This window comes from Ictidomys tridecemlineatus, chromosome 10, assembly GCF_052094955.1.
Source record: "Ictidomys tridecemlineatus isolate mIctTri1 chromosome 10, mIctTri1.hap1, whole genome shotgun sequence".
Taxonomy (NCBI): Eukaryota; Metazoa; Chordata; class Mammalia; order Rodentia; family Sciuridae; genus Ictidomys; species Ictidomys tridecemlineatus.
This window is the reverse complement of record NC_135486.1, coordinates 124811855-124880501: the sequence shown is the minus strand read 5'-3', so window position 1 is coordinate 124880501 and position 68647 is coordinate 124811855. Positions and strand designations below refer to the sequence as shown.

General features: G+C 45.7%; 4 protein-coding genes and 2 long non-coding RNA genes across 15 annotated transcripts; 2 read left to right on the top strand and 4 right to left on the bottom strand.

Moving 5' to 3' along the window:
- Positions 1-18287: 18287 nt before the first annotated feature.
- LOC144367506 (uncharacterized) lies at positions 18288-30976 on the top strand. 4 transcript variants are annotated; one of them, XR_013426961.1, is made up of 3 exons: positions 18296-18527; positions 25915-28039; positions 28448-30976. It is a non-coding gene; the product is annotated as an uncharacterized LOC144367506 (long non-coding RNA). The 4 variants fall into 4 exon arrangements; XR_013426958.1 differs by lacking the exon at positions 28448-30976 and having other exon boundaries at positions 18288-18527; positions 25915-28405; XR_013426959.1 differs by lacking the exon at positions 28448-30976 and having other exon boundaries at positions 18288-18527; positions 23762-28405.
- A 5203-nt stretch (positions 30977-36179) lies between these two features.
- LOC101969382 (sulfotransferase 1A1) lies at positions 36180-40068 on the bottom strand. 3 transcript variants are annotated; one of them, XM_005323813.5, is made up of 10 exons: positions 39923-40068; positions 39452-39553; positions 39208-39326; positions 38512-38703; positions 38284-38409; positions 38105-38202; positions 37466-37592; positions 37138-37232; positions 36469-36649; positions 36180-36378 (listed from the first exon to the last, which is right to left on the bottom strand). In XM_005323813.5, exons 4-10 carry the CDS (start codon positions 38657-38659, stop codon positions 36266-36268), a joined length of 888 nt encoding a protein of 295 aa, XP_005323870.1. In that variant the 5' UTR covers positions 38660-38703; positions 39208-39326; positions 39452-39553; positions 39923-40068; the 3' UTR covers positions 36180-36265. The 3 variants fall into 3 exon arrangements, with proteins under 3 accessions (XP_005323870.1, XP_013213340.1, XP_005323871.1); XM_013357886.4 differs by lacking the exon at positions 39452-39553 and having other exon boundaries at positions 39923-40057; XM_005323814.5 differs by lacking the exons at positions 39208-39326; positions 39452-39553 and having other exon boundaries at positions 39923-40052.
- A 1944-nt stretch (positions 40069-42012) lies between these two features.
- Slx1a (structure-specific endonuclease subunit SLX1A) lies at positions 42013-44804 on the bottom strand. Of its 2 annotated transcripts, XM_005323815.5 has the most exons (6): positions 44617-44804; positions 44089-44140; positions 43648-43986; positions 42487-42614; positions 42234-42321; positions 42013-42152 (listed from the first exon to the last, which is right to left on the bottom strand). In XM_005323815.5, exons 1-6 carry the CDS (start codon positions 44802-44804, stop codon positions 42123-42125), a joined length of 825 nt encoding a protein of 274 aa, XP_005323872.1. In that variant the 3' UTR covers positions 42013-42122. The 2 variants fall into 2 exon arrangements, with proteins under 2 accessions (XP_005323872.1, XP_021581165.1); XM_021725490.3 differs by lacking the exon at positions 43648-43986.
- A 309-nt stretch (positions 44805-45113) lies between these two features.
- Bola2b (bolA family member 2B) lies at positions 45114-45825 on the top strand. Of its 2 annotated transcripts, none has more exons than XM_005323817.5 (3): positions 45114-45324; positions 45412-45509; positions 45684-45825. In XM_005323817.5, the coding sequence occupies exons 1-3, from the start codon at positions 45262-45264 to the stop codon at positions 45781-45783; spliced, it is 261 nt and encodes an 86-aa protein (XP_005323874.1). In that variant the 5' UTR covers positions 45114-45261; the 3' UTR covers positions 45784-45825. The 2 variants fall into 2 exon arrangements, with proteins under 2 accessions (XP_005323874.1, XP_077880236.1); XM_078024110.1 differs by having other exon boundaries at positions 45185-45324; positions 45656-45825.
- Positions 45826-48426: 2601 nt separating this feature from the next.
- Positions 48427-54131, bottom strand: Coro1a (coronin 1A). 3 transcript variants are annotated; one of them, XM_005323818.5, is made up of 11 exons: positions 53976-54131; positions 52251-52449; positions 51030-51152; positions 50805-50934; positions 50517-50701; positions 50238-50357; positions 49904-50008; positions 49646-49791; positions 49498-49555; positions 49170-49385; positions 48427-48644 (listed from the first exon to the last, which is right to left on the bottom strand). In XM_005323818.5, exons 2-11 carry the CDS (start codon positions 52446-52448, stop codon positions 48540-48542), a joined length of 1386 nt encoding a protein of 461 aa, XP_005323875.2. In that variant the 5' UTR covers position 52449; positions 53976-54131; the 3' UTR covers positions 48427-48539. The 3 variants fall into 3 exon arrangements, with proteins under 3 accessions (XP_005323875.2, XP_040132865.2, XP_077880224.1); XM_040276931.2 differs by lacking the exon at positions 53976-54131 and adding an exon at positions 53751-53933; XM_078024098.1 differs by lacking the exon at positions 53976-54131 and adding an exon at positions 53270-53557.
- A 3647-nt stretch (positions 54132-57778) lies between these two features.
- On the bottom strand, positions 57779-62577 carry LOC144367507 (uncharacterized). The gene is made up of 2 exons (XR_013426962.1): positions 62456-62577; positions 57779-60977 (listed from the first exon to the last, which is right to left on the bottom strand). It is a non-coding gene; the product is annotated as an uncharacterized LOC144367507 (long non-coding RNA).
- Positions 62578-68647: the final 6070 nt, after the last annotated feature.

Here is a 68647-nt window from a genome sequence, read left to right as displayed (position 1 = left end):
CTGGAGGAGATATTTCCGGTGGCTGATTCCTGGACGAGCGGTGTGGGATTTGGGAGAATTTCCCAGGAGCGTGTGTGAAGTGTTTTGGTGGAGTTCAAAAATAAAGTTTGTTCCTGCTTCAGTGACTCATGGTTTGTGCCCAACCAGACTGCAGCAATCCCCCCTTCCCCTCCCCTCCTCTCCCATCACTTCTCTCTACCCAATCTAGTGTGACACACTTTTTTTCCCCTCACATCACCATACATGTAATCTGTATAACGATGAGGGTCTCCTTCCAATTTCTGTGCAATTCCCCTTCTCCCTCCCTTTCCCTTCCACCTCTCTTCCCTATTTAGTGGTAATCTTCTTCTCATGCTCTTCCTCCCTATCCCATTTTGATTCACCCCCTTATATCAGAGAAGACATTCAGCATTTGTTTTTTGGGATTGGCTAACTTCACTTAGTATAATCTGCTCTAATGCCATCCATTTCCCATGATCTAGTTATTTTTTAGTGCTGAGTAATATTCCATTGCATATAAATTCCACATTTTTTTATCCATTCATCCATTGAAGGACATCTAGGTTAGTTCCACAGTCTAGCTATTGTGAATTGTGCTGCTATAAACATTGATGTGGCTGTGTCCCTGTAGTATGCTCTTTTTAGGTCTGTTAGGAATAGTCTGAGAAGGAGAATATCTAGGTCAAATGGTGGTTCCATTCCCAGCTTTCCAAGGAATCTCCATACTGCTTTCCATATTGGCTGCACCAATTTGCAGTCCCACCAGTAATGTATGAGTGTAACTTTTTCTCCTCATCCTCACCAGCATTTGTTGTTGTTTGACTTCATAATGGCTGCCATTCTTACTGGAGTGAGATGGTATCTTAGAGTAGTTTTAATTTGTATTTCTCTGATTGCTAGAGATGGTGAGCATTTTTTCATGTACTTGTTGATTGATTATATATCCTCTTCTGAGAAGTGTCTGTTCAGGTCCTTGGCCCATTTGTTGATTGGGTTGTTTATTTTTTTGTTGTTTAACTTTTTGAGTTCTTTGTATACTCCAGAGATTAGAGCTCTATCTGATGTGTGAGGGGTAAAAATTTGTACCCAGAATGTAGGCTCCCTATTTACCTCACATATTATTTCTCTTGCTGAGAAAAAGTTTTTAGTTTGAATTTGTCCTATTTGTTGATTCTTGGTTTTAATTCTTGTGCTATACATGTCTTATTAAGGAATTTGGGGCCTGACCCCATGTGATGGAGATTAGGGCCAACTTTTTCTTCTGTTAGACTCAGAGACTCTGGTTTGATTCCTAGCTCCTTGATCCATTTTGAGTTAACTTTTGTACATGGTGAGAGAAAGGGATTCAATTTCATTTTGTTGCATACGGATTTCCAGTTCTCCCAGCACCATTTGTTGAAGATGCTATCCTTTCTCCATTGCATGCTTTTAGCATCTTTGTCTAATATAAGGTAGTTGTAATTTTGTGAGTTGGTCTCTGTGTCTTCTATTCAGTACTATTTATCTACAAGCCTGTTTTGGTGCCATTACCATGCTGTTTTTGTTACTATTGCTCTGTAGTATAGTTTGAAATCTGGTATAGCGATACCACCTGTTTCACTCTTCCTGCTTAGAATTGCTTTAGCTATTCTGGGTCTCTTATTTTTCCAGTTGAATTTCATGATTACTTTTTCTATTTCTGCAAGGAATGCTGTTAGGATTTTCATCAGAATCTCATTGTATCTGTAAAGTGCTTTTGGTAATATGGCCATTTTAATAATATTAATTCTGCCTATCCTTGAGCAAGGTATATCTTTCCATCTTCTAAAGTCTTCTTCAATTTCTCTCTTTAGGGTTCTGTAGTTTTCATTGTATAGATCATTCACCTATTTTGTTAGGTTGATTCTCAAGTGTTTTTTTTTTTGAGGATATTATAAATGGGGTAGTTTTCCTCATTTCCATTTCAGAGGATTTGTCACTGATATACAGGAATGCCTTTGATTTATGGGTATTGATTTTATATCCTGCCACTTTGCTGAATTCATTTATTAGTTCTAGAAATTTCTTGGTAGAATCTTTTGGGTCTGCTAGGTATAGGATCATGTCATCAGCAAATAGTGCTAATTTAAGTTCTTCTTTTCCTGTAGTTATACCTTTAATTTCTTTCGTCTAATTGCTCTGGCTAATGCTTCCAGAACTATGTTGAATAGAAGTGGTGAGAGGGCATCCCTGTCTTGTTCCAGATTTTAGAGGGAATGCCTTCAATTTTTCTCGGTTTAGAATGATGCTGGCCTGAGGCTTAGTGTAGATAGCTTTTACAATGTTGAGGTAAGTTCCTATTATCCCTAGTTTTTCTAGTGTTTTGAACATAAAGCAATGCTGTATTTTTGTCAAATGCTTTTTCTGCATCTAACGAGATGATTATATGGTTCTTATCTTTAAGTCTATTAATGTGGTGAATTGCATTTATTGATTTCCGTATATTGAACCAGCCTTGCATCCCATGAACTCACTTGATCATGGTGCACAATCTTTTTGATATGTTTTTGTATCCGATTTGCCAGAATTTTATTGAGGAATTTTGCATCTATATTCATTAGAGATATTATCTGTAGTTTTCTTTCTTTGAAGTGTCTTTGTCTGGTTTTGGAATCAGGGTTAGCCTTGTACAATGAATTTGGAAGTACTCCCTCTTTTTCTATTACCTGAAATAGATTGAAGAGTATTGGTATTAGTTCTTCTTTAAAGGTTTTGTAAAATTCTGCTGTATATCCGTCTGGTCCTGAGCTTTTCTTGGTTGGTAGTCTTTTGATGGCTTCTTCTATTTCTTCACTTGATATTGCTCTGTTTAAGTTGTATATATCTTCCTGACTCAACCTGGGTAGATCATATGACTTAAGAAATTTATTGATGCCTTCACAATTTTCTATTTTATTGGAGTATAAGGTTTCAAAATAATTTCTAATTATCTTCTGTATTTCTGTAGTGTCTGTTGTGATATTGCCTTTTTCATCCCATATACTAGTAATTTGGGTTCTCTCTCTTCTCTTTGTTAGCATGGCTAAGGGTCTGTCGATCTTATTTACTTTTTCAAAGAACTTTTAGTTTTGTCAATTTTTTCAATTGTTTCTTTTATTTCAATTTCATTGATTTAAGCTCTGATTTTAATTATTTCTTGCTTTCTACTGCATTAGTTGTTGAATTGCTTTTCTTTTTCTAGGGCTTTGAGATGTAGTGTGAGTTCATTTATTTGTTAGATATTTCTTTTTTGAGGAATGAACTCCATGCAATGAATTTTCCTCTTAGTACTGCTTTCATAGTGTCCCATAGATTTCGATAAGTTGTGTCTGTGTTTTCATTTATCTCTAAGAATTTTTTAATTTCCTCCTTGATGTATTTTATAACCCATTGTTCATTCAGTAGCATATTGTTCACTCTCCAAGTGATGTAGGAATTTTTCTTCCTTATTTGTCATTGATTTCCAATTTCATTCCATTATGATCGGATAAAATGCATGGTAATATCTCTACTCCTTTATATTTGCTAAGAGTTGCCCTATGGCATAATATATGGTCTAGTTTTGAGAAGTATCCATGTGCTGCTGAGAAAAAAAGTGTATCTGCTTGATGATGGTTGATATATTCTTATATGTCAGTTAAGTCTAGGTTATTAATTGTGTTATTGAGTTCTATAGTTTCTTTATTCAACTTTTGTTTGGAAGATCTGTTCAGTAGTGAGAGAGGTGTTTTTAAAGTCACCCACGATTATTGTGTTGTGGTCTATTTGCCTCTCGAACTTGAGAAGAGTTTGCTTTATGAACATAGCTGCACCATTGTTTGGGGCATATATATTAATGATTGTTATGTCTTGTTGGTGAATGGTTCCCTTTAGCAGTATCCTTCTTTATCCCTTTTGATTAAATTTGGCTTGAAGTCAATTTTATTTGATATGAGTATGGACACCCCTACTTGCTTCCGAGGTCCATGGGAGTGGTATGATTTTTCCCAACCTTTCACCTTCATCCTGTGTATGTCTTTTCAAAACAGATGAGTCTACAGTAGGCAGCATATTGTTGGATCTGTTTTTTTTAATCCAGTCTACTAGCCTATGTCTCTTGATTGGTGAGTTTAAGCCATTAACATTTAGGGTTACTATTGAGATATGATTTGTAGTTCCAGCCATGTTTGTTTATTTTTGTTATTTAACTTGATTTGTTTTTCCTCTTTGATTAGTTTTTCCCTTTAATGTGCTACTTCCCACTGTTAATTTTCATTGTTGTTTTTCATTTCCTCTTCATGTAGTGTTTTGCCCAAAATGCTTTGCAGTGCTGGTTTTCTAGCTTTGAATTCTTTTAACTTTTGTTTAGCATGGAAGGTTTTTATTTCATTGTCAAACCTGAAGCTTAATTTTGCTGGATACAAGATTCTTGTTTGGAACCCATTATCTTTCAGCATTTGAAATACATTGTTCCAGGATCTTCTAGCTTTCAGTGTCTGTGTTGAAAAATCAGCCATTAACCTAATTGGTTTACCCCTAAATGTAATTTGCCTCCTTTCTCTTGTGGCTTTTAAAATTCTCTCCTTGTTCTGTAGGTTGGACATTTTATTATAATGTGTCTGGGTGTGGGTCTCTTGTGGTTTTGTACATTCGGCATCCTGTAGGCTTCTAGGATTTGAATTTCCGTTTCATTCTTCATATCTGGAAAGTTTTATAAAATTATTTCATTGAACAGATTGCTCATTCCTTTGGTTTGGACCTCTATACCTTCCTCTATTCCAATGACCCAAGTTTGGTTTTTTTATGATATCCCAAATCTCTTGGATGTTCTGCTCGTGATTTCTTACCAGCCTTTCTGAGTTGACTAGACTCTTTTCAAGATGATATATTTTGTCTTCGTTGTCTGATGTTCTGACTTCTAATTGGTCTACTCTACTGGTGATATTCTCATTTGAATTTTTAATTTGGTTTACAATTTCCTTCATTTCCATGATTTCTGTTTGATTTTTTTGTATAACCTCTATCTCCCTGTAGAGTTGCTCTTTTTTTGCTTCTTGGATTTGTTTATGTAATTCATTGTTGAAGTGATATTTCATTGTCTGCATTTGCTGTCTAAGGTCATCCTTGAGACTCCATAACATCTTAGCATGTATATCTTGAAATCTTTATCTGACATTCTCTCTGCTGTAGCTACCAACTCCTCTATTATTGAGTTGTCCTGCATTGTTCGGTTTTTTTCCTTGTTTTTTTCATGATGCTCACATTTCTTTCCAGCTCTGTGTGACTGCTGTGTTATTATTTTCTCCTATAAATTGGTTTTGCTTTTGTATAGCTCCAAGATCTCTCCTTTTTGATGGGAGACAATGTCTACAGATGTTGGGTTCAATTGTAATTTAAAGTAAATTCATTAGTTTCGTAAAAAAAAAAAAGCATACAGATTCTCGTGGCATATAGAGAACTGAGGGTTGGTTGTAGGACTTTATGTTTAGGGGGAAAGATTGTGAGGATATGGAGTTAGTATATCTTAGCTACTTTGGAGGAGGGCTCTAATGAAGAGGGATATTAACAGGAGAATAGATAGGAGTATTTGGGTATAGCTAAGTACTTAGGAGGACTATAAAAAGCCTAGAAACATTCACCTATCTGCATTTAGTAAATTACAGGTAGTAGAATTAGTAATGCTTGGGAGGTTGGGAGGGGAAGAGAAGGAGAAAGAAAAGAAGAAGAAAGAAAGAGAGAAAAGAACAAAAAAGGAAGAAAAAAGAAAGAAATGCACTCTTAAGAGTTCTATTTTCTTCTCTTCCAGTAGGTGGTGTTGTGCTTTCCAGGCTAAGTCTCTGTCCTCAGGATGTAGGAAGCAATCCGTGTGGGGTGGCTCTCCCTCCCCTGCCAGGTGTCTCTCCAATCCCGGTCTCTTTGAGTTGCTCCTGGTCTCTAGTCCCCTCACTTCTCCTGCCCACCAGACCCCAATTACTGGGGCTCCTCTCCACAGCTCTAGTTTCACTCTGGGCATGTGGCACCCTGGCTTCCCTGCCCTCTTGAACAACTGGGCGCTCTCTTTGTTTGTTAGTCACCCAGTCATCATGGCTGTGAAGAGAGGGAGTTGGAAACTGGAAACTATTCTGTCTTATTCCCTCTGATAGCCACGCCCCCCAAGAGCTGGTGAGAAAGGTTTCAGTAGTTGCTGGTGGGGGGGGGGGAGTTGGAGGTCAGGTTCCTTTTCAGTTTCCCTCGGCTCTGATATTCACACACTGGGAGAGCTGGGGAGAAAGTTTTTGAGTTATCCCAGCTGGGTGGAGGGGGTAGCTGGTGGTCACACACCTGATCTGTCACCAAACTTGCTGCTGTGCGATCCGCCCAAAGCTAATGAAGTAGATTCTCCAAGATGGTGACAACTCGTTTCTGCGCTGGGGTGACCGGTGAGGAGGATGGACCTGGGCTGTTTCTCTACTAAGACCTGACTTCAGTCCTCAGTCCTGTGCCCTGTGGAGATGCAGGTGGCAGATCTCCACAGGATCTGAAACTCTGCTTCTCTGGGCTGCCAGAACTCCACAGCACTCAATTTCACCTGGCTCAGGTGAACTGTTGTTCAGCTGTTTGGGTTCTGCGCACAGAGTGACTCAGATTTTTTCACATCTGGACTGCATTTGTGACCATCAGTTGTTTAAAATCCTGTCTCAGACTCCATGAGGATTAAATTTGCTGAATATTCTTGATAAAACAGCAATTGGCCATTCTGAACTCACACCCTAGGCAAGAGACACCTGATGAAGACTCAATTCTTGAGGGCAGTGTGTCAGTTGTGGTGGAACTGAGCAATTGGCTCCACACTGTGGGTCTCCCCACAATAGGGCAGAGACCTCTCCTGGTTCACACAGGCAATGCAATGGGGGAGATGACCGCGTGGCGAAGGAAGATTGGGACAGATATGGCAGCAGCCCGTTGCCATTTCTGACCTCACTTCTGCCTTCTTTGGGGCCTAAAAACCTAAGTCAGGGCCTACTCAAGTCCTGCCAAACAAGAGGGGCACTGCAGTATGCAACAGAAGGAGAGTCGCAGGCTCTGACATCATCAGAGTGGGCCATGTCCACTTGTCACTATTACCAGCCAACAATGAGTTCCTACTGTGATTTGTTGGGTCATTAACCCCAGATACCATAGGCCTGATTTTTGGATGAAATAATTTTAAAAAGGGAATTCAGGTAATGCCAGGAATGATTGATTCAAATTTTAGAAATGAGATTAAAATCACAGTACAATCAGAATATGCCATTTGGCTCTCTACAAGGGATGTGCTGGTGCAGTTAACACTCCTGCCTTGCCACTCCACGGATGATCTGTTTAAGACCTCAATTTCCAGGTCCCTGGACCGAGTGTACTGGTCTGAATTAATTCAGCAGGAGCACCCTTTACTGTAACTTAAAATTAATCATAAAATTTTTTGAGGTATAATATATACTGGGGCTTATAAATCTGTTCTGTCTCATAGATTTTGGCCCAAAAGCTGACCTTTACATATTTTGCCCACAAACATAGAGGGCACAGGTCAGATATCTCAACCTACACAAAGTGCCCTATATCTTCACTGGGAAGATAAAGATGGTAATTCTGGAATTTTCAAGCCTTATGTTTTAGACACTTTACCAGTAAATTTATGGAGCCCTTGATATTATAGGCAGCTTAAGTTTATTGTTAGTGACTTCAAATTCTATCAGGTCATTTGAGGGACTTAATCAAAGATTTATTACTAGAGAAATTGAGGAAAATTTACAGGAAGTGTACCTGCCTATGACCCAATCTCCCCAACAGAAACTAATTAATGTACCCAGCCAAAATTTTTGGTAGGGGCCCTGACATTATCCCTGACCCAGAGAACAACAGAAAAAATTACTTGGCTCACAGAAGAGCCAATCTGGATTAGTCAGTGACCCTAACAGGGGAAAAACTTAAACCAGCCCACATGTTAGTCAAGGAACAACTTCAGGCTGGCCATTTAGAGCCTATGCTCAGCCCTTGGAACACACCCATCTTTGTAATTAATAAAAAGTCTGGTAATTAGAAATTATTACAAGATCTTAGAGCTATTAATCATGTTATAGAGCCCATGGGAGCCTTACAATCTGGGCTATCTTCTCCTACAGCTATTCCTTTAGATTATCGTTTAACAATAATAGCTTCTTTCAAAATATCCTTTGAAAATAATTACTTTGTATCTATACCTTTGCACCCAGATGACTGTAAAACTCTTGCCTTTAGTGTCCCAGCAATAAATTTTAAAGAATAAGTTAAAAGATATTGCTGGAAGGTGTTGCCTCAAGGAATGTGTAACAGTCCTGAAAGGAAAGTGACCATGACACTCAGACCAATTGAGAGAGAGAGAGAGAGAGAGAGAGAGAGAGAGAGAGAATTGAGAGAAAGACAAAGGGGAAAGAGAGCGGGAAAAGATAGAAGAGAGGGGAGAGAGGAGAGAGAGAGAGAGAGAGAGAGAGACAGAGAGAGACAGAGAGAGAGAGAGAAAGGAGGAAGCAGGAGAGTTTTTATAACCAAAATTTAATGGGGTCTCTGGGTCTGCAACCCGCCTTGTTGGTGTACAATGATTGGATCATACAGTAGTTGCTAAGGGTGTCATCTTCTGCCTTCAGGTAAATGCAGCAGGGGTCAGATTTGGGTTTTCATTGCACCAGACAGGTGGAGGTCAAGTGTTCAGACTTGAGACAAACAAGCCACAAGGAACCAGACAGGTGAGGGTGAGGGTCTAGTGTTCAGCTCACCCTGCAGATAACATTTTTTTCAGCCTGCTCTGCAACTAACATTCCTCCATTTTTGTTTTTCTAAGTGATGTGGGGACGGAGTAATTCCATCTGGCTACTTTCTGCTGAGAGGGGGCACCATGAGGCCAACTGGGAGAATGGGGGAGTATTCGGGAGACAGGCTTGTCTCCTGAATGGGAATGACAGAGCAGCTAGAGATAACATCCAGTGGTTATAGACAGTTATCTCAGTAGAGGCAAAGTCCATAAAGGTTCCTTGAAGCCAGAAGTTGTCAATGGCATCAAACCATTCCTGAGCAGAGGAGATCCTTGGTATCAGCCATTGGTCCAGTCATAGGGACACTAGGAAATATCAGAGGTGTCTGGTTGGATCCAGTAATGTTAAGGGTTGCCGCAGTCTGTCTGGGCACAATTCAGGAGCCACTTGTCAAAAGAAACTAACTTTATTTTTAGAACTACAAACGCCAAACAAAACAGCTCCTCAGGAAAAAAAACCCTCAGAGCCCAACTGCCACCACTGGCTTCCAAAGGCCTCTCACCCACACCAACCTCACCACCTCCCCCAATCCTCCTGCTCTTGAGGCCGATTGGCTGGGTCATGTGGGCGGAGCCAAAGAAGTCCCCCAATGAGCAGCTCCGTGGTCTGAAAGGGCAGGGAAACAGCCCAATGAGCAGCTCCGTGGAGGAGCCAATCAGCTAGATATTGCTGGGGCCGCTGTGAGCCAATCATCAGCTGGCATTCTGAAGGGCAGGGAAACAGCCCAATGAACATCACCACAGAGGAGCCAATCAGCTAGATGTTGCTGGGGCCACTGTGAGCCAATCATCAGCCGGCAGCTGGGGCCCCTTTGGCTGTGGCTCTCGACATCTCCCCCTCTCTGTTTAAACAACAAGCATGTGGCTTAGGGACTGTGCCTGCCTTAGGTTGTCCAATACTACATATGGTCCTTACCCGTCTTCAGATGAGCTGACCTCAGGGTGTCAGCCTCCTGTCTTAGGTTGGTACCATTGTAATTGGATCTTACCCGTCATTGACTACCGGTCCAGTATACAGTCACATCTGTGGAGAGGTCTTTGTACCAGAGGGGGGGGGTGAGGTTCTTTGCCTCACCTCTGTTGGCCCCCAAATTTTAGCTAAACGATCATGGCAAGCAGAAGGGAGGAAGATATACCAAGCCAATTCACGGCTCCTTTTGGGAAGATTGTACCACCGATGACATCATCAGCAAAAATACCCCAAAACTACCACAAGTCGCTGCACCAACAGATAGTTCACAATGCATACAAGTGAGTTCACAATGCATACAAGTGACACATAGTTTAGGCAAGTTCTGTAAGCGGTTCAGTGATGGCTATTGCAGAAACTGTAGATTAGTTTTATCTTTGTCTTCACTGGGACAGGGATGAAGATAGGAATTCTGGCAATAATGGCTAAAGAAAAAATTATGTAACATTCCAGAAGGCACTAAAAGAAAAGAATTTTCTTAACAATTTACATTATATTGAAGAGAATTATTAAATATAATGAAAAGGAAAGGTGAAAGTAAACAAACAGATCTGTTAACCTCCTTTTTTGTTTACATATTAAAACAATTCTTAACAGTTATTTACCCAATTTAAATTAAACCATTTAAATCATGTGAATAAAAAAAAGATATTTGGATCCATTTTTTCATGAGCGCTCATCATATATGATATATGGACATACATACATTCAAACATATAACACAAAACACAAGTGTGCACACATAATATAATACATACAACACATAACATAATACTAAAGGCCTTATAACTTTTTACAGGTGAAATCTCCATTGCAATGTTTAAAAACTCTATAGTCAAAAAAAAAATAGAACTGATCAGCAAAACATTAACCTAGGTCTGTATGAGCTCAAAAAACAAAATAGAACTTCATGATATGGGAAAGGGCAATAATAAAATAGATATTGAAAAAACATCCTGGTTCTGTCGCAGATGTAAGGGTAGCCAAATTGGAGTTTTGGATATCAGCTGTTATGGATTTGAGCTAAATCATCTTCTTTTTGGTCTGTAGAAATCGATTTAGTTAATCTCTCTGGAATCCAAATCAGCTGCTGTTCTCCCTGTGGAAACACACAAACAGACCTCCGACTCCAGACAATCACTGAGTCAGGATTTTAGTTAATCTCTCCAGAATCCAAATCGACTGCTGTTCTTCCTGTGGAAATACACAAACAGGCCCCCGACTCCAGACAATCACTGGGTCAGAACTTTGGTTAATCTCTCTGGAATCCAAATCAGCTGCTGTTCTGCCTGTGGAAACACACAAACAGACCCCCGACTCGAGAAAATTACTGGGTCAGGACCTTTCTATTGTCCTGTTAGAATATCTTTCCAAAGTACCTTGGGCTTATGTACATTTTTTGGACACATATGCCTTTCTGCAGCACTAAGTCCTGATGAATCCAAATTTAAAAAGTTTAGAGTAAAAAGGGTTATTTTAAGTTTATCTTTGGGGAATATATACCCCTTCCCAATTCCATCTTTTTGCTTTAATAAGTACATTTTAATAGTTTGATGAGCTCTTTCAACTATGCCTTGTCCCTGTGGATTGTATGAGATTCCTGTTATATGAGTAATGCCAAATGATGAGCAAAATTGTTTAAAAGAAGTAGACGTAGACGTATAACCAGGGGCATTATCTGTTTTTAACTGTTTTGGAATGCCCACAGTGGCAAAATTTTGTAAGCAATGAGCTATAACATCTTTAGTTTTTTCTCCAGCATGAAGGGAGCCCATCAAAAATCCAGAAGAAGTATCAACTGTAACATGCAAATATTTTAATTTTCCAAATTCTGGCAAGTGTGTGACGTCCATCTGCCAAATATGGTTAGGTATCAATCCTCTAGGATTGACTCCAAGATTAACTTGTGGTAAAAAGTTCACACAATTTTGACATTGTTTTATTATTTGTGTAGCTTGTTCCTTAGTTATTTTAAAACACTTTTGTAAAGTATTAGCATTGACATGAAACCTTTTATGAAAATTTATAGCTTCTTCAAGTGTAGAGAAAATATGTATGTCATGTGTAGTTTTATCTGCTAAATCATTGCCCAAACTAAGGGCTCCAGGTAATCCTGTATGTGCCCTGATATGTCCTATAAAAAATGGATCTTTTCTGTCCCAGATTAAACTTTGTATAGTGGAAAACAAAGAGAAAACAGTAGAAGAAGGGGAAATCCTACCAGCATCTTCAAGGGATATTATAGCATTATCTATATACTGACTATCAGAAAATAAATTAAATACAGAATCTTTAAACATCACAAAAGTTTGTAATACTGCATTAAGCTCTACCTTTTGAGCTGATTGTTTGGGTACTAAAAATGTAAAAGTTTGATCAGGTGTAACTATTGCTGCTGTACCATTATTTGACCCATCAGTGAATATATTTGGAGCATTCATGATAGGTGTTTTTCTTGTCATTTTTGGAAAAATTACAGGATGCAATGACCAAAAAGACAATAAAGGATTAGATGGTAAGTGGTTATCAAATGAAACATTAGATTTGCACATGATTATTGCCCAAGTATTTAACTCATTAGCTAATTCATCAATTTGATTCATAGTATATGGAGTAATAATTTTATTGGGAGAAATTCCAAACACTGCCTTTGCTGTTTTTATTCCTTTGAGTATTAATTGTCCTACAGCCTCAGGATATCTAGTAAGAATAGTGTTAGGAGAATAAGATAAATGTATCCATAATAATGGGCCTTCTTGCCAAAATACTCCTGTAGGAATATTTTTTGTTGGTAGTACAATAAATAATAAAGGCAAACTTATATCAATTCTATCCAAATGCATATTTTCCATATATGTTTCAATGATTTTTAATGCCTTTCTTGCTTCAGGCGTTAACATTCGAGGTGAATTTGGATCTGATGGACCTTTTAGAATATCAAATAAAGGTCCCAATTCTCCTGTTGGAATACCTAGATAAGGCCTTATCCAATTTATGTCTCCTAATAACTTTTGAAAGTCGTTAAGTGATTTGAGTTGATCTACTCATATTTGAATTTTTGGTGGACGGACCATGGTTGAGGATAATAGAACTCCTAAATAATTAATTGGAAAATTTAATTGTACTTTATTTATTGCTATCTCTAGATTATAATTTTTTAATAAGTTTGTAAGTGTGGCATAACATTCTAGCAATGTGTTTTTAGCTTTGTGTGCTAATAATATATCATCCATATAGTGAAATATTTGTAGCTCAGGATTTTGATTTCTAAGTGGCTGGATTACTTTGTTAACATAAATTTGACACATAGTTGGGCTGTTAGCCATCCCTTGAGGGAGTACTTTCCATTCATATCTCTGATCAGGACCTTCATGATTTAGTGCAGGGATAGTAAATGCAAAACGTGGACTATCCTCAGGATGAATTGGAATTGAAAAAAAACAATCTTTAATATCTGTAACTAAAACATACCAAGTTTTTGGCAAAGCAGAGAATTGAGGAATCCCTGATTGAGCAGGTCCCATAATGACCATTTCATTATTAATGGCTCTTAAATCTTGCAATAATCTCCATTTACCAGATTTCTTTTTGATGACAAAAATGGGAGTATTATGGGGAGATACAGAAGGTTGTATATGTCCTTCCACTAATTGTTGTTTGACCAGATCATGGGCTACTTGTATCTTTTCTTTAGTTAAGGGCCACTGAGGAACCCATACTGGTCTTTCTGATTTCCATGTAATTTTTATTGTCTCAGTGGCCCTTTGTGAAAATCCAACCCATGTCTGTCTGTTCCTTGATTTATTTGTATTGGTGCTGCTGTACCTTGTTCTTGTTTTTCTAATAGCATAGCCCAATCTACACCTGTGGAGCCTAATCCCTTGGAACCTCTTTCTACAGCATGACTGGAAAATTTATCATGTAGGCTTGGTATTATTAGTAACTGTGCTATTCTATCTCCTGGTGAAATTATTGATATACCCTTTGGAGAACTGGCTATAATTTTTATTTCACCTTCATAATCAGGATCAATTACCCCAGGACTTATCAAAAGTCCTTTTAGAGTAGAAGAGCTGCATCCCAATAATAAGACTACTGTTCCTTTGGGAAGAGGTCCTTTCACCCCTGTGGGAATGATTTGAACTCCCATCTCTGGAGTTAGTACTGATCTGGCAGAGGCGCAGATGTCCAACCCTGCGCTCCCTCTGGTTTGTCTGATGAGGGATCTGATGTCCTGGGCACTACCATGATGGGGTTGCTGGGGTTGCTGGGTTCCTCCAGTGCTCCGTATATTTGTGGTTTGGGGCCCCAGAGCATTGGGGCCCCCTGTCCATTTTTTGGCAATGGAGCCCGATGCCTTTGTCCACGATATTGTGGATAAACACCTTGTCCTTGTTCGTTTTTTGATAATGGAGTACCCTCTATGGTGGTTTGAGAATGGCATTCATTAGCCCAATATAATGGAGTACCCTCTATGGTGGTTTGAGAACGGCATTCATTAGCCCAATGTCTCCCTCTACGGCATCGTGGGCAAATACCCGGTATTCTACTCCTTTGATACCTAGGTTTGTTAAACCCTCCTCCTATGGGGCAATTCCTTTTAAAATGTCCTGTTTGTTTACAATTGTAGCATGTTCTTGGCCTGGAATCTAAAGCCTGTTTTACTGCAGCTGCCACAATTTGCCCTTGTTCATTAATGTCTCTGGCATCTAAAGCCTGTTTTACTGCAGCTGCCATGACTTGCTCTTGTTCATTAATGTCTCTACATAATTTAATATATGTGTTTAAATCTTCCTGTTTCCATGGTCTAATGATATCTCTGCACCAATGATTCACTTGGTCATAAGCCAGTTGTTTTATTAATGGCATTGCTTGTTCTGTATTCCCAAAAACTCTGGTAGCTGTTTGAATAAGCCTATCTACAAATTCAGCGTAAGGTTCATTAGCTCCTTGTATTATCTTAGATAATTGACCTTGTAAACCTCCATGTCCTTGTAAAGTCTTCCATGCCTTAACTGCATCTACAGCAATTTGTAAATATAAACCAGGATCATATGCAATTTGTTGCTGCCAATCCTCATAAGGTCCCTTTCCTAACAACATATCTAGATTTCTCTGAGGATAACCAGCTGCTGCATTTCGCCTAGCCATCTCCTTGCAAAATTCCTCATTGGCAACCTTCCATAACAGGTATTGTCCTCCAGTTAGCACAGCTTTACAAACATTAGCCCAATCTGCTGGTGTCATGTTTAAGTTGGTAATGGATTCAACCAAGCTTACAGTGAAGGGTGCTTGAGGACCATAGGTTGTTACAGCCTCTTTTAGCTCCTTCACTGATTTGAAATTTAAACCCTGGTGAATTCGCTGCCCTCCTACCTCAAATACAGGGCATACTTGAGATCCTGTCTCAGGATCCCAACTATCAACTGCGGGGGTTGGGGGTCTCCTAGCATATGGAGGTGGTGCTGTTGATTGGACACTTATGCCCTCTGGTAGAGGTGGTGCTGTTGGTTGGACACTTTCGCTCTCTGATAGAAAGGTGTTATTAGCAGTCTCCTGTTGTAACTTTTCCCCTGATGGCTTTTTCTGCTCTAAACTTCCTTCCTCTGTCTCATTAGCTCGAAAGACCTTCTCTTGTACTTGAATTTTTTCCTCTTTCTGACTAACTTGAGAGACCTTCTCTTTTACTTGAATCAATATGTCTTCTCCTTCCTCTACCTTTGTCTGAACTGAAGGCTTTGGACTAAGCAAACCAGATACGTTCGTCCACAATGGCAATGTTCCAACTGGCAGAGTCCCTGGGTTGTTCTTTTCTATTCTTTTAAAATCTTCACCATGATGGTTCCATTGTGATATATCTAACAACTCCTCCTTACAAAGCCATGGGATACATTTTTGTATTATATCAACATATGCCCTGACTGCTCTTGATTTTACTGGGAAGCCTCCTTGCTCTAACAATTTACTTAACACTCTTTCGGTTTGTTTTTTACTAATTGCTGATCCCGTATTTCTACTATAATACAACCCAACAAGATAACACCAAAACAAACCGAGACAGAATCCAATAAAAATGGAACAACAAAAATTCATTATAGCCTTTCTATCTTCCTGACATGTGCATCCGTCCTTTCTCCCTATCTGTTCCTCAGACGCAAATAGTTTTTCCTCAGATGTGAGTGGTTTTTCTTCCGTCTCACTCATCTCCAGGGACAGGCAAGTTAAAACAAAAATGAAGCAAAACAAAAGAGGAAACTTAGAATGGCTACCCATCCTCTCACCCTGCCCTCAGGGGCGAGCAGTTTACTTACCCTCAGTCGCTCCCCATATGGGCCATCAAATGCTGCAGTCTGTCTGGGCACAATTCAGGAGCCACTTGTCAAAAGAAACTAACTTTATTTTTAGAACTACAAACGCCAAACAAAACAGCTCCTCAGGAAAAAAAACCCTCAGAGCCCAAGTGCCACCACCGGCTTCCACAAGCCTCTCCCCTCACACCAACCTCACCACCTCCCCCAATCCTCCTGCTCTTGAGGCCGATTGGCTGGGTCGTGTGGGCGGAGCCAAAGAAGTCCCCCAATGAGCAGCTTCGTGGTCTGAAAAGGCAGGGAAACATGCCAATGAGCAGCTCCGTGGAGGAGCCAAGCAGCTAGATGTTGCTGGGGCCACTGTGAGCCAATCATCAGCTGGCAGCTGGAAGTTTGCTGGCAGCTGGAAGTTTGCTGGGGCCCCTTTGACTGTGGCTCTCAACAAAGGGTGACTGCCCAATTGCAGCCAGTGGAAGGGCAATCATCTTGACCCATAACTGAGAGTGGGTGGTGCCATTCTGGTGCCATGTCACTTGGGTGTAGAAGCACCATCTGTGGGTTGAGAGAGATTACTGATTAGTAAAAGAAGAAGAGGGTTGGTGAGAAATCTTGAGTTTGGTGAGTCCTAAAGTGGTGACGGTCCCGGACTGAACATTTGGAACAGGTGCTTTTTTAAGGCAGGAGAAATGGTACCAGGGGAGTGACCCAAAAGCTTGGCTGCCATTATAGTAAGTGTGACTGTATGGGGTCCCATCCAGCAAGGTTTCAATGATTGAGGATGCAGTTCTTGAAGTAAGACTGCATCACCCAGTTGAAGAGGGTCCAAATGGGTTTGTGGTTGTGTTGGGATTGAGGCAATGGATGGCACGGGAAGGCACCCGTCTGCGTGTTCCCTTAGGAGTTTGTGTAGAAGTGTCAGATAGGGCAGGTAGGACACAAGAGGAAGAGGAGTTACTGGAAAACTTTGGTTGATTAAGAATTGGCACCCATAGAGTTGCTCGAAGGGGCTAAGGCCTGAGGAAGTTCTAGGGGCTGCCTGAATTTGGGTGAGGGCCAATGGCAGAAGATTGGGTCAGGAGAGCCTGAGTTCAATAGCAAGTTTAGTGAGATGATCCTTGAGAATGCTATTAGCCCTCTCAATCTTACCCAAGGATTGGGGTCAGTAAGGGATGTGGAGCCTCCAAGTGATGTTGAGGCCTTTGGAGACTAGTTGAACAACCTGAGAAGTGAAGGCCAGACTGTTGTCTGACTGGATGGAGGCAGGAAGTCCAAACCTGGAAATGATCTGATTGGTGAGAAGGAGGTGATGGTATTAGCAATTTCCCTGGAGGTAGGGAAGCCTTCTATCCAACCTGAAAAAGTATCAACCAAAGTAAGTAGGAAGCAAACTTTTTTGTGCCAAGGCACATGAGTAAAGTTGATCTGCCAGTCTTCGCCTGGCTGGTGGCTCCTCATCTGATGTGTGGGGAGTTTAGGTTTGATGCTTTCTTGTGGGGATACTGCAGAGCAGACAGAAAAAGCAGAGTGGACATACTGGAGAGTAGTTCTCATTCCTGGGAAGTAAAAGAGGGGATTAAAACCTGCAAAAGGGGTCAAGGAGGGTTTTAGATGGGAGCAGAGTCTCTGGAGCCAGAGGAATTGGTCATGAGTCATAGGTCTCCATCTTTGGCATCAGAGGCTGATAGTCTTGAAGAAGTACTTGATTGGTGAATTTGTGTATCTGATCTTGCAGGAACTTCTGAAGGCAATTTAATAGTCATGGTCCTATTAGGAGAAAAATAAAGAGGACTAATAGGGTACTGCAAGGGGGAAGAGCCAAGGCCATACTTGACTGAACATTCTACATGGAGCCTGTTGGCCTAGTTGCTGTCTCCTCTTTTCTAGCTGTCCCTATCCTTCATTACCCCCAGGAATGGCTGTGCTTGGGTTTAACTGTTTTTGGTAGGTGTTTAAGATCAAGTTGGTCAAAACTGACTTTGTTTCTATCTATTTTTAAGAGTCATACAAGTTCCCATAGGGGTCACTCGTGGAGAAACTTGAGAGAAGCTTCTTAGTTCTGCTAGTGCCATTTGTGCTAGGATGGGTCCAGGTCTTGCTTGACCATGTGGCTTCCCTTGGAAGCATCAGGGATGTCTCCTTTCTTCAGTGACCCTCCTCTTCACAGCAAGTGCACTGATTGGCTTTTATTCTCCAGTGATCTCATTAATCTTCCTGATCAGGAGCTTATGTGGCCAAAAGTAGTAAAGCTCTTTAGAGAAGTTCCCTGTTCCCTGGATTCAGACTGACTCAGAGGGCCAGAGCCAAATATTGGTTTTCTTGGCCGTTTTAATTTAAGTCTTGATCTTAAACATCCAGCAAAGTCAATTTCACCAGTCTTAAATTAAGAGTACTGGGCTTTAACTTAAGTCTGGCCTACTTTGGAGTCATTCTGACATGTAGTAAGATGGGAGAAAGAACCTTATCTCAGGTAAGGCTGGGCTCTTTATAAATTTTAGGTAAAGTATTCTAGTTCTGAAGTTGACCTTTGCTTCTTAAATATCACTTTGTAAAATTTACATATATTGTTGCTCAAGGTCACATGAATATTAGCTAACACAATATAATATTTCATTTAAATTGTACCCCAGTGTATAGAACTTTATATTAATCTTACTGATAACAAGTCCAGTTTTAGAACATTAAATGATATAAATAAATCTCCAATATGTTATTCTTATAAGCCTAAAATTATCATGCAACCTTTTGGAGAACATCAGCTTGATATAATGCTCTTTTAAAGCTTCTACTTTAAATACTTGCATACCTGGAAAATATGAACACATTTAATATATGAAGAAGAGTAATAGTACCACCATTACCTTGATGTTTTTGTATTAATCAAGTTTAGTTCTTAAAGAAATAACATATTACAATATTGCAAAATACAGTTGTTGTTTAACCATAGTTGTATAATACTTAATTCCTTCAAGATTACTTGCTCAAAAAACTTACATATATAATCAACTTATACAGACCTTCTTTATCGCTTACTTAGACCTATATATATATATATATATATATATATATATATATATAGCCAACTTACAGAGACCATCTTTATCACTTACTTAAAACCCTCTTATTTACTTAATCACATAGACTGTCTTATCCAGAAACTCCTCTTTTCTTTCTATTAAATATGGTTTCCAGGGTCTGGGATTGTGGCTCAGGCGTAGAGCGCTTGCCTAGCACAGGCAGGACCCGGATTTGATCCTCAGCACCACATAAAAATAAAGGCATTGTGTCGTGTTCACCTACACCTAAAAAATAAATATTTTTTAAATATATGGTTTCCATACCTAGAACCTTCTAATTTCTCTTTCCTATCTGTTAACCCCTTCTTTATTAACATTTTGAAACAATCCTTGTAAATTTCTGAATTTAGGCAAATATTCCATTTTAATAAGAAATATTTTGTTATTTCTAGTGTACAGTTAATCACATCTGTTTACCATTTCATGAAAACATGAACAAAGTTTAAGTATATAGAATTATACTGCTGTAGGGACAGACAAGACAAGGCAGCTAAGATAGCACCAAAGATAGGGAAACAGTTTTATTTAGTTGCAGCCAGATTCAGAGGGCACAGCTTCTGCTGTAATCAATTAAACCCATGAGCTTTAGGTAGTTTCAGAATTTTATACCCAGGATGTAAGGGGAGGGGCTCAGAAGTTCACTCCTGCAGAAGTTCACATAAAAGCAGTTTTTTCTTTTCACTGTTTTGGGCAAGTTAACTCTTCGAGGACACCTGAGAGGGGAGGGCTTTTTTCCTAGCTGTTTTGGGCAAGTTAATTCTTCAAGGATAACACCTGAGAAGGGGAGAACTTCTTCTCCCCTTTCTTTCCTCCCACTGCCAGCTGTTACCATGGAGCCCAGTTGGTAACTTCTTAGAAATGTAGACATCTCTGTGAAAAACTAGTAAGGGGTTGTCTAGCATCTGGAGTGCTGATTTTTTCCAGCCAGTAACCAAGTAAAACAGGGCAACATGAAAAGAGGAAGTTTATCTACATTGAAATCTTTTGTAGAGACTCTTTTGCTAATAGTCCTAAAATCAGTGAAGATTTCTGGAGAATGTCAGTTAAGATTTTTCTGTGGGCCTGGCTAGGGAGGGGGAAGATGGGAAGGTGGGGCTAAGGGCAGCTCTGGTAGATCTGAGAATGAGGAAGGAGATGCAGAAGAACAATGGGAAAGGGGTTTGGGATTTTCCCTAGCGAGGAAACTTGAGCAGTAGAACAGGTAGAGCAGAGGGGAGGATAGGAGTGAATATCGCAAAAAGCCTGTAAGGAACTTTAAATTCTTAATAACCTTGTTTTCAGTGATGACAAAGCAACTTTAAAGGCCATTTTCACAAGATCTCGGATAGGGTTCTGAGTGCCCTCCTTAGCTCATTTGAGCTTTGGGCTAGCTGGTAAGAGGGCCTGGTGGGACAAGGTGTGGGCACTAACAGGAAAAGAGAGGAGTGAGTCAGTGGAGGGATAACTTCAGTACCTGCTATCCCAGGAAGGAGGCAATGGTCTGAGGAAGGGAGGAGGTGTAAGTTTTTGTTCTAGTAGTTGGAGGCGGAAAGCAGGTTGTTGAGGTGGGGGTGATGGTGGAGGGGCTGGGACAGAGGGTGAGGGTGAGAACCTATTTGAGCCAGGCAATAGGGTCAAAAGTAGTGGATGAGTCCAGAGGAGGAGAAGGTTGGGGATCGGGGGTTGGGTGGATGGTTTGCAAGCTAGAAGAATTTGTAAATGTTTGCAAGAGGTGCAGAGAGCAGGATTGAATCAGAACAAGAAGAAAGCTTGGACATGAGGGATTACTACCCATTTTTTTTTTTGAATGCTCACAGTAGTTGTGGAGATCCCTTAGAATGGAACGATCCAGAGACCCAAAAAGGGGCCATTTGCTTTGATTGTCTAGGGGATAAGTGGAGCAATCCTGGGTGCTATATATGATCAATTTGTGGGGGTTTGAAATACGGTGTCAAGGAGAGGGTCTTGAGGTTGTCTAAAAGGCATTGTAAGGGAGAGTTGACCAGCAGAGAGGACACGTTACCCATGTCGAAAACATAGTATAAGAGGAAGGGGAATGAGCTGATTTATTGGCAAAAGGGGCGTCCCTGATAGAGCCCAAAATCAGGAATGCTTAATGGCAGGTTCGAGCTGCAGAGATTGGTGGTCACCAAATCCTGACAGTTGAGGCTCCCATCCTGGATGGGGCTGGAACCATGGGAGACCTTGGACAAGGCTTTTCGGGACTCCTCCTGGAGAGGCTGTTGACTCCCAGGGCCAGAGAAGGAGAGGAGAAGGGGAGGGTAAGCATATCTCTAGCAGCTGAGTCTTAAAGGTCAGAGGACTTTATGAGAACCACTGTGACCATGAAGGTCTGGGTGGGGTGTGATACTCAGTTCTCTTTTATGTGTTCCCAGAGGTTACACAGTCCTTTGAGGGTGACATATAAAGTCTATGCTGGGGAAGGGAAAGGGAAATGGTTTTGGAACCAAGAGTCAAATCTGTGAGAGGAAGTCCCTGAGGACCACCATGGCCTTGAAGGCTGTAGTGGGGTGTTTTCCTCCCCACAGGTGGGTGAAGAGGTTTGCTGGATGATCAACAGTCAAATCCTCCCGAGACTACCCTTGGGTTTAGGATTACAATTGGAGGCCGGTGGTGGATATAGTTCTGGTGGTCAAGAAAATGGGTTCAGGCCATCTAGTGAGTGGCACTTCCAAAGGAAGAGGGACCCAAAAGAGAGTGTTCACCCTCTTCCTGGATTTCGGCACCAGATGAAAGGAAAGTGACCATGACAATCGGAGCGACCAAGAAATCTTTATTGCAGCAGTGTCTGATTAAGGGAAGGAAGAGAGAGAGAGAGAGAGAGAAAAGAGAGAAGAAAGAGAGCGATAGAGCAAAGTGGGAGAGAGAGAGGGGAAGGAGAAAGAGAGCAGGGAAAGAGAGAAGAGGGGGGAAGAGGGAAGAGAGAGAGAAAGAGAAAGAGAGAGAGAGAAAGCAAGAGAGGGGGGCCAGCAGAAGAGAGTTTTTATAGCCAAATTCTAATGGGGTCTTTGGGTCTGCAAGCAGCCTTGTTGGTGTAATGTAATGGGATCATACAGTAGTTGCTAAGGGTGTCATCTTCTGCCTTCAGGCAGACGGGGCAGGGGTCAGATGTGGGTTTCCATTGCACCAGATGGGTGGGGTCAATTGTTCAGCCTTGAGTGGGGTTGAGTGTTCAGACTTGAGGCAAACAAGCGATAAGGAACCAGATGGGTGAGGGTCGAGTGTTCAGCTCACCCTACAGCTAACATTTGTTCAGCCTGCTCTGCAACTAACACTACCCGATGTCAAATTTTTGTGGGACAGGCCATCATGCCTCTGAGGGAGAAAGTCCCTGATGCATATATTATTCATTCTGTGGATGACATACTTTTAGCTCATGCTAAAAATCCAGATGTACTCCTAAAAATTTTTGCCCAATTAGAGACTTCACTCACAGCAATGAGTTTGTGCTAATCCAGATGTACTCCTAAAAATTTTTGCCCAATTAGAGACTTCACTCACAGCAATGAGTTTGTGCATAGAACCTCAAAAGGTGCAAAAGATATCTCCTTTTCAATATCTAGGTCATGTGATTGAAGGACATACAATCCATCCTCAAAACTTACAAAATAAGAGTCAAGGAGCTGCACACCCTTAATGATTTTCAAAATCTATTAGGAGATATTAATTGGCTGAGGCCATTTTTAAAGCTGACTACTTGAGATTTAAGTCCTTTATTTCAGATATTACAGGGAGATCCTTCTCCAACTTCTTATCAGCTCACAGCAGAAGTGAGAACAGCTTTGAGGAAAGTTGACATTGCTATTAAAAATGCTCAACTTACTAGAATTAATCCACAAGATCCTGTATATTTATTGATATTTCCTACTGCTTATGGTCCTACAGGAGCCATATGGCAAACATTGGGAGCTATTGAGTGGATTCATTTAGCCCACTCTCCTCAAAAGTCATTAACTCCTTTTCATGATTTTGTTGCTCAATTAATTATCAAGGGCAGAACAAGAATTTTACAGCTGGTTGGATCAGAACCTAATATTATAATTATTCCATTTTCTGATTAACAGAATGATTGGCTTTTTCAAACTTCTAATACTTGGCAAGTGCTTTTGCTAATTTTCCTGGTCAGATAGAGAGTCATTATCCTCATGATAAAATTATTCAATTTGCATTAGTAATTCCATTCATTTTTCCAAGGATTGTATGTTCACAACCAATAGATGGTGCACTAACAGTATTCACTGAGGGCTCAAGCTCAGGTAAAGCAGGTTTTTATAGTCATGCTCACATAGAGATGACTAGAGAACCAGCTCATCAAATTGTACATCATTGCCCCCAGTGTGTTATACACACTTCATCTTTACCATCTAGGGTAAATCTCCGTGGATTAAAACCAAATCAATTATGGCAAATGGATGTAACATTCCTCAATTTGGTAAGCAGTGTTATGTACATGTAATTGTAGATACTTATTCTAGATTTATCTTTGTAACAGCCCATGCAAAAAAGAAATATATATTCAACATGTTATTTCTCATTGTTTGGCTGCTTTTGCAGAATTAGGAAGCCCTTTACAGATTAAAACTGATAATGCACCAGCTTATGTTAGCTCTTCTTTGCCGAGGTCCAGGCCCCGACATGATGGAGTGGGATTCCAGGGGTCCTGAAGGAAAAGTGGCGTCCGCAAAAGAAGAAGAGTTGGGACAACAGGTTGCAAGTTTTGAGCAGCCTCCAGGAGAAATCTCTGTCGCCCCTGGAGGGACCTTTATTTTTATACCTTTTTTACAAGTGTTTTTTTCAGGTAGTTAATGGATAGCTTCAAAGCCCCAAACTTTTTTGATTTACATAATTTTCAAGAGTTATAATCTTTTCTGACATACATTGATTACCTAAGATATTGAGTACATTGTTCAAAATATTTTTCTGTTAACCTTAGTCAATCATGATTAAGCTTTTAGGTTTGTACCTCAATCACTAGGTACTAGGCAATGCAACTAGACTACATGACTTCTGACCTATTATTCACTTCTAACTTTAAAGTATACCTATAATTATTTCATTAACCTTTAACTTTAACGTATACTTATGATTATTGGTAAGATTTCTTACTTCTAAAACTAAAATCCCAGTAAAACACACTTAAAGTAGTGAAAGTCTATTATTTAAAAGCTTACTGTTCTGAAGTGCCTCTAAAATATATCTGTATTATTTTATTTTTAATTTCCAAGGTAATTTCCTTTTTCATATGACCTATTTAACTGCTTTCTTAAAGAACTTCCTTGATCCTTGGTCAAAGCATACCAATTCTTATGTCTTTGTAATCTTTAAGTAAAAAAGGGCAGGCTTTACTCCTCAACCCATTTGTCATTTATATTAACTATGTGTTTTCCATTTTCATCATAAATTTCTGTGTAAGGCAAAGGAGGGTCTATTGGTTGGGGGAATGTATTTTTATTAGCCTCTTGTCCTCAAAGGGGATACCATACATACAGTGGTCCTTGTACTGTTAGCACAGCAATTGTTTTTTTGTAGCTAGGCTGTTGTATAGGTTGTGGCTTTAGGAAGGAGTTGGGAGGAGCTAGTTTAAATTGTTAACCATGGAATAAATATTTCTTGTTGTTTACACTTGAGGAATAATATTATTGTTTGTATCCTGAGAGATATTGAAATGCACCTCATGGCATGTCTCAATTGTATCCTTAGGCTCATTCTGGGAATTTTCCTGCAATCTCAGGCAACACATACTTTTATTAAAGGTTGATATATGCCCTATTATCCATATCATGTGTATCATAAACAAAACACTTAACATTCCTAATCATTCCAGTTTCCAGATGGTGCAGCCCTGCCACAGTATCCCCCACACTGTGACCCTATCAGACAGCGGGTGCAGGAACACCTTCACCATTTTTTTCAACAATTTTGCCAAGAATTTTGTACTGATCATAAAACAGGTATTCCTTAGAACCCCAAGCTACTGTAGAACGAGCTCATTTATCTATTAAGCTACAATTACAAAAACTAAAAGGGGGAGGTAGGAGTAGGACTCCCCAAAATGACCTTAATCATGCTCTATTCATTTTAAATTTTCTAAATTGTGATTCAGAAGGTTGTACTGCAGCTGAGCCACACATGTCTTCCACAGCAACAGGCCCTTTAGGCCAAGTTTTGTGGAAGGACTTGCAGACTGGCCAATGGAAAGGACCAGATCCAGTCATTATGTGGGGTAGAGGTCATGTTCGTATTTTCCCAGAAGAAGCTTTTTGTCCTATTTGGTACCCGAATGTGCCATCAGGCATGGAGGACTGCTGAGAGCCATTAGCCAAGTAGGTATGACAATTTCCTTGCCAGCGTACCCCATGTTGCTTAGAGGAAGGACTCATGGAAATGGACTTGCCTTGGACATTTGCAGTGATATTGCATGTATGTTTGAGAAAGGTGACCCTGCTCAAGGACCAGGGTGGATCCCGGTTTAAGGAGGATCCTACTGGATTAGGGTGAATCCAGGTTTAGGGTGTATCCTGCTGGGAATAGGGAGTATCCCGCTCCTAGGGTTTAGGGCGGTTCTAGGTTTAAGGTGTACCCTGCTGGGAATAGGGCATATCCTGCTGCACTCCCGCTCCCAGAGTATTTGGGATTCAGAACGTGGATTTGGCCAGAACGTGAATTTCCCCAGAACGTAAATTTCCCCAGAACGTGTGTAGAGTGCTGGTGTGAGTTTGGGAATAAAGAATTGCTGTTTGAATCTACAAGGCTGTGAGTGGCTCGTGATTTTGTGCCCAGCCAGACTGCGTCAGAGGACTTAGAACCAAGATTCAAATGACTGAAGATCAACCCAGAGATGCCAGACCTGACTTCCCACAACAAGAGGAACCCTTGAAGGAAGAGAGGAAGAAAGATGGCCCAGAGAGAACCAATGGAGAAGCTACCCTCATGGAAGGACCTGAAGAATCTGACGCTACAGGCTGAACAAATGATTCAACAACAAGGAAAAGTTAATGTTAAATCTCCAATGATAATGCTTGCTGCCATATTAGCTCTATTCACAGTAAATGGGAATCAGGGAGAAACCTGTTGGACATATTTTCCAGATCCACCTTTAGTACACCCAGAGGTGTGGACCGGAGAATCCATCCTAGTATTTACTGATGACTCATATATGAGGATTTACAGACACCCATAATACTCCCATCTATGTGACTGGATTTAATTATTCTGGCTATAGTGCTCTATTACCTTTGTGTTGGTCCCACAATAAACATGCTGGCTATCTAAAAGTGTCCTTTGAGGAAAAGACAGCAGTTGGGGACATAGACCAGCTAATTGTACTGTTCCTAGAGACTCAAAGCCTTATATCAGATCAGTTATTAAAATGGGACTTTCTCATAATAAACCAGTCATCTCAGCAGAATATCCTTGAATACCTCATTGTCCTAACCATCCTGTGACAGAAATTGGCAACTTTCCTAAGTGGAGTGATTGTACTTTTCCAGTATAACATAAGGTGCCTAGAAATAGTAGGTAAACTTTGGATTAGTCTCCTAGAGTTGACAAAAGGTAATTACACAAGGGTAATGCCATGACTCCTGGAGGATTTGTTAGTAACATCTTGACCTTCAGCCAAAGTTGCATTTAGAAAGATGTTTGGCACTTAATTGCTGCTTCATAATTCTTACATTTTACTGACAAACCTTTACTGAACATTGTAGGCAAAAACTATAAGGAGGGTTCCTGTTATAGCTTACAGGCCTGTGTTCAATCTCCTTATGTTTTAATTACTAGAAATGTAAAAGTTAAAAGGAAAGATGATAGATATTTTGTAACATGTAATAAGTGTAATTTAACTAACTGTATCACCAGATATAATAGAGGTATGCTAATGCTGGTTTTCAAGTCTTACAACAAATACATGCCCAGCTAGCAAGACCTAAACGTGTTCTTGTACTCATAATAGTGGGAGTTGTTGCTTTAGTTTCCTTTATTGCTTCAATGGTCACAACTTCAGTGGCCATATCTCAAAATATTCAACATGCAAATTTTCTTAATAATTTGACTCAGAATAATTCCAAGGTTCTTCATAATCAAATAAATATTGATGAAAGTATTGAGACTAAGCTAAATGCCTTACAGGCTACTGTCATACGTATTGGTAATGAACTTTCAGGTTTGAAATTCAAGGAAAGACTTAAATGTCATGCTAACTATAAGTATGTGTGTATGTTACTGATGCCAAATACAATGCTTTCCAATGGGATTGGGAGAAGGTTAAAAACCATTTGTAAGGTATTTGGCAAAATAATAATAATGGCTTGGATCTTTTGGAGTTACATCATCATATTCAAGATATGCAAAAAAATTAAGATTGATTTTTTGGATCCTACTTCTTTAGCTGATCAAATACTTAAAGAATTGAATGGCTTTAACCCTGGAAAACATTCTACATGGTATATCCTTGTATTGTTCTCTTTGCTACTAATTCTCTCGTGTTGTAATTGCAGGATGGCAAGCCTTCAAAACTCAAAACAGTGACCATCACTGCTTTTTCAAAGAAAGAAGGGGGAATATGTGAGGAGACACTATGAATGACCCATGCCTTCCAGTCCTGAAGCAAGAGGCTCTGACCAAAAACTACATTTGTGGTGACTTAGTCCCAGCTCGGATAGCAAAAGAGTGTCTTTAGATGGAGTTGTTCCCCACGAGAGTTGAGTTACACTCACCTGCCCCTTGTAACCCTGCCCCTTCTGGCCTTTTTTGGATAGAACTTTCTAAAGAACAAGGGTTCCCCAAAAAAAATCCCACTTCCAAATGTGTTCACTTTCTCTCGCCAGCCTCTCGTGACTTTCTCTTGCTCTCTCTTTTGGGGAGCCTGAGGTCAAGAGTGGAAAAGCCATCCAAAGCTTGTTTAAAGGTAAAGTGTGTCTTCATTTTATTTGGTGTCCCTGCAAATTCACACAAGTGACCTTAAGTTCAGCTGCCTGTGCAGGTGAGGTGTGGCAAGGATGACCACCATGACAGTTCTAGAGAGGACCAACAAAGGTCAAAAAATCCACCACCCTAGGTGAAGGAGGAGTTGAACACATGATTGGCAAAAAGTACAGAAGGTGGTCTCCAGCTCTCCCAGTAAATTGTAATAATATTGGGGACAGCATTACCTCCTTTGTTGTTTTCTTCTTGGAGATGACCCACTCTCTTCCTTGAGAGTGGTTTTTGCTTAAGCCTCACTTTTACCTCACTTACACTTCATTTTTGCTTCTAATAAAGATCTCTTGCTTAACTTTTGGTATCTGACTTTAAATCTTCTTTCCATGGAACACAGGAACCAAGGTTTGGTTTAACACAAGCTACTACCTGATATGGATCTCACCTGGAACGCCTTGGCACATGGGCTCAAAAGGACCAGTATATGGATCAGTTTTCTACTTGCTGTGTGCAACTGGTCCTGCCTGGCATTTTGAGGCCCTATCCAGAATGGCTTTGATAAGAAAGCCAGCGGCATGTGGGGCAGTGGCATCCACTAGAGATCCTTGCTGAAGCTGCACCCAGCCACTGTGAGCAGGGGGTGAGCATCAGCATCAGCACTCCAAGGTGAAAGGCTAAGGCAGCCTCATCCAGTCCATTCAAACCGCGGGCAGGGAGAACAAGAGCATTGGGGAGGCCAAGGCAGAGGACAACTCCAAGGTCGCTAATCCCGTCGTGTTTCTTACCGGAGGGGCAAGTTCCATATCCTGGAAAGACAAGGGCGAGCCCTGTGAAAACCTAAACCACGATTGCCCCACGTAAACACTACTCCCCTAACCATCCTTTGCCTCCTGTTCCACCAAATGCCACCCACCTAACAGCTTCAAGCCATACCACGAGGTTTCACCCGCTTGGTTCGGCTAGTTCCCCTGACCCTTGCCACCTCCGGTCCCACCACCAGTCTCATCCACCTCCTCCAGGCCTGGCTCTTCCTATAATCCGGCCTCCACCCCACTGGGCCTACCTCCTCCCTGAAGGAACTGAGACCCAGGCAAGAGGCCCTTTCCTACTGGGGCTCTTTTCGGCTGCTCCGCCAGACCCAGCCTTTCTCGCAACAGCCAGTGTGCTGCTGGACCCGGCCAGCGGGTCAGATGGTGGACCCCACCGAGAGCAGTCCTGATGCAGAGAGTTCAGGCAGTAGACCAAGTAGATGCCCAAGAAATGTCACCGCCTCTCTTCATCCCCCACGGGGCCTGTGGGACATTTGGAGACAGGGGCCACATACTGAGAACGTGATATCTGTGACCAAGAACCCTGGGCAGGGGCTGGTTGCTAGGACTTCAAGAGCTTGATTCCCGAAAAAGCGCCCCACAGGTGAAGGCGAGGCACCCTGCATCCCGCAGCAGGTGCAGGTCAGCGCATCCTCTCCAGGCCAGAGCCAGAGGTCCAAGCCCCGCCCCAGAACAACGGAGGCGGAACACGTGGCCAGAGCCAACCAATTAGCGAGCGCTAGAGCGGGGTCAGTCCTCACGCGGGCTCTGATTGGCTAGCTGATGGCCAGCGCCAAACTCTTGACTGTTGGAATCACCTTCTCGCCCGAGGGAGGAGGAGCTGAGCTGACGACGCCCCCGTGAGGTCGGGAGTAGATGTCCCAACGGAAGTAGCTTCACAAAGGACCATGGCCGAGTCCCAGGAGGCTTCTGTCTCTTCTGGGTCGCCTCCCCCTCTGGGCTGATGAGACAGCGCAGACTGCCTCTGGGAGGAGCTGCAGCGGGACTTGGAGGACGAGTAAGCAGTGAGTGGAGCGGCCTGGGTCCTCCCTAGGAGGGAAGAGGGCTCCTGGGGCCGGGTAGGACCTGCTTCCCATCCTTCTGCCCCCAAGGAGGTGGGGAGTATAGTATTTAGCCTTCATTGGGAGGTAAGATCCAGTTGTAGCCATTTTAAGTATAGCCTTCCCTTACCCTGCACCAGTTTTGACATTAAATACTCCTCCTGTCAGAGCCCCAGGGCAACGCTGTGTTAGGGGAAAATGGAGGCAGACTTCCCACCCAGGTGCTTGCCCACCAGGTTTTGGGAGCACATCCTTGTAGCAGAAGTAAAGTTTGCCTTTCCAACCCACTTCCGAGGAGGTGTTTGATTTCTTATGGCACCGCCGTATTTCTAATATTAGAGAGTAGGTTCAAGGGAAGCCACCCAGGGTAGTAGATCCCTAGGGGACTACCACTAATTACCCTATCCCCAGATACCTGGGGCTTTCTGTTTGCTGTCAGCTTTTAAAATGGAGAGATGAGAAAATGTTCTCATCTAGCACGTGCGAGGCCCTGGGTTTCAGAGCCCTGGGTTTCAGAGCCCTTACCCGATGAAAACCCTGTCCCTCTCTCCAAAATTACTCCAATATACAAGCATGATAGGGAATTCCCCTGCAAGACCCCCCAGTCATTCACAAGCCTCGGGGCACCTGGAGCCCAAGCAAGGGCTCCTTGCCAGCTTAAATGCTGATGTTTTCTGATCCCCAGGAGAAGGCCCAGTGGCTACAAAACCTTAGGCTTGATGTGGCCACTGGTGCGCTTGTGAAGACTATGGGTTTTTCAGCAACTTAAGTTGTGAGGAGAACATGGGGTTAGGGATAGAGCAGGAAAATAAGGCTGACCTGTGCCAGAAAACTGGGACAGATGGTACATCTTTGTCAGTACTTGACCTGGGGCAGAAAACTGGGACAGATGGTACATCTATGTCAATATTTAACTACCTAGACTGGACTCATTTCAGGAGTTCAAGTGATCCTTGATGAACCCAGCCTAATTCCATCTTAAGATTGGGAGCCATCTTATCACAAAGTCATGAAAAGTTAATTTCTGTTTTACTATAAATTACTGCGATTTCTAAACTTGCTTGGAATGCCTGCCTGAGCCTTGAACTCACCCATGCCTGGCTTACCCTGACCAGATAACAACCCTCTCTGAAACCTTAGCAGGGCCTCATAAATTCTGGTGTTGGGATCTAAATTTATTCTCTAACTTGAAATGTTGAACCATTTAATTTTTTTAATATTTATTTTTTAGAAGTAGTTGGCTACAATACCTTTATTTATTTATTTTTATGTGGTGCTGAGGATCGAACCCTGGGCCTCGCATGTGCTGGACGAGCGCTCTACCACTGAGCCACAATCCCAGCCCCTGTTGAACCATCTAGATCATTAATCTACTATTTGCCTTTGTATTATGCTTGTCAAAATCCTGTTATCTGTAAGTTCCCAAGACACCCTCACCCTTTTGCAACTTTTTGTGCTGTAAAACCATGCTCCTAGAGAACTGGGGTACTGTTCTCTAATTCAAGGATTTCAGGAGAGACAGTCCCAGCCAGCCGGAATTACAAGCTTGCTTTAATTTGATTTAAAATTGGAGTCAATGATCTTTTCTTTGTTTCATGGTTTAACAATCCTCCCCTCTCAGCCTCCTAATAGCTGGGAATGCAGATGTTCCCCTCCATACCTAGCTCTCCTCTGTATTTTATTTATTTATGTATTATTTGGTACTAGAGATTGAACCCAGGGAACTTAACCACTGAGCCCCATCCCTAGCCTATTTAATTTTTTAGTTTGAGATGGGCCTTGCTAAGTTGCTGAGGCTGGCTTTGAACTTATGGTCATCCTGCCTCCACTTCCCGAGCCTCTGGGATTACATGCATACCCCAACACACCTGGTTCTCTCTCATTTTAAAGACCAGTTTCTCAGTCCCTGAATTATCTTCACCGCTACTGCCCTCTCTTGTTTCCATCCTATAGAATGGGCTGGTGAAGCTGGGAGTCTTGATGGTTACAGCTTTACCCTTCTGGTCCCAGGGATCATTTTCTGACCTCTTTTGTTCCCCTGAACCAGCAGGAGAACTAGTGGGTGAGTCTACTAATGAGAACTCCGGAAGAGCCGATGGTCCCCACAGTGCAGGAGAAATGGAAAAAAGGAGCATCACTCCTTTAAGAGGCTCAGCCTGCATCCCCCTAGCACCAACTACTGCATTCACCAAATGGTGAGGGGAGCCCTCCCTATTGTATAGAGGAGACATAGAGGAGACGTGACTTGCCTACAGTCACATGGCTTGCAGAGAGGGTGAGACCAAATGGGTAGACAAGGAGATTTGTACATCTTCCCTGGCATTACCTATCCAGGTAGATAATAAGGAAAGGGAAAGGAATGGGGGCTTTGGTCATTCCTGTACGTTATGAACCAAGCCCTGCTGTGGCCCAGACACCCATCCCAAAGAGCCCTGTGTTGTCCCAGCTCAGGGGGTCACTCCTAAGTTGGGCAGCAAAACCGACTCCCAAGACCCCTCTTCACAGGACCTATTCCTGCCAGGTCCTTCTCTCCCAGAGGCCAGGCCCAGGCAGGACCCCCAGAAGCAGCAGCACAATGCAGTGGACAATTAGCCAGTGATCCAGGATCTGCCCTTCTGGGAGCCTGTCTCCTGCTTGTGTCTCACTTTGCTCATCCTTAAACCAGGCCAGTCTGTTCCTTTGGTTCTAAGATTGTTCGTTTGTTTTTACAGAAGTTCCCATTCTTATTTTTATCCTTCAGGTCTGCAGTCCTATCCACTAGTCCTGTTTTTTGGTCCCCAGAACCTTCAAGAAAAGACTAAATGTAGAGTCGTGGGTCACTAAATCTTCTTAGATGTGTATCACAAAACAGTCTTGTAATTGTGAGAACATTACAGAGAACTTACACAAACCTAGATGCTATAAGTCACACTCCATGTTACCTCTTCTATTATTATTATTATTATTACTATTACTATTATCGGGATTTAACCCAGGGATGCTTTACCATTAAGCCCTATCTCCAGCCCTTTTTATTTCTTATTTGAGACAGGGTCTCGTTAAATTGTTTAGGACCTCACTAAGTTGCTGAGGCTGGCTTTTGAGCTTACGCTCCTCATACCTTTGCCTCCCAAGTCGCTGGGATTATAGGCATGTGTCACTGTGCCCAGCTCTATGTTGCCTCTTGATGGACACAAAAGATGTAGTAAAGGTGGGTTGTGGTGGGGCTGCTCCTGGTGTCACAAGGCAAATTGCTTTTCAGTATATTTTTTATAAGGTAAAAAGGCTACACTCTAATGATCAAAAGTGAAGCGTAGTAAATATCTAAATAGTAGCACAGTTGCTCACTATTCATCGAGTATTGATGTACTCACAACTGCACATGCTCTACTTTTACACCACTGGCCGTGGCAGGTTTGTTTACACTAGCACTGCCATGCATGCGTAGTGTGTTGCACTAGCATGTTGAAGTGGCTGAGGTCATTAGGCGATAGGTTTCCAGATCCCTTTTGTGCATTCTGTGTGACCATGCTTGAGTGATCTGTGTGGCCATGCTTATGTGGCCCACAGATGTTCTCAGGGTCTCTAGTTTGCAGCAGTAGGGTTGGTCTGAAGAACCCAGCCTGGCCAGGCACAGTGGCACCTGCCATATTGACAGATGCCAGGCAACTCAGGAGGCTGAGTCAAGAGGATTGCAATTTTGAGGCCAGCCTCAGCAACTTTTATTAAGCCCTAAGCAATCACTAAGACCCTGTCTCAAAATGAGAATGTGGCTCAGTGGTTTAGCACCCCTGGGTTCAATCCCTGATTCCAAAAACAAAAACAAACAATCCCAGCCTCCTGGCATAAGCAGAAAAGGATGCCTATACTGTGCCCCACCTCAATCTGTTTTCTGCCTTCCTTTCCCTCAGCCTCCTCCACAAAACCCTGGATAAGATGCTGAGATCAAGTCTCTGTTGAAAGAGAGGTGAATTGGTGAGTGGGAGGAGATGGGCATTTCCTGAGCAGCCAAAGTGGGGGCTCCTGAGGACAACTGTCAGCATCCCCCCAGGGAGCCTGTGACACACCTGGTGGTCACTGCACAGGGTTTCCAACGTGGCCTCAGGAAGGGTTTTTCTAGTTCTTCTCTAAGGCACAGGGATTCTGGCACCTCCCATTTCTCTCACTCTCCTTCTATGGCCCTGGCCTGTAGCCTTCCTCCTCCTTCCAATGCCAGCTCAGCCTCTTGCTGTGGTGGAAACCTGGAAGGTTTGGCCAAGCCCACCCTGTGTCTCAAAGCAAGCCACATAGCTGGCTCTCACCCAAGTGCAGCTTTCCAGAACCTATTAAATGCCATTTCCCTGCCCATTCTGCCAGTCTTGCCAGGGTTGGCAGGTTTCTTCAGGCTCTCATTGTTGTCTCATTGCCAGTTTGGTCTTCCTTATGTTGAATAGCCATGACCTGTTTGTGTGGATTGTGAAATCTAGTGACAAATGAGGAAGGAAAAGGCTGGTGTTCAGGGCCTGCCTAACAATCCCTCCGCTCACAAGCCCCCACCCCTCTAAGGGGCCACTTCAGGCTCAGAGGACTATGTAGACAAACCTGGAGACAAGGTGTGGGTCAAGGCCGTGCATGGGGCTGAGCAGTAGATCCTGGTGGAGGTAGTCAGCTACAGCCACGTCACCAGCAAGTGGGTGGCCACGCCCAGCCCCAGGCTGTGCTCTCCTCACCACACCCGCTTCAGCTGCCACCTTTTCACCAGTGTACAAAATGGGACAAGAGCTTCCCCAGAGAGTGGCAGCAGGGTAGTGCTGGAGGCACCAGGCCCCTGCAACCACTTTGCCACTCCTGGATCTCCTCCTCCTCCTCTTGCCGGCTACCTGGCCTGCAATGGACACCTGGCTCCTTCAGAGTTCTCCTCCTGCTCCCTTGCCGGTGTGATATAGATGGCATTGATGAAGAAGGCAGAGAGTCTACGAGGGAGTTGGCAACCAGGCTCTTGGCAAAGAAAAAAGTTCTCTCACCCACCATGAACTGATTGGGTTGATCCCTGGGAGACTCACCCTGAGCCACCACTACATCATCCCACTGCCCCGGCAGAAAGGACTCCAAGGACTTACCCAAAGGAACAGCTAGTGCTGGCCCTGCATCCCCAGACCACCTACTTGTACTGCACCCTGATCAACACACCCCCTTCAGAGGGTACAGCAGCCTCCACCAAGAGGGTGTTCATGACACAGGGACACCATATAGAGTATGGGGTCATCTTCCCAAGTCCTTCCCTTTTCTCCTGTCATGGTCTCAGAGCTTGAACAACCCACATCTGCCCACTGATCTCCTCCTGCCCAGCCTGGGCGCCTTAGCAGTCCCAAGGGGGCAGGCTGCTCTGCTCTCCTGTCCATCCTCACTTTGACAGCTAGAGCTGGACACATGTCTCGTTGTCTCCTGACTCCCATTCCCCCACCCCCAGCTTTTGTTCACCCTAACACATGTGACCAGGGTCAAGCCTAAAGGCTGTTCCCCACTGTACCTCCAAGTCACCTGCCTGCTGCCCTCTGAGTTATTTTATCTTCTTAACACAGGGATCCTGAATGGAATCAGACCCCTTGCCCTTTCTAGCCTGACCCTGTGGGAAATGAGTCTCCCCTCTTCTTCCTGCTCTTTGTTCCCTGTCCTAAGCCCCCTTCATTACTGAGGACCAGCTCTAGAGCAATACAGACCTCTTGACTCCAGAGTAGAAGACGAGGACAGGAGAGGCTGGGAGCTTGGGGGTTCCTGCTGCTCTAGTGCTCCAGACCAGGAGGATGATGGCCCTCTTCCCTTTCCTTAATGTGGTCCAGAGGTTCATGGTGACTTGCAAGGAACCCAAGAAAATGTGAAGCTACCAGGCATGATGGCACATGCTAGTAAGCCCAGCCACTCACAAAGCTAAGGCAGGAGGATTGCAAGTTTAGATCCAGCCTTAGCAACTTAGCAAGAACATGTTTCAAAATAAAAGGGCTGAGGGTATAGCTCAGTGGTAGAGCACTCCTGAGTTCAATCCCCAGTACAAAAATAAGTGAAGCTGGCTGGCAGATGGGAGGTCTGCTGTTGCTAGCCTCATGGGAGAAAGCAACAGGATTTTCTATGATCAAATAAATATTCTTCCCCCTTATCCATGTCTCTGGGCCTTCCTTCTGTAGACCTCCTTTCCCTGCCCAGACAGGGCATGTGGATGCTGAGGGTGCCAGGGGCAGGGCCCTACTTGGCCCCAGTGGTATTTGGTTAGTGTCAGGTGTCCTCCTGCTTCCAACAGAGCCTCTTGTTGGACACATCATATTTTATTCTTGAGGTCATGGGTCAGGCTTATGCCCACGCTCCCCCTGCAGGGGCTCCCCATGACACCACTCAAAGCTGCCAGCAGAAGTTGAGCTTGCAACCTGCCATCTTCTCAGCATAGTGGGCATCAAAGCGTTCATTCTGGGCCACAGTGAAGATGGATTTCCAGTCCCCTGTCACGCCTGGGGAAAGAAAGAAGGAGGCCTGAGTCACACTCACACAGGTGACCCCAAATGGAGGCTGCTTCCACACTCCCTTCTCCAGACACATACCTTTCCTCATGAAGGCAGAAATACTGTGGTCCATTATCTCAGTTGGTATGGTGCTGTAGTTAGCCATGGGATTCTTCTTCATCTCCTTGAAGGATGTGTGCTGGACAATGTGATCCACCATCTCCTCTGACAGGGAGCGCCCCAGAAACTCCAGGATCTTTCTAATCTCCCTTTTGGGGTTCTGAAGCAAGATACAGGTTCTTCAGAGGGGGTTTGGATTACTTATGGTGTAAACACAAGGGAAGTCCCCTCTCTGGTGTCACAAGGGGGGAGCTGGCCCTTCCACTTGGAAACCTCCCAGCCCTAACTCTTCACCCTGGGCCTCTTTCCCTGGAGCAAAAAGACTAGTTCTCTGCATTAGGGTCCTGGAGTGAGCCCTGCTTGGTGCCTTAGGAGAGAGGGCAGGGACAGTCTTTTAGAACTGTGGCCCCAGGTGTGGCGCAGCCCTGGACAGGGAGACATGAAAACAACAAAGAGCTCATCTGATCCAAGCACTAGGAGAGAGGGCTGAGCTGGGCTGGCTCTGTGGTTCCAGGCCAGAAAGGCAGTGTGGGCAATCCTGGGCTGGGTGGGCCAGCCAAAGGGGAGGGTCCTGGGCCTTGTCAGGTCCCCTGAGGTTCCTTCCCCCTGGGTGGGACATAGATGGAGTGGTAGCGGGGAGAATCTCACCTCCTTCAGGTCTTCATAGAAGAGGTAGAGCACCGGGTGGGTGCGGCTCAGCTCCCACCACTCCTGCACGTGCTGGTACCATGACCCATAGGACACTGGGAAAGGGGATGCCACCCAGTTGGTCTGAGCTTTTTTTAATATTTTTAGTTGTAGATGGACACAAGACCTTTATTTTATTTATTTTTTATGTGGTGCTAAGAATCAAATCCAGTGCCTCACATGTGCTAGGCAAGTACTCTACCACTGAGCCACAACTCCAGCCCTGTTATAAGTTTTAGGTGGGCTTCCTAAACTCCAGCCCTCTCCTTCCTCCAGGTTGGGGGCCCACCTTGTCCGTCCATGAATTTCTCCAGGAAGCTGTCCCAGGTGCCAGGGTCAGGGTGCACCTTGGCCATTTTGTAGAAGTTGTAATAGGAGACAGCCACGTCCTTTGCATTGCGGGCAACATAGATCACCTGCAGGGACAGACGACACCCACTGCCAGCTACACCACCCCCCCACACACACACCCCAGGACTGCCTCCCTCCTGGTGCTTGTCCCCCTCACAGCACCCCTGTAGGGGGTCCCCTATCAGCTTGACAAGGAAACAAGCTGAGGCCTTGAGGCCGACTTGCTGGAGACCTCAGGGATGGCTACAGCAGCTGGGATCTGAACTCAAGTTTTGATGGGAGACTCCTGGCTGGTCCCTGGAGCCATACTTCATCCTATCTCACCCCTGGGATTCCACCACACACCCAGATGGAGAACGAGGCAGGCAGGGGACCCTCCAGCCCCTCTGAGCCTCTGAGCACCAGGCTCCCCTGCCCTCGGGTCTGCACTGAAGGGTCTCACTCTCCTCCTCGTCTTGGCCCTGCCACAGTGAGAGCAGGTGGCCTTCCCACTTGTGCAGAGACAACGCTTGAAGAGACTTTCCCTGCAGAACAGGAACAAAGCTGGAATGGCCTAGTGGCCTCCACTGCCACTCACCTTGACCTTCTGATCCAGCAGACTCTGGGGAATCAGGCCCACAGGCAAGTGTGTCTTGAGGAGCCGAGGGGCAGGTGTATCTTTCAAAGTTTCCAGACCTAAGGTGTGGGCAGGGGAACTTGTGGTGAGCTGGAGCCCAGTCTTCCTAATACCACCTGCCCCAACACCCTGCTACTCACCTGAGGGAACCCCTGGGGCTTTGAACTCAAGGAAGGGCACCCGTACAAAGATGGGGGCCCGATGACACTTCTCTAGGTCACCACTCTGGTAGATCATGTCCACTATCTCGCTTACCCATGTGGTACCTGTAAGAGGGAAGAAAACCCTGGGGGTGGAGGGCCTGGTCCTGCTGACCAAGGTCAGGGTTGCAGCCCCAGTGGGGGAGCAGGGTGGCCCTCCTCACTTACCAGACTTGGGGTAGGTGCTGATGAGCAGGTCATCGGGCCAGGCCTGGAAGCTCTGAAGTGGCTCCACCATCTCTGCAAAGTACTTGATGAGTGGGACCCCCTTCACCTTGACCAGTGGAGGGCGGGAGGTGTCCTGGACCAGCTCCATGCTGCTGAGTCAGAGGCCAGCGCCTGCTCTGCTTCTCTGAATCCCTTCACAAAACAGCATTTGCTGAATGGTTGCTTTGAGATACTGAAGCTTCAGGAGGTCCAGTGATTTGCCCAATCTCACTAAGCCAGTAAGTGGCAGTTGGGACTGGAAATGAGGTCTAACTCCAATACAGTGGTTCACAGGTCATGCTACACCTTCTGCTTACCTGCAGAACTTTCCATGACCCCAGTGCCCAGCCACAGCCCAGAACAATGTAAGCAATTCTAGGGCTGAAATCCTGATACTTGAGTTTGGAAGCATTCCAGCTTGCATTTCGAAATACTATTGTGGCCTGCCATTCTAACTTCTTACCCGTAGGCTTTTTTCTCTTAGTACATCCTGCCTAAATCTAATGGGCTCCTCTTCATACTATTCCCCTTTTTTGAGCTCCTTGGGCCTTTCATATTCAAAAACACCCCAGGCCAATTGACCTGGGATCCCACTTGCCCACCTAAGCTCCATCTTGCTTCCAGAACCAACCCAGGTAATCGGGTAACAGAACTTGCCTCAGGGCCAGTCTTTTATGAAAATGAGTAAAATTCAATGACTCCGCAGATGAGGGCAGGGAGACTGTCCAGGCTGGAGTTCCCCTCTTGAGGTGAAAAGAACAGGGAGGCAGAGGTTTCTGTCGAGTGATAAAAGAGGTGCCTAATCAAGCACTAAGAACTGGCCAGCACTTGGAAGATGTTGGAGTCAGCACCTGGGCAGGGCAAAGGTGGTCTGGCCCAGTCAACCCCAATCTGGACTTACTTGATCTCTCAGTCTCCTGGCCTTGTGGCTTCCTGGGCATGCAGTGGCTCTGTGTTGGTGCTATGTGGGGATCACAGAGCTGCTCTCTGAGCTGAAGGTTTTCTAGTTTCAAAATGAGGAGTAAATGCTGGGACTGGCTGTCCTCCCAGAATTCAGGGTGAGGTTTCAGGCAGGGGGAAGTCTGTGTTACCCTGTTAGCATGAAGCTGGAACTGGCTGTCCTCCAGAAAGGAAAGGGTGAGGTCTGGGATGAGGGACCTCTTGCTAAGACCTATCTGAAACTCAAGCTGTGGGTTTACCATATAGCAAACAAAGTGAAGTGAGGAGAAAGGGTCCCCCGGGCTGGGTGTTTTTTCAGCTGTAATCTGGTCCTAACCTCCTTCCCTTCGCAGTGGGCAACAGTCAGCTTTTTCTAATTGACCAAGTCAAGGGAGGAAAGGGGAGAGAAAAGATGGGGTGCAGGGCCACTCACCTTTCTTCCGGCTCCAGGCCAGTCTCAAGACACCACAGGCTCAGACCAGAGCAGCCACAGGCATTCCAGAACTGCAGGCTCTAACAACAGGGCAAGTCTAGAATACTGGGTGGGCAGGGCCAAAGGACTGGGGCGGAGCAGAGCAGGGAGGGCTGTTTTTGAGGCAGCATGAGATAGGAAAGACAAGGATGCCAGAGCCTACTAGTCCTGGAGGGAGCCCCTGCTTCATGGCTCCTGTGGGACCTCAGGAACATGGCTCATGGCTGATGGAGCTTGAAGGGGGCTCCAGGGACAGATGGACATGAAGAGATTAGACTAGAGAGCCACAGAGATCCATGTAAGGGAGCTCCCCACCTCCTCCTCAGCCTTTCTCTTACTGTTTGCATTAAAATCCAGGGCTTACTCACTAAAGATGCATTGCCTAAAGCATAAAGTGATTTCCTAGTACCACACTACTTAAACCAAGAGCAAGAAGAGACGCTTGCTCAGCATGATCTTGAAGAACACGGTTTTGAAAGTAACTTCTCTGTTCAAATCCCTGTAATTTCACAAGTCTCCTCGACACAGAATTGAGAAAGCACTGTACCTTTGGGGTCTCTTGGAAGGTTGCCAGAAAAGGAGGAAGAAGTATCAGAGCAGCCAAAGACCAGTGCTTGTACTAAGGCTACCAGAGATGACCCCCACCTCCGCCCCGCAAAAAAAAAAAAAATCAGAATTTTGTGATTTGGCTTCATTTTGGTTTTTGGAAAATACCTGTGCTTGGTCTGGTACATTTAAAGTTAATTTAATTTTTTTAATAAGAAAGAGTTTGAGAAAGAACTTTTCATTTCATAAGCCCTGTGACTACTGTTTTATTTTTCATAACTGAGAGATTGCTTCTGTAAGTACACGGCCATGTTGAAAATGTTCACCATGATGTTGAAATAGAATAGGAATTATAAGACTTAAGGAGAACCAGTTGATTTAAAATATATACCAGTTTTTCCTTCTATTGTTAAAAGTAGGCTGACAACAGATCATTAGGTAAAGAAGAAATCAGATGACTATGGACTTTCCTGAGATAAAAGGATCCTTGAGAAACAAATTACTACATAGAATTTGACAAATGGCTCAAGTGAATGTTTACTCCTAAACACAGGATGTTCTAAAGCCTATTGTTTGGAGTATTTATGTTAAGATTTCTTAAAAATTATTATCTTTTGAAATCCAGCATACTCTTTTTTTTTAAGCTTTGTTTTTTCAAATTTTTTGCTTTATTTTTACTTTTTTTGTTTTATTTCTTTTTTTTTTTTTTGAATTTTTAATATTTATTTTTTAGTTGGTGGACACAACATCTTTGTTGGTATGTGGTGCTGAGGATCGAACCTGGGCCGCACACATGCCAGGCGAGCGCGCTACCGCTTGAGCCACATCCCCAGCCCCTGTTTTATTTCTTAAATTGTTCTAATTAGTTATACATGACAGTAGAATGCATTTTGACATATTGAAGCTTCGTCATTTCTATTATGATTTTTCATGGTGAAAATCTGGTATTAGGTAGGCATTCTCTGTACCCGTATAGTACCACTCCAAAGGCAAAGAACCATGACTGAGAAAAGTTAGATATCGGGAATGTAGACTGAAGCATGTACATCCCCATATCATAGAAACTATTTTGATACTGCTTTTCTAATTAAAATTCATGTCTGCCTGGTTTTTAATGTTAATGCCTGGCTCACTAGTTTCAGTTTCCTTCTTGCCTCACCAACAATACTTTCTCTTGCATACACTAGTATGCTACCATATAAAGGAAAAAATATATTAGAGATAGTCTATGTTTTATATATAGGTTTATGTGTTAGTGGGGATGTTTATACTGTGCTGTTTATACAAAATAAAGAATTATATGTTGAGGAAAAAAAAAATTCAGTCTACCTGGACACTGGAGGTCAGGAGGCTCGGAGTCGTGGATGTGAATGTGTGCTGTATGTTCTCTGTGCCAAGCCAGGCAAAGTCTCCAAGCAGGAGAGACACTAGACACATGGTTGGGCCAATGGGCTCTCCTCCCATTTCTATTCCCCTCACCCAGACTTCCCCACAGACATCAGAAGTTACCCTTAACTCAAAATATTTTATTGTGTTCAAATAAAAATTGTCCAGTATGGTTGGTGGCCACTGGGGGACAGAAAAATCATAGGATCAGAGTTGGGGAAGCTGAGGATCAAGTGTCCAGCATGTCTGTCCAGTGTTCCTGTGGAGATAAGAGCTTGGTCAAAGGCAGCCCAGGAGATGGAGGTGGATGAAGCGAGTGGGGGCCAGAATCACCTCTCACCTCTTCTAATTCTGAGCCATCCTCTTCCTCCTCAGTGCCCATCCGGCACAGCCGAATCAGGTCTCCCCAAAGCAGTGAGTTCTCACAGCTGCCAAGGGTGAAGTTGGTAGGAGATGATACAGAGTCAGGCTTCTCAAGCCCCCGGCAGCCCTGGCCCTGGGTGGCCAAGGAATCATCTGCCCCAGCCTGGACTGGACCACTGGGCACCCTCTCCCCAGAGCTAGGCCAGGCTGGGAAAGAGGACAGCACTCACCTAGGACATTGGCCCTCTAGGGGCAGAAGCTGCCCTGGCTCTTCCTGAAGAAACTCCTCTGCCAGGCAGATCACATGGGTCTTTAGGGGACAGCCAGGGTGAGGGCAACACAGGGGACTGTCTTCATCCTGTCAGAGGTAGTAAAGGAAGGAAAGGAAGACTGGAAATAAGCTATTTATTATTGAGAGATCAGAAGCCAGGCCTCCATCTGTTAATTTGTTAAGTATTGATTGATCACCTACTCTGTGCTAAGTGAGTGAATAAGAGTTGCCCTCCTGGAGTTTAGTGTGAAGAGTGGGGAAGCTGATTAGGAAATAATAAAATATAGCATGTGAGACAATAATAAGAATTAAGGGCAAAAGTGGGCCCTACAAGGTGGCCAACACCTGTAATCCAAGTAACTAGGAGGCTGAGGTAGGGGGACCGATCACATGTACTTAGCCTGTCTAGACAACTTTGGGAGACTGTCTCCCACAATTAAAAAAAAAAAAAAAAAAAAAAAAAAAAAAAAACCAGAAAGGGCTGGGGATGTATTGGGTTTAATCCACCATACCATAACAAATAAATAAAGGGGGGGGACTTAAGAGCTTTTTTTGTTTGTTTCTGGTTTTGATACCGGAGATTGAACCCAGAGGCGTTTAATACTGAGCCACATTCCTAGCCTTTTTTTAATCTTTATTTTTATTTATTTACTTTTATGTGGTGCTGAGGATCGAACCCAGGGCTTCATGCATGAAAGGTAAGCACTCTACCACTGAGCCACAACCCCAGCCCCCTAGCCCTTTTTATTTTAAGACAGAGTCTTGCCAAATTGCTGAGACTAGTTTTAACTTGCAATCCTCCTGCCTCAGCCTGCAGAGCTGCTGGGATTACAGGTGTGCACCACTGCGTCCAGCTCAGAAAAAGCTATAATTTTAGATGGAGAGGAAAGGCCTCACTGAGTTGGTGGCATATGGTCAACTCTGAAGGTCTAGAACTGCACCTTCCACTCAAAGGGAAATGACCAGGGCCCTAGATTAGTAGTGAGGGGTCCAGGAACCATGCACATACTTTGGGTGGCAAAGCTGCCAATCAACGCATCAGTTGCGTGTCTGTTCAACAAATGTCTTGACCTCAAATCTTCTGAACCCCAGTCCTGCCCCTACTTGGCGCAGATCTCACCTCAAGGGTGCGGGAGCAGAGAGTGCAACAGGATTGTGCGCCCGGGTCCTTTTCAAGCTCCCTGTCTACAACAGGCCCAGCGCAGCGCTTCGGAAGCTGGGCCCGGGGAGGCGGCGGACCGAAGGCCAGCGGCACATGTGGTGGAGGGGGAGGGCAGAGATCCTGGCGGAAGTCCTGGCGCAACCAGCGCAGTGTGAGCGGTAGACGCGCCCAGGGTGGCGCGCGCAGCATGTGCGCAAGCACTCGAAGGTGGAAGGCGAAGGTTGCCTCACCTCGCAAGCGCGGCCCCACGTGTGACAGGCGACGCGAGGCTTGCGGGTGCTGCCAGGCCCACTCGAACTGCGGGCGGGAAAGACAAGAGCGTTGGGGCGGCCGAGACTGCAGTCGCATAGTGACATTGCGAGCTCACTCATCTGTCCACCACCCAACTGTCTTTCTTACCCGAAGGGCGGCCACCGCAGATGGGAAGCCGTGCACGATAAGCACCATCTCCCTGGGGAGGAAAACAAGGGCGCGGTCTGTGAGCCCCCAACCCACACACACCCCACGTGATGCCGAATCCCTAACCATTGTACGCTTCCAGTCCCACCAAGGGTCATCCCCACACGAGCTTCAAGCCTAGAGACGAGGCTCCCCTCCCTTCCTGCAGGTACATGCCCTCACACCTGCCAACCTCAGGCCCCTCAGCCAGTCGCAAGGACTTAACAGTCCTTGGGTCTTCTCTCTCTTTCTCTCTCTCTCTAGGATCTGTTCTGTTTCAGAACTTGCTCACCATGTCCCCAGTCGCTAGACCACTTAGCCCTTGACCCCCAGATGCACCGGGCTCGGTCTCCCGGCCCCGCCCTTCGGGGTAGCCCCACCCAGTTACTGGGCCTGCCCGCCACCACAGGCCTGCCCCGCCCCTATTATCCTGCCTCTGCCCAGCCGGGTCTTCCTCCCAGAAGCCAGTCCTGGGACCCGCCGCCCTACCAGGGCCCTCTCCCGCTGGTCCTCCAGGCCCCGCCTTTTTTGCGACCGCCGTTGTGCTGCAGGACCCGACGAGCGGGGTTGACCGTGAACCCCACGTAGACGCGGCCTCGATGCCGAGGGTTCAGGCAGTAGAGCAGGTAGACGCCGAAGAAACGCTCCGGCCTCGCTTCGCTCCCCGTAGGACCCATCGGGACGTTGTAGGTCAGGGGCCGAAGCTGGGGGTGAGTTCTGTAACCGCGAACCACGGGGAGGGCTGGGTAGCTAGGACTGCAACATGCTTGTTTCGGCGACAGCGAGGCACCTTTGAGCCCGCCAACAGTATGGGTTCGTGCACCGTCTCCGAGCTGAAGCTTGGTGCCAACACCGGGCTGCAAAACCCAGACCACTTTGCAGACTGCTAGAGCCAACCAATGAGCGTGCGCTCGGGGAGGGTCGGTCGTCCCGCAGACTCTGATTGGCTAACAGATGGTAAGCTCGAAAACCCTTGACTGTTGGCATTTCACCCGAGTCTGAGGGCGGAAGTGCTGCGCTTAAGGACGCCCTAGTGAGGGCGGAAGTAGATGTCTTACCGGAAGTGGCTCCACTAAGGGCGGAAGGCACCGAGGCAGGTCCTAGGTGGGTTTCTGTCCCCGCCCGGCTGCCGCGATGGAACTCAGCGCAGACTACCTCCGGGAGAAGCTGCAGCGGGACCTGGAGGCGGAGCACGTGGTGAGTTAGGTCGTCTGAACCCTCCCCGAGAGAGAAAAGGAAGCCTGGGAGTGGGTTGGACATGAACCCCATCCTTCTGCCCGGTAGGAGGTGGAGGACACGACTCCTGGCCGTTGCGCGACCAGCTTCCGAGTCCTGGTGGTGTCGGCTAAGTTCGAAGGGAAGCCACTGCTTCATAGACACCGGTAAGTGCAGAAACTGTTCGTTGAGCGCGGCCCCAGTTCCAGGACCACAACCCTAGCCACTCCCCCATTCCCATTTATCTAACCCCTACCCAGCAACATGGCCCATGACCCCTGGAGCGTGTGTCATGGCCACCCACGCCACCCAGGCGTCAGCCTGCTGTTTCTCAACTCCAGGCTGGTGAATGCGTCCCTAGCAGAAGAGCTCCCGCACATCCATGCCTTTGAGCAGAAAACTTTGACTCCAGACCAGTGGGCTCGGGAGCAGCAGAAATGAGGGACCGATGCCTGCGCAGCATTAAACAACAAATCAGGGCCAGCTTCTGTGTCTGTGTGTTGTGTGTGACAGGGGCACTGAAGCTGAGTGTACTGCTTGGCTTCTCCCTGCCTTGCTTCGATTCAGGTTCCGCTCCCCATGTAGCCTCTGTGTCCAGCTTGTAAAATGAGATTCTGTCCTTAGGTCTCTTCCAGAGTCTGCCTTGCAAACCTTTCTTGTACACGCCAAAGAATCTGTATTGCCACTCCCCACCCAATCATGCCTGGAATTCTACCTGCTGAGGAGACTGAAGCAGGATAATTACAAGTTCAAGGGCATCCTGGTCCACTTAGTAAGACCCTATTTCAAAATAAAATAAAAGCTGGGCATATGCTTAGTGCCTACCTAGCATTGTGGAAGGCCCTAGGTTCAATCCCCAGTTCTGCAAATATTAGTAAAAATTCAAGAGATGAGAACCCTGATGAGCTGAACAAAATGGTCTCTCTCCCCAGCATCACCGCAATATCAGAAGCATCCCCCTCAGACCCCCTCAGCCCTTCACAAACCTCAAGGGAAGTGAGGTTAAGCTGGGGGCTCTTCACCAGCTGGTGTGCTGATGTTTTGTGGCCCCCTTCTGGAAGAAGTCCCACTAGCTTCATAGCCCTGGACTTTAGTATCCACAGGTAACCTGTGAGAACCATGAATTTTTCAGGAATGTGGGATGTGCTTAGGACATAGGGATAGAGCAGGAAAATAAGGCACAAAACTGGGGAAGGTACATCTGTATCAGGCTTAACCATGGGTTGGCAGGACTTTGTACAGTGTTTTCTGAGACTCAGGAGGGACACCAAGTGAACCATTTGGACCCAAGTCTCTTTAAGAGTGAGAAATGAGACATTTCACACATCTCACCCACTTTGTTACCTGTGTTTTTGAAGCTAGTTTTTTAGTCCGTCAATTTCCTCTATCCCCTACCTTCCTCTCTTGCTTCTCTCTGGGAGAAAATGGGCTGGTAGAGCTGAGTCATGGTGGTTACAGACAACCTTTCTGGATCCAAGGGATCATTTCCTGAAAATTTTTAAGTTCTCCTGAACCAAAACTAGTAAGTCTACTCATGAGAACTCCAGAAGGGCCCATCATCTCCATAGTGCAACAGAAATGCAGAGAAGGAGTGTCACTCCTTTAAGAGGCCCAACCTCCAGCCATGCTGGGATCTACCATTACATTTGCCCAGCTGTGATGATTGCCCTTCCATGATTCCCCCCTGAGGCCTGGAGAGGTGACTTGTGCAGGGTCACGCGGCTTACACAGACTGAAGACCTGAGTATGCAGACAGGAACATTTGTACATTGGTACCCAGCAGTCTCTACCCTGATAGCTTTCTTCTGTGACATGCTGATGACATGGGGGCTGGGAATGAGCTTTTGTTGTCTTTGCAGGATATGAACCAAGTTCTGTTGTGGCCAAGACACCCATTCCAAATAGCCCTGTGTCATCCTGGTTCAGTGGGCATCATCCACTAAATTGAATTGGGCATCAAAACCTATTCCCAAGTCCTCTCTTTATATTTGTGTTTGTTTGCATGCTAGGGATTGAACCCAGGGACACTTTACCACTGAGCTTCATTCCCAGGCCTTCTTATTTTTTGTTTTTGGTAAGTTGCCCAGACTGGCCTTGAACTTGGAGTCTTCCTGCCTCAGCCTCCCAAGTGGCTGGGATTATAGTCATGTACTACTGCACCTGGCCCCAAACTTTTTTTTTTTTTTTTTTGTACCAGGAATTGAATCCAGGGGTGCTTTACCACTGAGCCACATTCCTAGCCATTTATTTTTGAGACAGGGTTTCACTAAGTTGCTTAGAGCCTTACTAAGTTGCTGAGGCTGGTCTCAAACTTGCAATCCTCCTGCTTCTAGCATTCCAAGTTGCTGGGATTACAGGCATGCACCACCATGCCCAGCCCTAAGCCCCCTCTTGGTAGGGTCCTACAGACCTATTCCTGCCAGGTCCCCCTTTCACAGAAGCCACACCCCAACAGAACCCATAGAAAGGGCCCCAAGAGGAGGTAGTGCTATAAGGGGAATTTCTGAACAAAAATGGAGACTTAGATTGTCACAATCTGACCTACAGCAAACTGTTTCTAAACTCTTTCCTTACAGAAAGCCTTGCTATTTTTATCCTTTGAGTTTGCAGTTTGAAAGATGACCAGTGCACAGTGCTCACTGGATCATGTCCCCACAAGCAGCAGTGTCAGTACAGTCCTGAGCAACCTGGTGTTTTGGTTGACTAGGCACAGCAGAATTGAGGTAAACATGGGAATTTCTGATGTCGGGAGCCACTCTGGAAATACATACCCTTAAGTCCTGAGCAAGAGATACTGAACAATTATTGTGCCCCACAATAACTTGGGCTTTACCTCCGCTCAGATACCCCCAGCAAGGGCCTGCCAGTTCTGAGAAGGAATTGGGAAACAAAGAACAAGCTCCCAACCCACATCAACGTGGGTGGGTTCCCCCAACAGCCTGTGCTGTAGGGTATTCAGAGAGGGACCCCCCCCACAGCCCTGATGGGGACAGTTCCATCAGGGATGCTAAGGGGGAAGCTCAAAGGTAGGTTAGTTTATCAGGCCCAGCATCCCAGGTAAGCAGTCATCAGAGTCTGGAGAAGTACAAGAAAATAAAGCCATTTTATTATTGTTTCTTCTTTGCCATGATAGCCTGAGGCCTGGGTGGGAGTGGAGGGCTATGAGTGGCCTCCCCCAGCTGAAGGCCTTGTGCCCTCTACTTGGCCTGGACTGTCTCCTCCAGCCTGTCCAGGCGCTTCTGCAGCTCCTGCACTGTGGTCTGCAGCTTCTTTATCTCCTCCTCCAGCCGGGACACAGCATCCTGGGTAATCCAGACTAGATTAGGTTTAGCTCCTTCTGGTGTCCCCCATTAACCTGGCATCTGCTAAACCCCCTTCCAAGAATCCCAGAATTTGGGCCCTTCTGTCTGTCAGCCAGCTCCTGCCCAGAGAGTTGTAAGCCTGTAAACCCAAATCCTGTTTTTGTTTTAGTACCAGGGATTGAACACCAGGATGCTTAACCACATCCCAGCCCTTTTTTTGTGTTTTATTTAGAGTCAGGGTCTTGCTGAGTTGTGCAGAGCCTCTCTAAATTGCTGAGGCTGGCTTTGAACTTGTAGTCCTCTTGCCTTAGCCTCTGAGCTGCTGAGATTACAGGTGTGTACCACCATACCCAGCTCCAAGTCCTGTTTTTTGAGGCCTCTGGATTACCCACTCAAAGTGCCCCACCATTGTGACCTTGGAAAGCTCCAGACACCAGCCTGCTTCCCCTGGAGCACTGATCACCTCCATGTAGCCCCTTCCCCACTTCACCATCTTCCCGTTCTGCCTCCCCGCCCGCCTCTCACCGAGCTGGGAGTGCCACTGGCCTCCGGCGCTGCCCTCCTGCGTGTGCTGTCCAGGCCCCGATTGACCCGCAGCTCCCGACTTTTGGGGGGTACATAGCCGTCCTTGAGGGAAATGAGGAGGGGCCCAGCATCCTGACCCCCCAGCCACTCCTCAGCTGTGAGGGCAGGGTCAGGCCCTGCTGTGGGTGGGTACAGATCCTCCTGGAACAGGTCCGACTGTGGGCAAGGCCAGGGATGGTTATGGGAGTGCTAATGTCACCATACCACCCTGCAAGCCCAAGAGGTCAGTGCCCAGTCTGGAGCCCAGGAAGGGACACAGGACCATCACCTTTCTAGGCACTGTCATGGCGATGGGCTCACACTTCCGCTCGTGCAGCTTGTAGAATCTGTGGAAACAGGAAGGTGAGCAGCGCCTGGAGCCTGCAGGTCAGCACTGCCCTGGGAGCAAGCCCCGATCAGGGGTGGGGGTCAGTCACCTGGCAATCTCACACTTGTTCACTTCCAGGCCACGTTTGGGCATGTAGCCCATGCCACGCTGGGACTCCTTGGAACTGAACATGGAAAGATAGTGCAGGAATGGGGCCTCAGAGGTGATCTCGAAGTAGCGGATAGAGCTGTCACCCTGCAGGTGGTACGTGCAAAGGGAGGGTCAGCACCAACAGATGTCTCCAGTCCAGCTCCTCCAGGCCCTTCCTGCCCATCTGTCTGCCCCCACCCCCTCCTGGCTGAGCCACCTTGCCACAGAGGTAGACAATGTTGGTGTCAGGATCAAAGAAGGGCAGCAGGACTCCACTGCTTGTGTCCAGTTCCTGCAGGGACAGTGGCTCCTCCAAGTGCTTCTGTAGAGACAGGTGGGAGATAAGAACAGGCTGGGCCATGTCCGGTCCTGTGATGGTGATCCTCACTGGACAGTGACCAGGTGAGGACCCTCCCAGACCAACTATTGGAAATTCCCATCTCAATTGGGTAAACTGAGGCCCAGAGCCATCTGGCCAGGCAAGTGGTAGGGCAGGGACTCCAGCCTCCATTCCCAGCCCAGGTGTACCCTACTTCCCATCACGCACTTACTGTGTCCCACAGCGCCACCTGCCGCTCGCTCATGCGGCTGAAGCCCGTGGTCAGTATCTTTCCCTCTGATACAAACACGGCGTGCACAGGCCGAGTCCCCTCATGGGGACGGTCCTTCTCCTGCAAGGAGAGGGTGGTGGTAGGTCAGACACCCATCCACACACCCTAGCGAGCAGACCTAGGTGGGGACAGGGGAGTACAGTACCCTGGGGGGTACTGTGGATGGGGGTAGTGGGCTAATGGTCGCATGGTCAAGGGTCAGAGTTCATGGCAACTCACAGCTATGACAGTGCCTTTGCGTGGCTCAATGATGCGCACATGCTTGTCACGGCAGGAGGTGCAGATGAGGGCACCATCGCGGCTCCAGTCCACGCTGTAGATTGTGTCCGGGTGCACATCTGGGCCCAGCGTCAGCACAGCTGCCCCAGTGCCCACATCCCACACCAGGATCACGTTGTCACAACCTGCATAATCCCGCCACCCCTGTGTCAGAAGCCATGAGCTTCCCACCACCTCCCTGCCACCAGCCCTGCCCCCCATTTTCCCCTTTCTCCCAGCCCACGGCACCTGCACTGAGCAGTATATTCTGGGCTGTAGGGTGCCAGGCCACGATGCCCACACGCTTGGTGTGGCCCTCCAGGGTGACAACAGGCTCCCGCAAGGGCAGCGTCAGGCCGCCATCAGGGATCTCCCATACCTGCAAAGAAGCGGTGAGTGAGTCTTTGGGGCTCCGAATGTTGGCTCCATCCTAGAGTCTTACCCAGCACCTGAGCACCCCCCACCGGCACTCACCATGACAGTGCAGTCCTCAGAACCACTGGCAATGACGTTGTCATTGTGTGGGCACCAGGCAATGTCCAGCACAGGGGCTGTGTGGCCACAGACTGTGGGCACGTTCTTGTCCACACGTCCAGTCTAGAGGGCACAGCAGAGCCTTTGGTGGAGGCACTCTGACCCTCCAAACCCAGTCCAACCTCTTCACACCCCTGCAGAGGAACAGGCTGTGGGATTCCTGGGAGGTGGGCCAGGGCCTGGGGTCTGCGCTCCTTGCCCCAATCCCAGGAGGGCTGGTCGCAAATAGCATAGGGTGTGGGGAGCCATGCTATGTGAGATCCTGGCCATGGCCTTCCTGTCTCTGTCCCTACCCTATGCTGGCTCTGAGGGCCAGCATCCCCACCCCCGCTTCCCTGAGTGAGGTCTCCAGGGGCACATCAGGCTAAGGGTCTAGACCAGTCAGGGGTCAGGTTGGGGTTCTCCAGGGAATTGTGTCCATGGTGGAGCTGTTAGGATGTGTCCTTCCAGATGAAGAGGGACCAAGGAAGTCTGCCATCAGTGGCCCCCAGGCAGGAGCAGAGGTTTGGAAATGGCCTCTTCCGGGGCCAGCTGCTTCAGCAGGGCTTCCTGTGTGGAGAGTCGTGCAGGGCGCGGGCCCAGCTCTCACCCCGACAACCACTTCCTCTTGTGTTTGCTTCCATCAGCCCTTTTAAGGTAACAACTGAGAACCCATCTCCTCTTCCTGTCTCACCCATCAAAGAACACAGGAGTGTGCTGGGGTGGAGGTCACACACAGCAGGGGGAAGGGGCATGGCTCTGAGAGAGAAGGGAGGCCTCTTCCATCACCAAAGGCACAGCGGGTTGCTCAGACCCAGACCTGGAGTCCCCAGCCCCAATACTACTTCTCACCAAGTCTCAGGTGCTATCCCAGCCCTCCCTGTGTTTCCAGGAGGACAAAGCCCTAGGCTGAGACTTGGGAGACCTGGCCCTGGGTCTGCAGGTCTCCATACGGCCCTCTCTTGGTGCCCCATGAGCTTCATGCTCCACACAACCCATGCACACAGGAGCTGGAGAGAGCGGGAGCCATATCTGGCCTGGCTCTGTTTCATAGATGACAACACTGAGGTCCAGGAAGGCTAAGTGACAATCACCTATTCAGTCCCCCCACCCACCCAGTGCCATCGGTGACAGAGGCCTTCCTAGGAGGACATCTGCTGTCCCAAGATTCCAGCGGCTCACCTTACCCAGGGGCAGCACCAGGAAGGCCCCTCCCCCACTGGCCTCACAGATCAGGGCCACAAACTTGGGGTTGACAGCACAGAAACCACTATCCCAGGTGGTCTGTGAGACGCGCACATCCTCGTAGCATTGGTCTGCTTTGGCTGGCTGTCCGAACACGTGGCGGAACTTGCTGGAGCGGACCACCTGCCGGCTCATCCTAGGGGCACAGGGGTTGAGAATTTTCCCCCTTCAGGTGAACTCTGACCTTACAGTGGTCCCTGCCTCCCCCTCAGTCCGGCTTTTAGGATCCTGGCATCACTCCATGGCCGACAGCATGCTGCCCATGACGCCACTAATGCTTCTCAGCCCATCCTCCTGTCTAACCCACGGCCCACCTGCCGCACCCTCGGGACACTCAGCCCCCTCTCAAGCCTGTACCCTCAGCCCTACAGCAGCCGGGTGCGTGGGGCACCAGGTGCGTGCCGTTGGCTCAGGATGCAGAGTGCTTCCTTTCCCATGGTGTCAATGCTGGGGCACCAGCCCGGGTGCCCGGAGGGTGGGTTCATTCCTACTGTGTCAGAGCCCACTTCTCTCACACCCACATGGGGACCCTCCTAAAGGCAGGGGCAAGATTGGTCTCTCCAGACCCAGGGCTGGCACACAGGAGGAAGTGGTATGTGGGCTTGCCAGGCAGCAGGATGGCGTCCCCAGTAGGTCTCTGGGCACCAGAAGCAGTGATGGCTCGAGTCCCAGCCTCTCCTCCTCCCCACACCTCTGCCTCTCGCCTTCGCTCAGAAAGAGCGAAGGAGCAGGTGCCCCTGAGTGCCATCTCCACCCCCATTGGAACCACACACAGGAAGGGAGAGGCCCACTCTGACTTCTCTGAGGTCCAGCTGGGATGGTTTGCCAATGCTTCCCTGGGCTCCAGGGTGCCGTCCTGGTGCCCGATCACACCACCTTTCTGCTTGGTGAGGGGGCTTATGCTGCCATGCTGAGGGCACCCTGCCCAGAGCTCCTGTCCACCTCCCCAGTCTCACCATTTGCTCTGCCTTGGGGCCTGGCCCCTTCTTTCGGGGCCACAGCCCCCTTGCCTCAGCTGAGATCCCTCAGGAGACTCCAGGTCTGCCTACCGGAAAGCAGGTGAGAAGCATGAACGAAGAGCCCCAGGTTCAAATAAGGGACAGGAATCCCAAGTGAGCAGCCTGGGGAGAGGGCAGCCCCATAGGTTGGGGCACAGGAAGCCATGGCCCCACCCTGCCGCCTCCCCCACCGCAGGTACCAGGCCCAGAAGCCACGGAAAGGGGAACTTGGTCTTTTCTTGTTTTGCTGTCAAGCCCTTCCTGTCTCCAAGCTCGGGGCAGCAGCTCCTCTCACCCCACCCTGGCGCCCACCCCGCCGCCCAGGCCCTCGCTTTCTGAGCAGGTCGGCGCTGGGCATCCTCTGCCCGCCCCCCCGTGCGCCGCGGCCCCTCCCGGCGTGCCCACCTCCATCTTGGCCGCGGTGGCCCTTCACCCTCACCTCACAGCACTCTGGGACCCTCGGCTGGCCCCCCGCAGTCCTCAAGCCCGGGGGCCTCCTCGAGAGCCGAGGGGCCGGCTCCCTGTCCCCCGGCTGAGCCAGGTGCGGCTGACAGTCCGACAGCCCGCTGCTCCCACGCTCACGCCGGCCCCACAGGTGGCCCAAGGCAGCGAAGCCGGGTCCCTGCAGCCGGTCACCCCCGCGCCCCAGGGACCCCAGACTCACCTGCGGCCGAGAGATGAGCTAGACCCCCCCAATGGAGGAAGAAGAGGAGGAGGAGGAGGAAGGCGCTGCCGGAGCCCGAGACTGGCCGGTGGAGGATGCTCTGTCAAGACAATGAATGAGAAGCGGCCGTCGCCCGCCTCCTCCGGTGGCAGCGCCCCTTTGGGGCGGAGCTCGGGAGAGGCTGGCCCTGCCCTCCGCGGAGGCGGCCGCCGGCGCGGGACCCGCTGCAGCGCTGGCCTCTTAGCGCAAGCAGCTCGCTGTGCGCTGCCAGCTCCGAACAGATGCCCTGGGCCTCGACTCTGCGCTTCTTTGAACGTCAAATGCAAAAATACTCCGCTCCTCCTTCCCTCCTGCAGCCGCCCCCAGCCTCCTCGCCATCCTTTCCCGGCTCATGAAAGCTCCAAGGCCCGCGCTCTCGCCAGCCAGTCTGCGTCGCCATCCTCTCCCCCGCACGGATGGGACCCAAGGAGCCGGGGCCGGACGAGGCACAGCCCTGCGCGGACCAGACTCAAGGGGAGCTGGGCTCTGGTCGCGACTCCTAATGGACTAATGGGTAGCCTGGGGAGTCGCTGGGCCTTTCTGGGTCTCAGATCTTCACCCGGGGCACCCTGCCCTCCTGCTGCATAGGGCTGGGGCGAGGGACAAACGAAGTAGCTGGGCGTCATGGAGCGCCTGCTTTGAGCCAGGGGCCACGGGGCCGAATGAGTCGAGCTCCCGCGGTTAAGAGCTCTTCACCAGGTGGGAGAGAAAAGCCCGCGATGGCCCTAAGGGCGCCAAGCAGAGGTAGGCGCCCAGCGTCTCGCTCAAGAGGAGAGAGCCCATGCCCTTCCTTGGATTCCCAGGGACACACGGAAGCAGCGACACGGAAGGCAAGAAAGGCCTAGAATCAGGCTGTTGTACCAGTGTGGCTCCTGGCTGTCACTACTTTTGAGTGACCTTGGGCAGGATACTAACCTCTCTCAGCCTGTTTCCTGTCTGTAGCTGAGCCACATGTGCCTCACACGGTTATGGGGATGATTTCCCAAAATAACCAAAGGAGAGTCTGAAGCACCTCCCTGCCGAGTGCTAAAAAAAAATAGCAAGTGCTAAGTAAATGTTAGCGCTTCTCATTGTCATGTAGAGAACTGGGGCTGGACCTGAGAGGATGAGGAAGAGCCAGTAGGCGTGGCCAGAAGACTGTCTAGTAGGCCCAACAGTAACCAGAGTTGAGGCCAAGGCCCCCGTGGTAGGAAGGAGTTCAAGGAACAGCAAGAAATCCTACCTCACCACTGATCGGCTGTGTGATTTGGGGCAGGAGGCTTAACCTCTCAAACTCAGTTTCCTCAGTTATGAGATTCAGATGAGATAATGTATGTGGAAGAGTTCTGCAGTTATTCAATTGTAAAAACCTAAGGGTTGTATTGAACCCAAGAACCTGCCACTGAACAAGAGTGGGACAGGGCCTGTGATGTACAATCTGCAGCTGAAGTGACAAGGATAACAACTGGTGTTTAGTGAGCGACTACTATGTGCTGGGTACTGTTCTAAACACTATATTTTGCTCACTTTTTTTTACCCCTTTCTCTGTGTGTGTGTGTTCATGTGTGTGTTACTAGGATCTGAATCCAGGGGCACTTTACCACTGGGTTACATCCCCGGACCTTTTTATTTTTTTTTTATTTTGAGATAGGGTCTTGCTAAGTTGCCCATGCTGGCCTTGAATTTGTCATCCTCCTGCCTCAGTCTCCCAAGTCACTGGGATTACAGGCCAGGACCACTGCACCTGGCTATACCATGCTCATTTAATCCCTACAACAGCCCCTAAGTAGTAGATACAGTGAGGCACACTGCCTTTAGCTCTGCAGGGTCTTGTGCCCACACAGAGCAGAAGCACATGCTGAAGGACCTGAAAGACCTGCCCTAGAGGTTGTGAGTCTGGAGAGAGAGACTGAAGAGAGAAAGCTGGGACGGATTCAGGCTGCTTTCAAATGCCAGTTGGTCCTCAGCGTGGGAAGGGGGCGGCCAGCACAGGGCTGCTGCAGAGGACAGACGCAAGGCCAGTGGGAGGAAGTTCTGGGAAGCAGATGTCCACAGAACACAAGATCCACTGTAGGCGGCGAGGACCGTGCCACGCAGCTCACCCTGTGTTTGGGTAGAGGCCAATGCCTCCATATGAGGGCACTGAACTGGCATTTGCCTGTCTGGCTGCTGCCAACCTAGCATCTCACCATCGCTCCATTCCTGGTGGCAGCTCCTGGATTTTCCTTGGGGAAATCACCTTTCCTCAGTGACTGTCCATGAGGTTCAGGAAGAGGGTCTCGGGGGAGCCCATGGTCCCTGCTTCCCCAGCCACAGCAAGCCTTTTGCTCTGTCTCAGGGCTGGATGCTTGATTCCAGCCTTTGCAGTCCAAAACAGAGGCATCTTGGAGCTGCTGGGAAAAAGCAGCTCTCTTTCCACGTGGGTTAGTAAGCTGTAAGGATGTAATCACAGCACTAGTAGCAACCATCTTGTCACCACATAAGAAAAGCTGGCCAGGGAAGCCCACGCAGAGAACTGCAGAAGCAAGACATGAAGACATATTCTAGACATTTGACTATCTAGATCAAGCTGTGCCTGAACCCCTTAAATTTGCTGTTATATAAAGCAATAACTTTTCCATATAAGCCAAGAAGTTTCAGTTAACTTTCTGGCACTTGCAGGTGTCATTTCTGACCAGTCTACCTGCTCTATAGGCAGACAGGAGCAGAGGCCCTTCCAAGGAACCAGATGCACTGTAAAGATGGACAGACCAAAATGAAGAGCAAAGTTCAAACTCCTTAGCAAGGTTCCCAGTGCATTCTCTGTTGTGTCTGGCCCTAAAGAGACTGCAGAGCAGCGTGGAGTCAGAGGACCTTGGGGGACCCTAGCTTCCATCTCACTTTATATAGTCTGAGGATGAGTTGATACAATGTATAGTGAATGCCAGGAGCTGTGCAGGTGAGCACCACGTGAGCGCTGGCATCCTGCCCCTCTACCCTGGCCTTCCTAATGGAGACAGCAATGGCCACAGTGCCCCCAAGTGCGTGGTCTCCTCCAACTTCCTGGGAGTTTTCTGCTCATCTGCAGAGCTCTCTGTGTACACATGAAAGGACTGGTATTTTCCATACTTTCCTCGTCTATTCATCCACCCAGTTGTGTCCCAGGCAGTGTGCTGGGTATAGGGGACCCAGAGGCTAATGAGACACACCCCTGACATTAGAGAGATAAATGCAGATGATCTGTGCCAGGCCAACAGTGCCCTGCAACTTAATTCTAGGCCTTTACTTGAGCTTCCTGTGAGTGGCTCAGAATAGAAGTCTAAGAGGTGCTAATAGTCATGTCACCTTCAACTGAAGCAAGCTGAGAACAGAACCAATCTAGAGGCCAGTAGGGCCAAGAAAGGGAGAGAAGAAACCAGAGCCCCAAGGACACTATCTGAGACCTGGATCCACTATACCTGAAGCAAGTCTTTGTTATGTGAAGTAACAAATTTCCTTTCTTGCTCAATTTTGCTCTTTTTTTTTTAACTAAATTTTAGTTAGATTTTTTCTTTTTTAAAAAAAAAAAACTTCTGGGAGAAATAAGGTTTTATCTTACCTATTTTTAAAACTTTGAGTCATTTACACTTTTAAACTTTCATTATAGAAAATTCCAAATATATAAAATCAAAAGAATTATATAATAAACTCTCTTGTACCCCTTCAACAATTCAGCTTCAACAGTTCTCAGCATAGGATAAATATTGATTTCTTCATTTCTTCTTTCACATTATTTTCTTTGAACATATTAAGCCAAATACCAAACATTATGCCATTTCAATTTAAATACTTCAGCATTTATTAGTAACAGATACGAACTTAAAAAACTCAGCTCTTTCAACAAAACATTTAATTTATAGAGTAATTTGGGAAAACCGTTGAGACATCTGCCCATGAACACTGTCCATTATCTGTATGTGTAGGTCTTCTCCTTTGTCTTGAATATAATTTTATCTTTAGTCACTTATTACTAGTTTCCCCTCAGAGGCATATTACAGTTTTGTGGCTATTAGAATGAATTCTTTTTATTCTAGTTGTAATTTTATTTCCTTTTAAAATCAACTTTATTCACAAACATCAAAATACACCTTAATTTTCATACAATAAAACATTCATTTTAAGTGCATGATTCAATTAGTTTTGACAGCTGTACATATCCATGCAATCACCACCACATTCAAAATACAAAATGTTTCCATCACCCTCAAAATTCCTCCACAGTCAGTCTCCAGCCTCCACCATTGCTGAGGCAACCCATGCTGTTTTTCGTCACTTATAGATTCATTTTGCTTGCTCCAGAATGTTCCATATAAATGAAATCAATAAGTATGGATCTGGATTTGGTTGTGTTTTTTTTTTTTTCACTCAGCGTGTTTTGAAATTCAACCATGTTGTATGTCAGACAAGGAATTTTACTTTATCCAACCACAATACCATAATATAATATATAATTACACCCAAAATATTTAGCAATAATTTCTTACCTTCATAATACCCTGATTATGTTTAAACTTCCATGATTTCCAGGAAAAGAAATATTCCCTCAATCAAAAAAAAATTTTTTTTTGTACAGGATATTGAACCCAGGGAGGCTTAACCACCAAGCCACATCCCCATCCATTTAATATTTTATTTAGGGTCTCAATGAGTTGCTTAAGGCCTTGTTGCTGAGGCTGACTTTGAACTTGCCATTCTCCTGCCTCAGCCTCACAAGCCAGTGAGATTATAGGCATGTGCCATTGCGCATCTGGAGCCATCAATCAATCTTACCATCACCAAAAGTAGGACTAGACATTCTGTATCTCCTGCTATGACGCAGTATATATGCAGCACCACCTTCACCCTGTTCTTGCCAGAATCATTATAATCACTGTCATCTTGAATGTAGTCATCCAAACTTAATTATTAGTTTATAGGAATTAAAAGGGATAGAAGAACAGGTTAAATAACACCATCGGGAAGCAATTACTTAAATCTAGAATGCAGAAAAATTTATAGGAATGAATGACCATCAAAATAGACCATCCTAGCTGGGCATGGTGATGCACACCTATAATCCCAGCGGTTTGGGAGGCTGAGTCAGGAGGATGGCAAGTTCAGAGCCAGCCTCAGCAATGGTGAGGTCCTAAGCAACTCAGTGAGACCCTGTCTATAAATAAAATACAAAATAGGGATGGGACATGGCTCAGTGGTCGAGTGCTCCTGAGTTCAATCCCTGATACCCCCCCTCCCAAAAAAAAAAAAGGGGGGCTGGGATGTAGCTTAGAGGCAGAGTGCTTGTCTAAAATCCATGGTTCTACGTTCCTGCATTGTCAAAAATTAAAATAAAATTAAGTTAAAAATTAAATAAAGTAAATGGCACTAAAATGAGATAAAAGAAAAATATATGGAGTCTTAAGAACTGTGCTCACCAACTGTAACACGTAGACTCTCTTTGGATCCTCATCCAAACCAGCTAAGTGTAAAAGAAAACTTTTAAATTAGGTTCTTACAGTGAAGCATCCTGACAGGTCCAGGCCACACTACTTCAAGGTGCCACACCAAGGAACAACCCCTCATGGGGTTGTTCACAGAGCTCTGTGAGATATTTGTTTATCCCCATTTTAGGGACAAAGTAATCAATGCAGAGAGGAGATAAATGACCTGCCCAAGGTCACATGAAGTTGATTCAACATCCAAGCCTGCCTGACCCAGACCTGTGAGTCTGGCTGCAGCATCCTGGGACCTCTTACAGCTCCGGTGTTCACAAAAAGAGGGAGGAGCCAAGTCAGGAGGGCAATCGGGAATGAGGTGGAGGAGACCATCAGAGATGGTGGTGGGACGGATGGATGGATGGCATGCCATAAACAAGTGATCCTCCTGCCTTAGCCTCCCAAGTTGTTGGGATTACAGGAGTGTGCCACCACACCTGGCTTTAAACTGGGTCTTTTTTTTTTTTTTTTGGTACCAGGGATTGAACTCAGGGGCGCTTAATCACTGAGCCACATCCCCAGCCCTTTTTATATTTTATTTTGAGACAGGGTCTCACTGAGTCACTTAGTACCTCGCTAAATCGCTGAGGCTGACTTTGAACTCAAGATCTCCCCAGCAGCTGAGGTCAGAGGCGTGCACCACTGTACCCGGCTTAAACTTGCCAGTGTGCCAAGCAGAGAAGGGAGGGGGAAGAGAAAAGCCTTTCAGATAAAGGCAGAAACAGTTATGGCACTTTAGGGTAAAGTGAGACCTGCCCCACAGTTGGCGCCTCAGGGACTTGGCATGATGGGGAGGGCCACCAAGCCAGAAAGGTCAGCAGGACCCAGATCACGAGGGACCTCAACCAGGGCCTTCTCAAGAAGCTTGCTGATGTAGGCAATAAAACCCACACCAGTCTACAAGTGAAGCAACGGTCTCCTGTGTGAGTGGTCGCTCTGGTGGCCTGGCCCTGCTACCACACCAGGCCTGTTTTGCCTGCCATGCACGATGCCAATGGCCAAAATGATGAGGTCTGAGCTTTCTTGGTGGTGCTGGGGACTGAACCCAGGCCTTGTGCTCGCTGGGCTTACTCTCGGCCTGAGCTCCAGCCCCAGAAATGATGAGTTGTGCACCACAGAAGGAGTTAATTAACAAGGTGGCCTTGTGTGCAGACAGCAGAGCAAGTCTCAAAGCTACCTCCATAGTAATAGATTCTGGGGACATCTGCAGCATGGGCGACCGCAGGCTAAGAGCAGATGAAGTGGGCTAAGCCTGGGGGGGGCCTAATCAGGTTTTCCAGCTCCGGGGCCCCCAGGCCTCCTCATTTCTATGGTCTTCCTTCGACCTGCAGGTTCAGCGTTGACTGTCACATCCGGAAGCCAGTTGTGGCCCTCAGCAGGAGGCACGGAAGGAGGTCAAAGTCTCCAGGCTGGAGCCCAAGTCCACCTCAATGGCCGCTTCCACCAGCCCTCTGCTGCAGATGCCTTCCTCGCTGTCACCAGATGATCTCGGCTCCTATTTTATGGAGAAGCGAAATGAGAACTGTGCCAGCCGCTCTGTCCTCACCAGCTCTCACCTCCGGCTTCTCTAACTGCCACGGGCCATCACCCCAGAGGCAGAGGCCGACCCGGGCCCAGGCTGACTCCTGCGCCCTCCTGGACAGTCCTTCCCATTTCCTCTTGACATGTTCCATGGCGTAGCCCCTCTCCTGCACCGCCAACTGCCCTGTCCAAGGATCCCCTCTGTTCAGTGTTTAAAAACACTCTAGGTCTCCCACGGGGCAGGGACCTGCCAACCCCGAACCACTTCCTCTTCACCCCTGCAGTTCACGCTCAAGTTTCTTGAAAGAGCTGTTGACACCCAGTCTGACTTCCCCCTCCACTGCTTCTTCACCTACTTGTCTGCTGCCACAGAGACTCGCCATGGCCAAGGCCACCAACCATCTCCTGATCACACATCAAACACATTTTGGCGGCCACCTGAAGCTGCTGACCGCTCCCTGCCTCTGAACACCTCTCCTTTGGAATCTAACAGGGACCTGCTCTCCCCGTCCTCTTCCTCTCTCCAGCTTTCTCTCTTGATCCCCTTCAGGGCATCTCTTCCCTTGCTGGACATGTCAAGGGTCAAGTTGCCCCTTCCCCAGGCACCCCCACCACGTCTGCTGAACAACTCCCCGCCTGCCTCTGGGGCCCAGATCTGCCCCCTGTGCTTCTGGCTTCTGACCCACATGCCCCATTGGTGGCTCCCAAGGTGGACACTCTCCCAGCCCTATTCTGGGGTTTGAGAGGTGCCCCACCAGCAATTGTCACAGCCTAACTATTTCTATCACTCCTGTCACATTCTGTTGGTAAAACACTTGCAGGACTGTCCTCGAGTCCATGGGGAGGGGACTGTCGTTGTGGACAGTTGCAAAGACTTTGAAGCTGTCTCTGACCCACCATGGAGGACAAGGCAGGTGATGTGGTTGTCTGATACAGAGTGACCTTCATCGCCATGCAGGAATGTCAAACCTGATTTCTCAAGATAAATTAAAAACTAGGGATTTTCATGTGAAGGCTCCAGATCTTTCAATGTTGGCAGCTAATTCTAAAACTTCTAAAAATGTCGTGTGAGCAAAACTAAAAATGGTCTTTGGTTTGGATGTGGATTTTTCTGGCCAATTTTTTTTTTTTTTTTTTTGACAGGTTTTCCTATGTTGCCCAGCCTGGCTTTGAACTCTTGGGCTCAAGTGACCCTCCTGCCTCTGCCTCCAGGTGGCTGGTCCCCAGGCATGCCACCACACTGGCTCCATTTTTGTTGTTGTTGTTGTTGTTTTGGTTTCTGGTTTACTTATTCTTTGCCCCTGGCTTGGGCCCGAGATCCCTTCCTCCTCTAAACCACTAAACTTCTGTGCATCCCACCCATCCTTTAAGATGCAGATCAGGATGTCCCTCTCCGTGAAGCCTTCCCTGACACCCGCTACACATACTACCACTCCTCAAATGGTTCCTTACCGTCTGGATATGGCTTGTCTTCCAAAGGTTCATGCACTGGAAGCTCAATCCCCAGCATGGTCATGTGGAAAAATGGCAGTACCTTTCAAAGGTGAGGCCCAGTGGGAGGTCATTGGAGGTGCTGCCCTACAAAGAGATTAAGTTAGTTCTAGTGGCAGGATCACTATAAAAGAACAAGCCTGGTCATTCCCCAGTCACCCCTGCTTCCTGCCCCACCAGGTGGCTGCTGCCTCCCTCCCACAAATAACTCCCACCTTGATGCCATCTGCCATCAGATAAAGCAGTCAGAGAGCCCTTGCCAGAGCAAGGGCCAGGCTTTTTTGACTTCCCTCCTCCAAATTGTGAATTTAAATAGACCTTTTGTCTTCACAAATTACCCAGCCTCTGGGATTTTGTTATACCAAAGGAAAACTACCATTGTCACTTATAAATCAGATATAATTGTCTATGTGTCCAGATCTCCTATCAGACTGTTTCATTTTCCCATCACAGGACCCAATATGTGGTTGGCATTCAATAAAAATCAATCCTCTCCTTTCCAGCATGGTTAAGAAACAGTTAACTTGTGCACACTCTGCCTTCACCATTTTGTTTCATGGCTATTCCATCCTCTGTCTCCATGGCCATTAATTTCCTGGCCATTGAAAACACACTATCACCTCCTCCTGCCCATTGTCATCAATTTAGAGAAGGATTTATGGCGCATTATAAACTGAGGAATGTTTTCCCAAGACCACCAGGAGCTGGAACTACTGGGAAAGAGATTTCTTTCTGCTCTGGTTGACAAAATGGCAGAAGGAGGCCCCCCCCCCCCGAAAATGAAACTAACGCAGCCAAGGTCTTGGTAAGACAAATTCCTCATGACATTATTTGAACACCTTTGTTCAGGTTTTGCTGAAGCCCTCTAGGCCAGGACTTTTCTTTTTTAATCAGTCAATAAATGTATTTTTATGCCTATCATTGGCTATCCTAGTAATTGAAGAGGAGAGGGTGACTTCGTAATTGTCACCTTGTTATCGAACCCAAAGAAGTGGGCTGCCTCTCTACAAGCACAGATTTCACAAGCAACTGTAGCTATCTCAGAAATGCCCACTGTGGTCAGCATTCTAAGCCATATTCTCTCACTTTACAAACTTGGATACATTCCCATCAATCTCGCAACAAACATTCCCATCAATCTTGCAACAAATTAAACTTTCCCTTGCAACTTCTTTTTAGTTATATTGTTTCCAATAGAACTGCCTGATTTTAAGAGCTGGGAGATAGTATTGTTTCCCATTTTGCAACTCTATTAGCACCTTAGAGGGGTTTGATGTTGTCACATCATTGTCCACAATTTTTTTTTTTTTTTGGTACCTGAGATTGAACGCAAGGGTGCTTAGCCACCAAGCCACATCACCAGCCCTTTTTATATTTTATTTACAGACAGGGTCTCCCTAAGTTATTTAGGCCCTCAGTAAGTTGCTGAGACTGGCCTGGAACTTGCGATTCTCCTGCCTCAGCCTCCCAAGCAGCTGGGATTACAGGCATGCACAACTACGCCTGGCTTGCCAACACATTTTATCATCTAACTTTCAAATTAGATTAAGTTATACAGCCACCCTAGTGGATTTAAAATGGTTTCTCATTCTGTTACTTATTCACATTTCCCTAATGACTAAATGTTGAGCATCTTTTCAGGCATTTATTAGCCATTTGTGTATTTTAGAAGAAATGTCCATACAGATTCTTTGCCCATTTTTTATTGAATTATGCCTTTTATTATTGGGATGTCAGTGTTACTTATATGTTTTGGATACAAATTTAATATCAGATATATTACTTGCAAATATTCTCTCCTGTTCTATAGGTTGTATTTTACTTTCTCAATGGTGTCCTTGAAAACACAAAATTCAAAAATTTGATCAAGTCCAATTTATTTTTTCTTTTATTGCTTGTGCTTTTTGGTGAGATATGGAAGAAAATATTACCAAATTCAAGGACATAAAGACTTACCTGTAAATTGTCTTCTAAGATTTTTTATATTTCAGTTTTTATATTTGACTTTTAAAAATCTATTTTGAGTTAATTTTTGGATATGGTGTGAGGTAGGGATTCCAAATTCATTGTTTTATATTGTGTATACTGTGTATATGTATATCCTAGCATCACTTGTTCAAAGTTATTCTTCAATTCTTTTTTTTATTTTTTAGTTATAAATGGACATAATATCTTTATTCTATTTGTTTGTTTATTTTTATGTGGTGCTGAGGATCAAACCCAGGGCCTCACACTTGCTAGGCGAGTGGTCTATTGCTGAGCCAAAACCCTAGCCCCTCAATTCTTCCTTTCTTTCCTTTTCTTCTTCTTTTGCTCCTCCATGGTAGAGATTGAACCCAGGGCCTTCCACATACTGGGAAAGTGCTCTACCACTAAGCTACTTACCCAGACCTTTTTATTTTCTGTTGAGACAGAGTCTCACTAAATTGCCCGAGCTGGCCTTGAACTAACAATCATCCTGCCTTGGCCCCCTATACCCAGCTCAAAGACTATTGTTTCCCTCATTGAATTGCCTTGCACCCTTGTCCAGAATTAATTTATCATAGATACATAAGTTTATTTCTGAACTCCAGATTCTACTCCATTAATCTGAGTCTGTCCTTAAGCCAGTCCCACACTGTAGCTTTGTAGTAAGTTTTTTAAGTGTGAGTCCCTCAATTTTGTTTTTCTTTTTAAAGACTCGTGTAGCTGTTCTGGGTCCCCTGAGTTTTCATATGAATTTAAGACCCAACTGTCAATTTCTACAAAGAAGCCACTGATTCTGATAGGAATTGTGTTTTATTCATTTATTTATTTATAACAAGGATTGAACCCAGGAGTAGTTAACCACATCCACAGTCCTTTTGTATCTTTCATTTTGAGACAGGTTTTTCACTAAGTTGATTAGGGCCTCACTAAATTGCTGAGGCTGACTTTGAACTTGTGATCCCCCTGCCTCAGTCTCCCAAGCCACTGGGATTGTAGGCATATGCCACTGCACCCAGCAAAATTATATTTATAGATCTATTTAATAATATTAAATCTTCCATTTCTTTAGATTTTGATGTATTTCAACAATTATTTGACATTTTCAGAGTATACATTTTGTACTTATTTTGTTAAATTTATTCTTAAGTATCTTATTTTGGGAAGTGCTATTGTAAATGGAGTTATTTTCTTAATTTCCATTTAGGTTGCTCATTGCAAGTATGTGGAAATACAACTGATTTTTCCATATTGACCTGCATATTGTATGCTGCAACTTTTTCTGTTCTCATTAATTAATTCCATTTTTATGATAGTAAAATATACAGCATAATTTCCCCCTTTTAGTTGGGTGAGTGGTACACACCTGTAATCCTAGCTACTTGGGAGGCTAAGGCAGAAGGATCCCAAGTTTGAAGCCAGCCTCAGCAATTTAGCAAGACACTGCCTCAAAATTAAAAATCAACAAGTAAATAAAAGGACCAGGGATGTGGCCCATTGGTAAAACACCCCAGAGTTCAATCCCCAGTATCACAGGGGGAGAAAATTATCTACCTTTTAACATGTTTTTAAATGTACAGTACAGTACTAACTATAAGCACAATGTTATTCGGTTGATCTCTAGATCTCTAGAACTGTTTCATCTTGCACAACTGAAACTCTGTACCTTCTGAACATCAACTTCTCATTTGTCCCTCCCCCCATCTCCTGGAAACCACAAATCTATTTTCTATCTCTGAGTCTGACTAGTTTAGTAAGTGAAATCATGCAGCATTTGTTCTCCTGGGTCTTGTAGCATGTTTTCAAGGTTCATCCACATTGTGGAATATGACAGGATTTCCTTCTTTTATGGCTGAATAGTCCCTCATAAGTATATGCCACATTTTCTTTATCCATCTGTCATTAGACAGATGTTTAGTCTGTTTCCACCTTTTGCCTGTTTTTAACAATTTTGAAATAAACATGAGAATGCAAATATCTCTTTGAGATTCTGATTTCAGTCATTCTGGACAAATCCCTAAAGTGGGTTTGCTGGATCACATAGTAGTTGTAGTTTTGATTTTTCAAGGAACCATAATACTGTTTTCCATAGCAACTGCACCATTTTAAACTTATAACCATGCATGAGGTTTCAAATTTGTCCACATTCTTACCAACACTTGTTAATTTCTGGTTTTGTTTTGTTTTTATAATGACCATCCTGGTAGGTATGAGTTGATAACTTCACTGTGGTAAAGTATCTTTGCTTTTCTGTAATGATTAGTGCTAGAGTTCTGACTTTTCAGTGGAATTCTTAGGATTTTCTATATACAAGATCATGTCATCTGCAAACAGATATAGTTTTGCTTCTTCCTTTTCATTCTAGATTTGATTTATTTCATTTTCTTGTTTAATCAACCTTGACTCTTCAGTACAATGTAGAACAGGGTGGACACTGTCATCTTCTTCCTGATCTTTCAGAAACTCACTATTAACTCTGACATTATCTGTAGGCTCTTCATAGATGCCCTGTATCAGGTAGGGGAAACTCCTACTTTGTTGCATGTTTTTTTTATGAAAGGATATTAGACTTTGTCAAAAGCTTTTCCTGCATCTACTGAGGCAATGATGTGTTTTCCTTAGTTCTAATATGCTGTATTTTTAAAAAATATTTATGTTTTAGTTTTAGGTGGACATAATATCTTTATGTTATTTTTATATGATGCTGAGATTAAACCCAGTGCCTCACGCATGTCAGGCAAGCACGCTACCACTTGAGCCACATCCTGAACCCTAATATGCTATATTAAATTAATTCGTTATCAAATGTTAAATCAACCTTCCTTCTATAATTTAGGTATGAAATACCCCCAAAGGCTCAGGTGATGATGAATCAGTCCCCACCTGTGGTACTGCGGGGAGGTGGGGGAACCTTTAGTGGGTGGGGCCTAATGGAAGGAAGTTAGGTCATTGGGGGTGTGGCTTGAAGGGGATGTGGGGCTCTAGTCCCTTTCTGTCTCTCTGCTTCCTGGCCTCCATGAGGTGAACAATCCTTCTCCACCATGTGCTCCCACCCTGATGTACTATGCAGGCACAGGCCCAAAGCAATAGGGTCAAGCAACCATGGACTGAAACCATGAGCCAAAATAAACTTTTCTGCCTTTTTGATTTTGTCCTAGTGATGGAAAGCTAACACTGTGCCTTCCTATGATAAATCTTGATTGTGGTGTATTGCCCTTTATGTGTTGCTAGTTCCTGTTTACTAGAATTTGAGGATTTTTGCCTCTACATTCTTAAGAGATATTGATTTATACTTTTCTTATCATATCTTTGTCTGGTTTTGGTATCAGAATAATACTGGTCTCATAGAGATGGCAAAAGTTGCTTCCTCTTTTACTTTTTGGAAGAGTTTATGAAGAAAAGGTATTGATTCTATAAATATTTGGTCAAATTCCCCAGTGAAGCCATCTGGGATGGACCTTTTCTTTTAGGGAATTTTTTTACTTCCTAGTTCCATCTCTCTGTTCATTGTAGTTTATTCAGACTTTCATTTTTTTCTGTAAATTTAATTGTTTTTATAGGACTCTGTACATTTCATCTAGGTTATCTCATTTATTGTCATTTATTCACTGCATTCCTAATTCTTTTAATTTTTCTAAGGCTAGAAATAATGTCCCCAAGATGTCTAATAAGAGATCAACTTTAGTTAAAGAAAAGCTAAAATAAATCACTTGAGCCTAAAATAACTTTTCGTGGGAGTCAGGTACTATGTTTTAAATCTCTTTCATTTTTGCTAACGTGATAAGCTATCCATCCATCAAAAGTAGAACCTATAGGGGAGCTGGGGATATAGCTCAGTTGTAGAGTACTTGCTTTTCAAGCACAAGGCCCTGTGCGCACACACACACATACACACATACATACACACACACACACAAGAAACTATAGAGTAGGGGATGTATCTCAGCAATAGAGTGCTTAGCATGCTTGAGGCCCTAGGTTCCATCTCCAGGACCACAAAGAAAAAGAAAATTAACATATATATATTAACTAATCTATTTAAGTCAAAACTTCATATGTCAATGTAGCCTGTCCAAAAGAAATGAATCCTTAGAGACAAAAATTAGATTACTGTTTGTCCGAGACTAGAAGATTGGAGAGAGGAATGAGGATTGGCTATTAATGAGTATAGGATTTCTCTTCTTCTTT

Excerpts from the sequence above, each read along its gene's own strand:
- LOC101969382 (XM_005323813.5), bottom strand. The coding sequence starts at position 38,659 with ATGGAGCTGGTCCAGGACACCTCCCGCCCTCCACTGGTCAAGGTGAAG. Across the intron at positions 37,233-37,465 it reads GAAATTCATGGACGGACAAG|TGTCCTATGGGTCATGGTAC; the intron begins GTGGGCCCCCAA and ends CCCCTTTCCCAG. Across the intron at positions 36,650-37,137 it reads TCTATGAAGACCTGAAGGAG|AACCCCAAAAGGGAGATTAG; the intron begins GTGAGATTCTCC and ends ATCTTGCTTCAG.
- Slx1a (XM_005323815.5), bottom strand. The coding sequence starts at position 44,804 with ATGGGTCCTACGGGGAGCGAAGCGAGGCCGGAGCGTTTCTTCGGCGTC. Across the intron at positions 44,141-44,616 it reads ACCAGCGGGAGAGGGCCCTG|GGAGATGGTGCTTATCGTGC; the intron begins GTAGGGCGGCGG and ends TTTCCTCCCCAG. Across the intron at positions 42,153-42,233 it reads ATGGCTCAGAATTAGAAGAG|GAACACTGGACAGACATGCT; the intron begins GTGAGAGGTGAT and ends TTATCTCCACAG.
- Bola2b (XM_005323817.5), top strand. The coding sequence starts at position 45,262 with ATGGAACTCAGCGCAGACTACCTCCGGGAGAAGCTGCAGCGGGACCTG. Across the intron at positions 45,325-45,411 it reads ACCTGGAGGCGGAGCACGTG|GAGGTGGAGGACACGACTCC; the intron begins GTGAGTTAGGTC and ends TCTGCCCGGTAG. Across the intron at positions 45,510-45,683 it reads CCACTGCTTCATAGACACCG|GCTGGTGAATGCGTCCCTAG; the intron begins GTAAGTGCAGAA and ends TCTCAACTCCAG.
- Coro1a (XM_005323818.5), bottom strand. The coding sequence starts at position 52,448 with ATGAGCCGGCAGGTGGTCCGCTCCAGCAAGTTCCGCCACGTGTTCGGA. Across the intron at positions 50,702-50,804 it reads GAATATACTGCTCAGTGCAG|GTTGTGACAACGTGATCCTG; the intron begins GTGCCGTGGGCT and ends GGGATTATGCAG. Across the intron at positions 49,792-49,903 it reads TTGTCTACCTCTGTGGCAAG|GGTGACAGCTCTATCCGCTA; the intron begins GTGGCTCAGCCA and ends TACCACCTGCAG.